This window comes from Budorcas taxicolor, chromosome 5 (genome assembly GCF_023091745.1).
Source record: "Budorcas taxicolor isolate Tak-1 chromosome 5, Takin1.1, whole genome shotgun sequence".
NCBI lineage: Eukaryota > Metazoa > Chordata > Mammalia > Artiodactyla > Bovidae > Budorcas > Budorcas taxicolor.
This window is the reverse complement of record NC_068914.1, coordinates 66,170,473-66,242,561: the sequence shown is the minus strand read 5'-3', so window position 1 is coordinate 66,242,561 and position 72,089 is coordinate 66,170,473. Positions and strand designations below refer to the sequence as shown.

At 39.7% G+C, this 72,089-nt stretch overlaps 1 non-coding gene across 1 annotated transcript; it reads left to right on the top strand.

The window, feature by feature from the left end:
* Positions 1-40,683: 40,683 nt before the first annotated feature.
* TRNAW-CCA (transfer RNA tryptophan (anticodon CCA)) lies at positions 40,684-40,755 on the top strand. Its single transcript has one exon. It is a non-coding gene; the product is annotated as a tRNA-Trp (tRNA).
* The last annotated feature ends 31,334 nt before the right edge of the window (positions 40,756-72,089 follow it).

The following is a 72,089-nucleotide window of genomic DNA, read 5'->3' as shown; positions in this document are numbered from 1 at the left end:
TTACTTAGTTTCCTCATCTGTTTTATTTCTGTATAGTTTTCCACTCTCATCTTTGAAATTTAGCACAGATTTTGCTGCTCTATAAAATATCAATTCATTTCATGTCCATCATTATAACAGTTGTACAAGTGCGGGCTCAGTCACTCAGTGGTGTCCAACTCTCTGCAGCCCCATAAACTGCAGTCAGCCAGGTTACTGTGTCCTTGGAATTTCCCGGGCGAGGATTTTGACGTGTATAGCCACGTCAATATCCTACTCCAGGGGATCTTCCCTACCCAGGGACTGAACCCGCAACTCTGGCTTCTCCTGCACTAGCAGGTGTATTCATTACCACTCAGTTCAGTTCAGCACCACCAAAATTTCAACACAATATGCCTTAACTTGAGAGACAGCTTTCTCCTAGAAGCAAGAGGAATTACTTTTAGCGTAACATGTATTTTAACAATAATTTTGAGAGAGAACAGGGGTGAAAATAGTGTTTTAAAAAAATCATCTTGGAGGGGAGCATAGCTGTGAATTATAGAAATATTCCAATCTTCCATTCTGTGGTCAGAGGGGAAAACTGGATCTCAAAGTACCAATTATGGGTTATAGCTAGTATGTTCAAGATGACTAGCAGTACTCTGCATTAGATACAGAACACTGTGGTCAGACTAGGAGGAAGGTAGGCACTTTAAAAAGTTTCAACAGTTAGATTAAACCAAGCTCCCTTCATACCCAAAGGAAGAATGTCTTCAAACTCTAGTGAAAGCATAAATTTCCAGTCAATGTGACAGAATGGTATAATCAATAACATATTGCAATGAGTCTAGGAGCTATTTTATTAATTCTTTCTTTAGTTAATTTGGTTATCTATCATCTTTCTGGAGCTATGCCAAAAGTGATGTTCCCTGATTTCCAGGGGAGAAGTTGGCAAGAAGTACCAAGGTCTGTCCACATTTATGAAACCAAGAACTTAAGACTATACTGTTCGCAATTCAAGAACCAAGAGAGGAAAAAAGGTAAACAAGCATCCATTACTTTAAAATTACTTTTTCATGTAAAGAAAAGAAAACACACACACACAAGAGCATTCATGCCTGATAAATGAAGAGGTATAAGGGTATACATATTTCTAGTTCATTTTACATGTGATTTATTTTAACAAACTTTCTATACCAATTTTTAACTTGGATTTTCCAACTCATATGTTGAATAATATTAACTTGCAAAATAAATGTGCTTTCAATTTTGTTTTAATATGAAAGTCATGGGTATTTGATCAATACTAAATGAATATTAAAAACATATTTCTCTAGAATCAAAAATATGAAGTACCATAAGGAAGGAAGCATAGCTTTTTTTGCCATTAATCATTTAAAGATATTTGATAGTTGTACTGCCTGCTGGATCTTTTGGAACAGTGAAATCTTTCTACTATTTTTTTCATATTTAAAAATAATGAGCATTTTGGAATTCAACCTGTTCAGCTGTCATGGTATAGAATCTTACAACAGGGAAGATGTTGTTTCAGTTCATTAAATGAAACATATGTCTTTTCAAAATCCTTATTTATGGTGATTTGATATGAGAGATGGTTGAAAAGCCTTGGGAGAACGATTTTCATTGGAAAGGTGACTATACATCCAGGTCCTCCAAAGTATACTTTAAGTCATTTGGGGCAAAAAAAAAATTAGAATCTTAGATCATGTGATGAATTAATTTCATAACAGCTTAGATAACCTAGAGTACCCAGCTATTCCAATAAACAAACATTAATTTTGGTGATGGTGTGAAGATTTTTTGGTAAGTGTGATTAACTCTACAATCAATTGATTTTAAGTAAAGGATGTTATCTTTGATAATTTAGATGGGTCTGATCCAATCAGTTGAAAATCTCAGGAAAAAAAAAAAAAACACCCCAAACTAAAATTTCATTGAAAAAGAAGAAATTCCACCTGTGACTGCAGGATCAGCTTCTGCTCTAGAGTTTCCAGCCTGAAATAATGGGTTTTGGATTTGCCATGCTAGCCAATCTCATCAGCTAGATCCTTGCAATAAATCATCTAGACTATATATGAATATACATATATTCATATAAGCATACTTTCATACACTTACACAGTATATATGTATGTTTTCAGTTAGAGTATTTTGTGTCTGACTATAAATAATGTATATTTCTTTTTTGGTGAGTCTAATTGCACAATATAATTGTGTGTGTGTATGTGTCTTCCACTGGTTAACCCTGATTGATTCAGAGCACATACTATGCACTGTTCAGTTGTTCCCCCAAAGACATGTTTTCTGGTCACCTTAAATATCATACGTCATTTCCCATCATCATCTAGCACAGTACCATGTCTATTTTCTTCATAAAATTTATAACAATCTACAAAATTTTAATTGTTTAATTTTTTATTGCCTTTCTGCACTAATGTAAAATTTTCTGAGGTTAGGCACCCTCTCTCTTCCAATGTTGTATCCTTTAGACTAAACACAGTGTTTGACTCATAGCAAGTGCTCATTTTGTTGGATGAATGAAAATAAATGAATTAGCTCATTTAATCCTATAAAGCCTCTGTAATGTGTAGTCTATTATGCTCATCTTACAAATCTCAGAGAAACTAAGTGATTTACCTCAAGTCATACAACTACTAAGTGAGGGAACTAAGATATAAATCCAAATTGTTCTATTTCCAAATCCATGCTGTTTCATTTACACAAGTTTTTATCGTGAATGGGTGCTGGATTTTGTCAAATGCTTTTTCTATGTCTATTAATATGACCATGAGATTTTTCTTTTTTTAGCCCTTTGATGTGATAGACTATATGAAGTGATTCTCTTCTTTTAAGTCCAGTGCTTTTTGAGCTCATATGCTTTAACTTGTAAATTCCTACACTAACAATCACTTTTTGCTCTATTTTTTGCCCCATGATTTCATACAGATACTGTTTTCAGGGTTAATGTTATAGCCATAGGGAAAAAGAAGATAACTGGGAAGACCTTAAGGTCAATTACATGAGTTTAAAAATATAAATTTGAGGAACAAACAAACAAAAACTTGTCAAAGTTTTGTTCTCAAAACTTTTTGGTCTCAAAAAGCCAAGGGTCTCTAGCTTTCATATTTTGCAATGTATCTCTAAAAAATAAGATCTCATTAAAGAATATAACCACTATATCATTATCACTCTCAAAAATAAATATAGTAGTTCTGATTAGTGTTAGTTGCTAATCCTATCCAACTTGTTGCGACCCCACAGGCTGTATCCTGCCTGGCTCCTCTGTCCATGGAATTTTCCAGGCAAGGATACTGGAGTGGGTTGCCATTCCCTTCTCCAGGGGATCTTTCTGACCCAGGGATCGAACCCAGGTCTCCTGCATTGCAGGCAGATTCTCTACTGTCTGAGGCAGCAGGGAAGCCCTTAATATCATCGAACATCCAGTCTGCATTCACATGTCTTTGATATTATCATATTATTAAATACATTATTTACTGAATCTTTCTCCAACATTTTATTATAAACATTTTCATACAGCAAAGTCAGAATTATTTTATAGTGAACACTTATTTACAGATGCTCTGTCTGAAATTAATATAGTAACTCCTGTTTTCTTTCGATTAGTGCTGGCCTGGCATGTTTTCTTCCATACATTTACTTTTAATCTATAGTTGTATATCTATTGGAAGTGGGGTTTCTTGTACACAGTATATAGTTGGGTATTTTTATTTTTTTAATTTATTCATTTTTTTACTGAAGGATAACTGCTTTACAGATTTTTTTGGTTTTCTGTCAAACCTCAACGTGAATCAGTCATAGGTTTAGAACCAACAATTTCTGTCGTTTAATTGGGACTTTTACACCATTGACATTCAACATGATTGTTGACATAGATTCAGTTCAGTTCAGTTCAGTCACTCAGTCATGTCCAATTCTTTGCATCCCCATGAATCACAGCACGCCAGGCCTCCCTGTCCATCACCATCTCCCGGAGTTCACTGAAACTCACGTCCATCGAGTCGGTGATGCCATCCAGCCATCTCATCCTCTGCCATCCCCTTTTCCTCCTGCCCCAAATCCCTCATCACCATATTTGTTGCCCTCATTTTTTGTTCTTATTTCTACTCTCTCTACTTTTGTGGTTTTATGTATTTTCTTTTCTTTATTTTGGGGGGGGGGTGGGGCAGGGAAGAGTGGATGGGAAAGGAGGCTAGGAAATTGTTGCCAGCTATAAAAGTCTTAGCAGTTGTTTTTAGATGTTTGTTTGTAGACTGACATTATTCTTACTCTGTCTTTAAATAAGTTTGGGTGTGAGTTCTTGCTTTCTCAGCACAAAACCATAAAAAGATGTGGAGGAAAGTAAAAGCAAGCCCCATCTGCCCCTCAAGAATGCTAACTTATTTTGTGACTTTAATTGAGTATTTTATGATTCCATTTTGTTCTTTCCTAGCATATTAATTATACTTGTTATTATTTGAGGTTTCACTTGCAACTCAGCTGGTAAACAATCCACCTGCAATGCAGGAGACCCCGGTTCGATTACTGGGCCTGGAAGATTCACTGGAGAAGGGATAGGCCACCTACTCCAGTATTGGTGCCTGGAGAATCCCCATGAACAGAGAAGCCTGCCAGGCTACAGTTCATGGGGTTGCAAAGAGTTCAACAAGACTGAGCGACTAAGCTTAGCACATTATTATTTTACTGTTTTTAGAGGCTAGTCTAAAGTGTGCACTAGACATTTGCCAACCAGTCAATCCTAAAGGAAGTCAACACTCAATATTCAGTGGAAGGACTGATGCTGAAGCTGAAGCTCCAATACTTTGGCCAACTGAAGCAAAGAGATAACTCATTGGAAAAGACCCTGATTCTGGAGAAGACTGATGGTGAAAGAGACGGGGACAGCAGAGGATGACATGGTTAGATAGCATTACCAACTCAATGTACATGAATTTGAGCAAATTCCAGGAGACAGTGAAGGATAAGGGAAGCCAGGTGTGCTCAGTCCATGGGTCACAAAGAGCTGAACATGACTTAGTGACTGAACACACAGACATTTACATCTAATCTAATTTCACCTTAAAATAACACTATACCACTTAGCGCGGGTGGCTGCAACTGGAGCACTTAGTGCGGCCAAGAGGAGCTACCCCAGTCCGAGGTCAGGGGCAGCTGCCGGGAGGAGCTACCCCACGCCTCAGGCCAGGGGCAGTGGCCGGGAGGAGCAACCCCACGTCCAAGAAGCGGTGGCTGCACGGGTGCAGGAGGGCCTAGAGGAGCCATCACATGTTCAAAGTCAGGAGGGGTGGTGGTGATGAGATACCCCTCCAAGGTAAGGAGAAGCGGCTGTGCTTTGCTGGAGCAGCAGTGAAGAGATACCCCACATTCAAGGAAAGAGAAACCCAAGTAAGACTGTAGGTTTTGCAAGAGGGCATCAGAGGGCAGACACGCTGGAACAATACTCACAGAAACAAGTCAATCTAATCACACTAGGACCACAGCCTTGTCTAACTCAATGAAACTAAGCCATGCCTGCAGGGCAACCCAAGATGGGCGGGTCATGGTGGAGAGGTCTGACAGAATGTGGTCCACTGGAGAAGGGAATGGCAAATCACTTCAGTATTCTTGCCTTGAGAACCCCATGAACAGTATGAAAAGGCCAAATGATAGGATACTGAAAGAGGAACTCCCCAGGTCGGTAGGTGCCCAATATGCTACTGGAGGTCAGTGGAGAAATAACTCCAGAAAGAATGAAGGGATGGAGCCAAAGCAAAACAACACCCAGTTGTGCATGTGACTGGTGATAGAAGCAAGGTCCGATGCTGTAAAGAGCAATATTGCATAGGAACCTGGAATGTCAGGTCCATGAATCAGGGCAAATTGGAAGTGGTCAAACAAGAGATGGCAAGAGTGAACGTCGACATTCTAGGAATCAGCGAACTAAAATGGACTGGAATGGGTGAATTTAACTCAGATGACCATTATATCTACTGCTGCAGGCAGTAATCCCTCAGAAGATATGGAGTAGCCATCATGGTCAACAAAACAGTCTGAAATGCAGTACTTGGATGCAACCTCAAAAACGACAGAATGATCTCTGTTCATTTCCAAGGAAAACCATTCGATATCACAGTAACCCAAGTCTATGCCCCAACCAGTAACACAGAAGAAGCTGAAGTTGAACGGTTCTATGAAGACCTCCAAGACCTTTTAGAACAAACACCCAAAAAAGATGTCCTTATCATTCTAGGGGACTGGAATGCAAAAGTAGGAAGTCAAAAAACACCTGGAGTAACAGGCAAATTTGGCCTTGGAATACAGAATGAAGCAGGGCAAAGACTAATAGAGTTTTGCCAAGAAAATGCACTGGTCATAGCAAACACCCTCTTCCAACAACACAAGAGAAGACTCTACACATGGACATCGATGGTTAACACCGAAATCAGACTGATTATATTCTTTGCAGCCAAAGACAGAGAAGCTCTATACAGTCAGCAAAAACAAGACCAGGAGCTGACTGTGGCTCAGATCATGAACTCCTTATTGCCAAATTCAGACTTAAATTGAAGAAAGTAGGGAAAACCACTAGACCATTCATTCAGGTATGACCTAAATCAAATCCCTTATGATTATACAGCAGAAGTAAGAAATAGATTTAAGGGACTAGATCTGATAGATAGAGTGCCTGATGAACTATGAACAGAGGTTCGTGACATTGTACAGGAGACAGGGATCAAGACCATCCCCATGGAAAAGAAATGCAAAAAAGCAAAATGGCTGTCTGGGGAGGCCTTACAAATAGCTGTGAAAAGAAGAGAAGCAAAAAGCAAAGGAGCAAAGGAAAGATATAAGCATCTGAATGCAGAGTTCCAAAGAATAGCAAGAAGAGATAAGGAAGCCTTCTTCAGCAATCAATGCAAAGAAATAGAGGAAAACAATAGAATGGGAAAGACTAGAGATCTCTTCAAGAAAATTAGAGACACCAAGGGAATATTTCATGCAAAGATGGGCTCGATAAAGGACAGAAATGGTATGGACCTAACAGAAGCAGAAGATATTAAGAAGAGGTGGCAAGAATACACAGAAGAACTGTACAAAAAAGATCTTCATGACCCAGATAATCACAATGGTGTGATCACTCACCTAGAGCCAAACAGCCTGGAATGTGAAGTCAAGTGGGCCTTAGAAAGCACCACTACGAACAAAGTTAGTGGAGGTGATGGAATTCCAGTTGAGCTATTTCAAATCCTGAAAGATGATACTGTGAAAGTGTTGCACTCAATATGCCAGCAAATTTGGAAAACTCAGCAGTGGCCACAGGACTGGAAAATGTCAGTTTTCATTCGAATCCCAAAGAAAGGCAATGCCAAAGAATGCTCAAACTACCGCACAATTGCACTTATCTCACATGCTAGTAAAGTAATGCTCAAAATTCTCCAAGCCAGGCTTCAGCAATACGTGAACCATGAACTTACAGATGTTTAAGCTGGTTTTAGAAAAGGCAGAGGAACCAGAGATCAAGTTGCCAACATCCACTGGATCATTGAAAAATCAAGAGAGTTCCAGAAAAACATCTATTTCTGTTTTATTGACTATGCCAAAGCCTTTGACTGTATGGATCACAATAAACTCTGGAAAATTCTGAAAGTGATGGGAATACCAGACCACCTAACCTGCCTCTTGAGAACTTTGTATGCAGGTCAGGAAACAACAGTTAGAACTGGACATGACAACAGACTGGTTCCAAATAGGAAAAGGAGTACGTTGAGGCTGTATATTGTCAGCCTGCTTATTTAATTTATATGCATGGTACATCATGAGAAACGCTGGGGTGGAAGCCAAAGCTGGAATTGAGATTGCCGGGAGAAATATCAATAACCTCAGATATGCAGATGACACCACCCTTATGGCAGAAAGTGAAGAGGAACTAAAAAGCCTCTTGATATAAGTGAAAGAGAAGAGTGAAAAAGTTGGCTTAAAGCTCAACATTCAGAAAACGAAGATCATGGCATCTGGTCCCATCATTTCATGGGAAATAGATGGGGAAACAGTGGAAACAGTGTCAGACTTTATTTTGGGGGGCTCCAAAATCACTGCAGATGGTGACTGCAGCCATAAAATTAAAGGATGCTTACTCCTTGGAAGAAAAGTTATGACCAACCTAGATAGCATATTGAAAAGTAGAGACATTACTTTGCCAACAAAGGTCCGTCTAGTCAAGGCTATGGTTTTTCCAGTGGTCATGTATGGATGTGAGAGTTGGACTGTGAAGAAGGCTGAGTGCTGAAGAATTGATGCTTTTGAACTGTGGTGTTGGAAAAGACTCTTGAGAGTCCCTTGGACTGCAAGGAGATCCAACCAATCCATTCTGAAGGAGATCAGCCCTGGGATTTCTTTGGAAAGAATGATGCTAAAGCTGAAACTCCAGTACTTTGGCCACCTCATGCAAAGGGTTGACTCATTGGTAAAGACTCTGATGCTGGGAGGGATTGGGGGCAGGAGGAGAAGGGGACGACAGAGGATGAGATGGCTGGATGGCATCACCGACTTGATGGACTTGAGTTTGAGTGTACTCGGGGAGTTGGTGATGGACAGGGAGGCCTGGCGCGCTGCGATTCATGGTGTCGCAAAGAGGTGGACACGACTGAGCGACTGAACTGACTGACTGATACCTCTTTATGGGTAGTGTGAATACCTTATAATTACAAAATTATTTTATTTCCTCCTCCTGTACCTTTTATCATTGCTGTTATTCATTTCACTTGTATATAAGCATATATGTGTATGTGCATGCTCAGTCACTTAGTCGCATCTGATTCTTTGCCTTCCTGTGGTCTGTAGCCCCCAGGCTCCTCTTGTCCATGCGATCTTCCAGGCAAGAATACTGGAGCTGGTTGCCATTTCTTGCTGCAGGAGATCTTCCCATCAGGGGTCAAACCCTTGTCTGTTACATCTCTCACATTCGAGGTGGATTCTTTACCACTGTGCCACCTGTGAAACTATAAGCATGCATAAGCATGTGTTTATATATAAAATGTATACACAAGCATTCATAATCAAAGGTATTGCTGGTATTTTACTTTTAACAAACAAGTACCTTCATGCACTCTCAGTCACGTAACACGTCTTAATCTTTGTGACCCTATGGACAGTAGCCCACTTGGTTTCTTTCTCCATAGGATTCTGCAGGCAATACTGGAGTGGCTTGCTGTGCCCGCCTCCAGGGGATATTCCTGATCTAGGAATGGCACCCCACTCCAGTACTCTTGCCTGGAAAATCCCATGGGAGGAGGAGCCTGGTGGGCTGCAGTCCATGGGATCACGAAGAGTTGGATACGACTGAGAGACTTCACTTTCACTTTTCACTCTCATGGATTGGAGAAGGAAATGGCAGCCCACTCCAGTGTTCTTGCCTGGAGAATCCCAGGGAAGGGGGAGTCTGGTGGGCTGACGTCTATGGGGTCGCACAGAGTCGGACACGACTGAAGCGACTTAGCAGCAGCAGCAGCTCCTGTGTCTCCTGCATTGCAGGTGGATTCTTTACTCACTTAGCCACCTGGGAAACCTCGACAAACTAGTTCAGTTCAGTTCAGTCATTCAGTCGAGTCTGACTCTGCAACCCCATAGACTGCAGTACCCCTGGTTTTCCTGTGCATCACCAACTCTGGGAGTTTAATCAAACCCATGTCAATCAAGTCTGTGATGCTATCTAACCATCTCATCCTCTGTCGACCCCTTCTCTTCCTGCCTTCAGTCTTTCCCAGCATCAAGGTCTTTTCCAGTGAGTCATTTCTTCTCAATCGGTGGCCAAAGTATTGGAGTTTCAGCTTCTGCATCAGTCCTTCCAATGAATATTCAGGACTGATTTCCTTAGGATGAATGGGTTGGATCTCCTTGCAGTCCAGGGGACTCTCAAGAGTCTTCTCCAACACCGCAGTTCAAACAAATTAATTCTTTGGTACTCAGCTTTCTTCATAGTCCAACTTTCACATCCATACATGACCACTGGAAAAACCATAGGTTTGACTAGACGGGCCTTTGTTGGCAAAGTAATGTCTCTGCCTTTTAAAATGCTATCTAGGTTAGTCATAACTTTTCTTCCAAGGAGCAAGTGTCTTTTAATTTCATGGCTTCAGTCACCATCTGCAGTGATTTTGGAGCCCAAAAAAATAAAGTCTGTCACTCTTTCCATTATTTTCCCATCTATTTGCCATGAAGTGATGGGACCGGATGCCATGATCTTAGTTTTCTGAATGTTGAGCTTTAACCCAGCTTTTTCACTCTCCTTTCACTTGTATCAAGAGGCTCTTTAGTTCCTCTTCACTTTCTGCCATAAGGGTGGTGTCATCTGAGAAGTTATTGATATTTCTGAGATTATTAAATATCTGAGGTTATTGATATTTCTCCTGGCAATCTTGATTCCAGCTTGTGCTTCATCCAGTCCAGCATTTTTCATGATGTGCTCTGCATAGAAATTAAATAAGCAGAATGACAATATACAGCCTTGACGTACTCCTTTTCCTATTTAGAACCAGTCTGTTGTTCCACGTCCTGTTCTAACTGTTGCTTCTTGATCTGAGTAAAGATTTCTCAGGAGGCAGGTCAGGTAGTCTGGTATTCCCATCTCTTTCAGAATTTTCCACAGTTTATTGTGATCCACACAGTCAAAGGCTTTGGCATAGTCAATAAAGCAGAAATAGATGTTTTTCTGGAACTCTCTTGCTTTTTCCATGATCCAGCAGATGTTGGCAATTTGATCTCTGGTTCCTCTGCCTTTTCTAAAACCAGCTTGAACATCAGGGATTTCATGGTTCACATATTGCTGAAGCCTGGCTTAGAGAATTTTGAGCATTACTTTACTAGAGCATGATTTGAGTGCAATTGTGAGTTAGTTTGAGCATTCTTTGGCATTGTCTTTCTTTGGGGTTGGAATGAAAACTGACCTTTTCCAGTCCTGTGGCCACTGCTGAGTTTTCCAAATTTGCTGGCATATTGAGTGCAGCACTTTGACAGCATCATCTAGGATTTGAAATAGCTCAGCTGGAATTCCATCACCTCCACTAGCTTTGTTTGTAGTGATGCTTTCTAAGGCCCACTTGACTTCACATTCCAGGCTGTCTGCCTCTAGGTGAGTGATCACACCATCATGATGATCTGGGTCGTGAAGATCTTTTTTGTATGGTTCTTCTGTGTATCCTCTACCTCTTCTTAATGTCTTCTGCTTCTGTGAGGTCCATACCATTTCTGTCCTTTATCGAGCCCATCTTCACATGAAATGTTCCCTTGGTATCTCTAATTCTCTTGAAGAGATTTCTAACCTTTCCCATTCTATTGTTTCCCTCTATTTCTTTGCATTGACCACTGAGAAAGGATTTCTTATCTCTTCTTGCTATTCTTTGGAACTCTGCATTCAGATGCTTATATCCTTCTTTTCTCCTTTGTCTTTCACTTGTCTTCTTTTCGCAGCTATTTGTAAGGGCTCCCCAGACAGCCATTTTGTCTTTTTGCATTTCTTTTTCTTAGGGGTGGTCTTGATCCCTGTCTCCTGTACAGTTTCAAGAATCTCCGTCCATAGTTCTTCAGGCACTCTATCAGATCTAATCCCTTGAATCCATTCATCACTTCCACTGTATAATTGAAAGGGGTTTGATTTAGGTCATACCTGAATGGTCTAGTGGTTTTCCCTACTTTCTTTAATTTAAGTCTGAACTTGGCAATAAGGAGTTCATGATCTGAGCCACAGTCAGCTCCCAGTCTTATTTTTGCTGACTATATAGAGCTTCTCCATCTTTGGCTGCAAAGACTATAATCAACCTGATTTCAGTGTTGACCATCTGGTGATGTCCATGTGTAGAGTCTTCTCTTGTGTTGTTGGAAGAAGGTGTTTGCTATGACCAGTGCCTTCTCTTGATAAAACTCTATTTGCCTTTGCCCTGCTTCATTCTGTACTCCAAGGCCAAATTTGCCTGTTACTCCAGGTATTTCTTGACTTCCTACTTTTGCATTCCATTCCCCTATAATGAAAAAGACATATTTTGGGGGTGTTAGTTCTAGAAGTTCTTATAGGTTTTCATAGAACCATTCAACTTCAACTTCTTCAGCATTACTGGTTGGGGCATAGGCTTGGATTACTGTGATATCAAATGGTTTGCCTTGGACAAGAACAGAGATCATTCTGTCATTTTTGAGATTGCATCCAACAAACTAGTACCTGGTATCAATTAAGAAAAAGAAAAATTTCACCTCATTTTTCACTTATTCTTTCTCTAATACTCTTTGTTACTTTTTTAGACTTGAGTTCTGATTGATATTATTTTCCACCTTGCCAGAAAAACCTCTTTCATCATGTCTTCCAGTTCAGATCAACTGACAAAAACAATTCTCTCAGTTTTTGTTTGCTTGAAAAAGTCTTTATCTCTCCTTCACTTAGAAGGATAAATTTGCAAGGTACAGAATTCTACATTGATATCTTTTTCTCCTGAACACTTTAAATATTTCACTTGATTCTGTTCTTGCTTGAATCATTTCTCAAGATAAGTCAGATGTAATCTTATCTTTGTTTCTCTATAGATAAGATGTCCCCTGCCTGACCCCAGCTTCTTTCAGAATTTTTTCTTTATTTTTTATGTAATTTGAAAATGAATGCCTACATACAGTTCTTTTTTCTCCTGTATTTATAATGCTTGGTGTTCTCTGAACTCTCTGGATCTGCTTTTTGGTAACAGCCATTAATTTGAAGAAAATTTCAGTGATTTTTTTTTTTTCAAATATTTCTTCTGTTCCTTTCTGTCTTTCTTTGCCTTTTGGTGTTAGCCTTATACATATTACACCTTTTGTAGTTGTCCCAGTTCTTAAATATCGTGTTCTTCCTTTTTTTTTTTTTCATTTTGTGTGTTTTCTTTTTTTCCAGTTTTTGAGGTTTCTATTGATGTGTCCCCAGAGATTCTCTTCTCAGGTGGGTTCAACACACAAATAAGCCCATCAAAGGAATTCTCCACTTCTCTTGCAGTGTTTATCTCTAGCATTTCTTTTTGCTTCCTTCTTAGGATTTCCATCTCTGATTACATTCCTCATCCATTCGTGCATGTTGTTTATACATTAAATCCCTTAGAAGAATTGTTTTACATTCCTAGTCTGATACTTCCAGGTTCCCTGCTATGTCTGACATTATGCTTGCTTTGTGTCTTCAGACTGGTTAGTGGACGTGATGCACTGCTGTGAATGCATCATGCATGCATCACACAATGCATGATGGACTGCTCTAAATAAGTCTTTAGTGATATACTAGTGATATGTGGAATGGGAGAAAAATTCTGTAGTCCTATGATGAAATTTCAGTCTTATAGTCAGTCTTCGCTACTGATCTATGAACTTTACAAGAGTTTCTTAAGTGTTTTTCCTCTCTTTGCTAGGTGAGCAAGGTGGTGAGAGTGAGCACCTGTCTTTCCATTTGCCGCTTATTCACTGGACAGGTTCTTACTACTAATTTCCTATGTAGCAGGTACTATGCTGGTGGCTGGGAATACTGCAGTAAGTAGGCCAGATAAAGCCCCTACCTTCATGGACTCTACTTCTAAGTTGCACTTGCAAATGTTGTAGTAGCCTGTATGCATGTTCAGAGAATCCTAACAAGATCCCCAGTTACTGAACAGGGTCTCCCATCTCTCCTGACTGTTACATGGCTGTGGTAAAGAACCTGCCTGCCAGTGCAGAACACACAAGAGACACAGGTCCAATCCCTGGGTCAGGAAGATGCCCTGGAAGAGAGCATAGCAACCCACTCCAGTATTCTTGACTGGAGAGTCCCATGGACAGAGGAGCCTGGTGGGCTGCAGTCTATAGGGTTGCAAAGAGTTGGACACAAGTGAAGCAACTTAGCATTAAAAATTATCCCCCACCTATCAGAATTCTTTCTCACTGCATCTGGCCTTAGAAATAGTACATAACTGCCCATTAATTCCAAATTCCATAGCATGACATAGTAAGTAAATACATGAAAGTCACTTAGTCGTGTCCAACTCTTTGCCACCCCGTGGACTATACAGTCCATGGAATTCTCCAGGCCACAATACTGGAGTGGGTAGCCTTTCCCTTCTCCAGGGGATCTTCCCAAGCCAGGGATTTAACCCAGGTCTCTCGCATTGAGGGAGGATTCTTTTCCAGCTGAGCCACCAGGGAAGCCCAAGAATACTGGAGTGGGTAGCCTATCCCTTCTCCAGCAGATCTTCCTGACCCAAGAATCGAACTGAGGTCTCCTGTATTGAAGGCAGATTCTTTACCAGCTGAGCTACTAGGGAAGCCATAGCCTGACATACATAGTCTTTTTCTATGTGGTTTAGCCGTGACATTCCAGCTTTATCTCCGACCATTCCCCACCCACCTGTGCAGGTATCTTGTTTCATAGCAGTTGGCACAGATACCATGTTGTTTTCTTTTGTTTTACAAATTGGCCATTTGTGGCCATCCTAGCAAATCTGTTTACACAATTTTCCCCATGACATTTGCTCATTTTGTGTCTCTGTGTCACATTTTGATAATTCTTGCAGTGTTTCAAACTTTTTCATCATTATATTTCTTATGGTGACCTGTGATTAGTGATCTTTGATATTGCCATTGCAAAAAGATAACAATTTGCTGAAGACCCAGATGGTGTTAGCATTCGTAGCAGTAAGGTATTTTTAATTAAGGTATGTACATTGTTTTTCTAGACACAGTGCTATCACACACTTGCTAGACTACAGAATAGTGTTAACATAATTTTTACATACCCTGGGAAACCCAAACGATTTGTGTGACTCACTTTGTTATGATACACACTTTACGGTGGTGATCAGGAACCAAATCCACAATATCTCTGTTATGCCTGTATTCCAACCACACAGAGACTCTCCAGGCTCTCCCAAAGTATCTTATTTTCTGTATGTTCTGCTTCCTGTACACGGAATGTTTTACTTCCTTTTTTTCCATCAGGCAAACTCTTATTGACCTGTCATTGCCCATTTAAATGTCCCTTCATGTAAGATGTCTCTACCTTTTTTCTCTCCAGTAAACTGGTCAACTCTCCTCTCGAGTCATAATAATTTATATTTACATGTGTTACAAAGAATATCACATTGTCTTGTAATAATTTGCCTAACTACACATCACCTTTTTTTTCTCTGATATACTATGTCTTCCTGTTTTGGAACCTTCAGTGCATAGCAAAGGTCCTGCAACATAGAAAGGAATAAACTGATGGTTATTTGAATTGATTTCATTGGAACTAAGACTGTGGTTGAGAAAACTCGGTTTTGGTCATTTGTGATGCACACTAATTCCTATCCAGAAATGTGATTTAATTAAGAGTACCAGGTTCTCATTTTTTGATGACTAAATATCTAGGCATATAGATTTAATCAAAGTAAGTGACCTTATGAGAATCAAGTGTAGGTCTTTCTCAACATTTTATTAATTCTGATTTAGAGCAAAGGCTGGACATTTGAAAATAAAATATGATGAGTCACAAGTGCTTAACATTTTAGCTTTTCAAATACTATAATGTGATTTACCTCAAATCCAGGATTTGGGCAGAGGTTACTCTAGAGATATATGAAAATCCCCATACTCTTCTGAAATAACTGAATGTAGACCACTCCTGAGGCTGTTTATTTTTACATGATATACAATGAAAACACTATAATTAAGAATGGGTAAACCCAGCTGTGCTTTGGGTTTATCAAATTTCTCGATGTTGTTTTTGAATATTTGGAGTCTGTGAAGACTAAAGCCTACTTTTTCCAAGAATTTTTCCTCAATTTTTAAATCAGTGTTTATTTTTAAAGAAGTACGATCCATATGGTTTTGATTCCTTTACACTTAACTCATCCAAATGTAGTTTTGCAAGAACTATTTGAAGTGAAAAGCCTTTTGAAATTTTTATGAGCCTTTTTGTCCTTTTTCTCCCCTCAGAAAAGGAAGCAATACTTTGCCAAGTGTAAACAAAGCTAATCACCATACACTTTTATATTCTAAAATAATGGAACCAGATTGGGTGCTGAATTTCACAAAATAGTTCGTTTATCCCTAGTGAAGTTGTCTAAGCTCCCACAGAGACTGCTTTCTCTAAAGCCTAGCCTGGGTGACGCCAGTGTTGTACTATTCAGCCTTTCAGATCTCACATAAAACGGCAGCCAACTGCGTTGTTTCTCAGCCAGGGTTTACTTATGATATCTTTATTTTGTCACAGAAGCCATCAAAGTATAATATGAAATGTCATGACAACCCAGAGAAGTTAGTGATAAAGTATGTGAACAGAGAACTAATGCTGTATCCCTGAATACGTGCTTTCCAGGGTTGTCAGACAGGAGGAGGAAATCAAGGAAACCAAATAGCACAGTGCTTCATTTGTTAGTTTGCAAAGTTGCTTCAGTTGTGTCTGACTCTGTGATCCATGGACTGTAGCCTGCCAGGCTCCTCCATCCCTGGGATTCTCCAGGCAAGAATAATGGATTGAGTTGCCATGCCCTCCTCCAGGGGATCTTCCCTACCCAAGGATGGAACCTGCGTCTCTAACATCTCCTGCACTGGCAGGCGAGTTCTTTACCACTAGTGCCACCTGGGAAGCCGCATGCTTTCAAAGTCCCACCAGAAGAGTGGTAGACAAGCATGGTCCACGGACTAAAAAGAGCCAGCCGTTTTCTTAAATAGAGTTTTATTAGAACACACCCACACCCATTCCTCCATATAAAACTAAGGCTTGCTTTTGTGCTACTGTGGCAACTTTGAGTAATTGTGACAGAGACCAGAGGGAGGGCAATTTACTACCTGGATTTTTACAGAAAAAAACATTGCTGACTCCTGATCTAGATGGTATGTAGCTAATAACCATTTGTTTCTCAGCTCTGGCCATAAAACAAAAGCTTGCTGAGTGTCACCTTCTCTCTCTAGATCAAGGATTAGGAGAATATTTTTTTAAAAAAGAAGATATTATTAGCAAACAAACATATATTATGAATATGTGTTATTTTTCCTATGACAGTCAAAATGAACACTTGATGAAACATTTGGGGTATTTGAAAAAGGTATACAATTCTCCCAACACTAAAGTATTCATGGTAGAGATCTCTTGGCTGACTTGCTTATTGTTTTCTCTTATATTATTAATATAACAGAAAAATAATATTTATATTTCTTAAAACTTACTTTGTGCTAGTACTTATGCTGTACATTTTTTCTGCATTTTTATATTTAATCCTCAAAAGGTACTTACCTAAGTTGTTTAAACTGTAGAGATCTGTTTCTTAATTTGTAAAATGTGGATAATAATCCTATTATTACCTTTCTCATAGGGCTATTTTGAAGATTAAAGAATTTAATACATATATGGTATTTAGGAGAAGGCCTAAGCTATCTGTCAGCCCCAATAAGGAGCCCCCAAAAGCCAGCTGAGCCAGCAGAACTCAATTTATTAAACCTACTGTAGTAAAGCTATGACAAACCTAGACAGAGTATTAAAAAGCAGAGACATCACTTTGCTGACAAAGGCCTGTATAGTCAAAGCTATGATTTTTCCAGTAGTCATGTATGGATGTGAGAACTGGACCATAAAGAAGCCTGAGTGCTGAGGAATTGATTCTTTAAAATTGTGGTGCAGAAGACTTTTGAGAGTCCCTTGGACTGCAGGGAGATCAAACTAGTCAATCCTAAAAGAAAGCAACCGTGAATATTCTTTGGAAGGACTGATTTTAAAGCTGAAGCTCCAATATTTTGGTCACCTGATGGGAAGAACCGACTGTTTGGAAAAGACTCTGATGCTGGAGAAGATTGAAGGCAAAAGGAGAAGGGGGTGGCAGAGGATGAGATGGTTGGATAGCATCACCAACTCAATGGACATAAATCTGAGCAAACTATGGGAGGCAATAAAGGACAGGGAAGCCTGGCTTGCAGTCCATGGGGTCACAAAGAGTCAGACACTACTTAGCAACTGAACAACTGCAGTAAAAGGGAGTACCATAGTCTTAGGAGAGTCTCAGAGGAAGTCAAGAGGAAGAAAAAAATATACATATAGCATATAAATATATATATATTACCATATATGTGTATTTTATGTATATATATATATGTTTATGTGTGTATCATATTAGAATTTGGACTGGTGATTTTGGGAGGAGTCTTTAGGAGCAGGTGACTGATAGGGATTAGGCCATATTTGTTGTGAAAGTTATGGACTGGTGGGCACAGTGAGGCTAGGGGCTTGGTATGAGTATTGATCCAGAAGCAGTTAGTCTTGCTAAATGAGTTGCTTTAGTTGTTGTGTCTTCCAGGAACAATTGTAGTTGTTCAACAACATGTAGTTGTTAATTGTTTACCCAGCCCAAGAATTATTTAGCACAAGAGAAAAGTGTGTTGAGTTTATTTTCATATCAGACATCGTAAGGGCTAAATCAGGTCAGTTCAGTTCAGTTGCTCAGTCGTGTCCAACTCTTTGCGACTCCATGAACCGCAGCACGCCAGGCCTCCCTGTCCATCACCAACTCCCGAAGTCCACCCAAACCCATGTCTATTGAGTTGGTGATGCCATCCAACCATCTCATCCTCTGTCATCCCCTTCTCCTCCTGCCCTCAATCTTTCCCAGCATCAGGGTCTTTTCCAATGAAAAGATGTTCTTTGCATCAGGTGGCCAAAGTATATATGTACTAGCAATTTCCACTATTATTTTAAAATTATCATTATTTTACAGATGATACTTAGGTTAGATAACTTTTCCAAGGTCACATAGTCCAGTCATCATTATTGCCCACATTTCGTTCATATCCAAACACGTTCATATTTGCTCATATCCAAACACATTCTAACTGTAGAATTAGCAAGATATGTATACTTTAAGCATCTCCTTGCCTAAATCAACCTCATTCTCTTATAGAATAATTTTTCTTAATTTTAGTGTGTGTGCTTCTGTATTTTGTATGTTTTGTATTAGTTCAACTGAAATCAGTTAATTTTGATTGAGTTGATGGTGGTACATGAATGGTGTTGGTAGCAGTGGAGGAAAGGGAAGGGGTGATAGGTTAATTTCATCAACTCCCCCTCAAAACTCACAAAAAACATGTCAGTTAGACAGAGGTGCATATCAGACCTATTGCAGTAAGAAGGAACACTACCTGGACGGTTTTAGTCAGGTCTCTGAAAGGCAAAGTCAGAGAGGGATAGCTATCAGGTTTGAGATCCGGTCACAGTTGGCTTAAAGTGGCTCTTTCAAGATGGAAAACTGATTGAGATTGGACACGGTGGCATAAAACTAGTGGATGCAGTTTTATACAAGAGCTTTGAAGCAGCTCTGGTAAGTAAAATATTGTTTGATAAGTGATTAGCTGGCCAGGTGAGCAATCTATTGTCCTGATAGGAGAGCTGTTTACCTACTTGAGCAAACTATTTGCCCAAATTGGTTTGCACAAATTTCCCAAAGCCAAGAGTGAAGTTATTTATTGTTGTATTCTTATCTTCCTAGGTGAGAACTTTTCTGGAACAAACACTTAAGTCATGTTGACATAGGTGGGCTCAGTTCTCATTCCTAATAATTAAGGTACAAGGATGTAGCTGGGTTCAATTCTCACATCAGACACTGATGGATTATACTTGTGCTTATTCTCATTCCCAAGACTATTTCTTTTCTCTCTTTTTTTTTAAAAAAAACCTTCTTTTGTATGTTAATTTTCTAATCAAGTGAGTTGTCTGCAGATTGAAAATATTTTTTTAAATTATTAAACAATGTTACTTGAGCCAACAAATTGACTTATCATTGATTAACTTTATGTGCAGTATTTGTATAGGATAGTTAATTTGTGACAAATATACTAACACCTCTATCTCATAAAGTGCAAGTGTTTATGCACCTATTCACCAAGATTTTACTGTCTTGTAACATTGTGTCAGCTGGGCTGCATCACTTTCCAAAGCTAAATGTCCCCTAGTCTTCTTCAGTTTGGATATATCTGTGCCTTTTATTTGCTAATTATTTTTTTCAGTTTTCTACCTCTTCATGCTAAATTAGTGGGAGATAATCCTGTTTCTCGTATGCTGCTGATGATCTACTTCTTAGGGTTTCACTTTTATTTACTAAATAAAGAAAATGAGAAGAAAACACTTAATTATATCATTGTATCTGAGCAAGGAGATAAAGCTCTGAGATGACGTCAAAGAAAAAAGAACAGAAGCATTCTAGGCAGAAGCTCAATAAATATTGATGGGAGGGAGGAAGGAAAGGAAGGCAGGAGGGGATAAAGATGGCGGAGGAATAGGACGGGAAGAGCACTTTCTCCCTCACAAATTCCTCAAAAGAACATTTCAACTCCGAGCAAACTCCACAAAACAACTTCGGTAGGCTGGCAGAGGTTATCAGGCATCCAGAAAAGCAGACCATTGTCTTCAAAAACAGGTAGGAAAAAATATAAAAGACGAAAAAGGAGACAAAGGAGGTGGGGAGGGAGCTCCGTCCCGGGAAGGGAAGCCCGTCCCGGGAAGGGAACTTTAAGAAGAGAGGTTTCCAAACACCAGGAAACACTCTCCCTGCCGAGTCGGTGGCGAATCTTGGAAACACAGAGGGCAACATAACAGGAAGGAAAAATAAAGAAATAATTAAGACCAAGAGATTACAAGCCCAACAGTAACTCCCCCAGCGGAAAAGCGGCACAGACGCCTGCATCCGCCACTGGGAAGTGGGGGCAGGGCAGGGACGCGCGGGAGGCGCGGGCTGCAGTGCTGGGTAAGAATCGGGCAGGAACGCCCCACGCGCAACCAGAACGATCTAACTTGCGCTAGCAAACCAGACTGTGGGATAGCTACCGCCCGAAAAGCTCGATCATAAGATACCGCCAGGACCGAGCACAGAACAAAGGACGGAACGGAAAAGGCCGGCTGCAGACCATCCCCCGCCGGGGACAGGCAGCCAGAGCTGTAAGGACTGGAAAGGGGCAATTGCAGACCCGGAGAGACTTTACTTACCTAACTGCAAGCAGGCCTCTTTGCTAAGACTTCTGGGGGTGCTGGACACTCACAATCTGCCTCACGGGGGACGCCAGCGGTCCACCCAGAAAGCTGAGAAGCAGCGGCAGAAAAGGTGACACGCCGCGGCGATCGCGCTCGCCAAACTCCTGAGCTACTCGGACCTGGGAAGGGCACAAAACGCAGTCCCAGCCGAATCTGTGCCTCTGAGGGCGGCCTGAGCGGCTTGGACCGGGGAAGTGCACGCAGCCTAGGGCCGGCCCCAGACGGTTCCCGGCTGAGCATCGTAGAGCCGGAGCAGTTTGTACGCCGCAAAAAGGGACAAGTCAGGCGGGACTGAGACACTGTGCACACGACAGTGCTATTTGTTTGCAGCATCCCCCCTCCCCACAGCGCGACTGAACTAGTGAGCCTAAAAAACCAGCAAACAGAAGAAGTTAAACAGAGGGAACCACCTTGGAAGTGATCCCACACGGCCCAAAACATCAGAGAACGGCCAGATATATTTTTAATAATTTTAAAATCATTCCTTTTTTTTTTTTTCCTTTTTTTCTTCTTTTTTTTTCTAACTATTTTTTTAATTGTTAAGTCTTCTATTTATCCTCTAATTTTTATTTCTATAACCTACTATTACTATTAAAAAAAAAAAAAAGACTTTTTTTTTTTTTTTTTTTTAAGGCAAACAACATATATAGCCTTTGGATGGTTGTTGGTGGTTTTTTGTTTTTTTTTTGGTTTGTTTTGTTTTTTTGTTTGTTTGTTTTTTAAATAATTCCTGTGTGTTTTTTTTCTTTCTTCCTTTTTCCTTCTGCTTCTTTTCTTTAATATTGTATTTTCTAAAATCCAACCTCTACTCTAGATTTTTAATCTTTGCTCTTAGGTTTCTGTTGTCAATTTTGTACATTTAAAAACCCAAACTTCACTACCCATGTCTACCTGAGAGTGAGATTACTGGCTCGACCACTCTCTCCTCCTTTGGACTCTCCTTTTTCTCCACCAGGTGGCCTCTGTCTCTTTTCTCCCCCATCTCTTCTCTATCCAACTCTGTGAATCTCAGTGTGTTCCAGACGGTGGAGAACACCTAAGGAACTGGTTACTGGCAGGATTTGTCTCTCTCCTTCTCATTCCTCTCTCTTATCCTCCTGGTCACCTCTGTCTACTTCCTCCCTCTCCTCTTCCCCGTATAACTCCGTAAATACCTCTGAGCGGTCCAGACTATAGAGCACACATAAGGAAGTGACTACTGGCTAGCTTGCTCTCTCCTCTTTTGATCTCACCACATCTAATTCCAGTTACCTCTAACTACCCCCTCCATCTTCTCTTCTCCTTGTAACTCAGTGAACCTCTCTGAGTGTCCCTCAATGTGGAGAAACTTTTCTTCTTTAACCTAGATGTTTTATCATCGGTGCTGTATAGATGGAGAAGTCTAGAAGCTACTGTAAAAATAAAACTGAAAACCAGAAGCAGGAGGCTTAAATCCAAAGCCTGAAAACATTAGAGAACTCTTGAATTCAGGGAACATTAAGCAATAGGAGCTCATCAAATGCCTTCATACCTACACTGAAACCAAGCTCCACCCAAGGGCCAACAAGTTCCAAAACAAGACATACCACTCAAATTCTCCAGCAACACAGGAACACTCCCCTGAGCTTCAATATACAGGCAGCTCAAAATTATTCCAAAACCCTTGATGTCTCATAACCCATTACTGGTCACTCCACTGCACTCCAGAGAGAAGAAACCCAGCTCCACCCACCAGAACTCCAACACAAGCCTCCCTAACCAGGAAACCTTGACAAGCCACTGATAGAACCCCACCCACAGTGAGGAAGCTCCATAATAAAGAAAACTCCACAAACTACCAGAATATAAAAAGGCCACCCCAAACCCAGCAATATAACCAAGATGAAGAGACAGAGGAATACTCAGCAGGTAAAGGAACAGGAGAGTTGCCCACCAAACCAAACAAAAGAGGAAGAAGTAGGGAATCTACCTGAGAAGGAATTCCGAATATTGATAGTGAAAATGATCCAAAATCTTGAAATCAAAATAGAATCACAGATAAATAGTCTAGAGACAAGGATTGAGAAGATGCAAGAAAGGTTTAACAAGGACCTAGAAGAAATAAAAAAGAGTCAAAATATAATGAATAACGCAATAAATGAGATCAGAAACACTCTGGAGGCAACAAATAGTAGAATAACGGAGGCAGAAGATAGGATTAGTGAAATAGAAGATAGAATGGTAGAAATAAATGAATCAGAGAGGAAACAAGAAAAACGAATTAAAAGAAACGAGGACAATCTCAGAGACCTCCAGGACAATATGAAACGCTCCAACATTCGAATTATAGGAGTCCCAGAAGAAGATAGAAAGAAAGATCATGAGAAAATCCTTGAGGAGATAATAGTTGAAAACTTCCCTAAAATGGGGAAGGAAATAATCACCCAAGTCCAAGAAACACAGAGAGTTCCAAACAGGATAAACCCAAGGCAAAACACCCCAAGACACATATTAATCAAATTAACAAAGATCAAACACAAAGAACAAATATTAAAAGCAGCAAGGGAAAAACAACAAATAACACACAAGGGTATTCCCATAAGGATAACAGCTGATCTTTCAATAGAAACTCTTCAGGCCAGGAGGGAATGGCAAGACATACTTAAAGTGATGAAAGACAATAACCTACATCCCAGATTACTGTACCCAGCAAGGATCTCATTCAAATACGAAGGAGAAATCAAAAGCTTTACAGAGAAGCAAAAGCTGAGAGAATTCAGCACCACAAAACCAGCTCTCCAACAAATTCTAAAGGATATTCTCTAGACAGGAAACAGGAAAAGGGTGTATAAACCCGAACCCAAAACAATAAAGTAAATGATAACGGGATCATACTTATCAATAATTACCTTAAACGTAAATGGGTTGAACGCCCCAACCAAAAGGCAAAGACTGGCCGAATGGATACAAAAACAAGACCCCTCTATATGCTGCTTACAAGAGACCCACTTCAAAACAAGGGACACATACAGACTGAAAGTGAAGGGCTGGAAAAAGATATACCACGCAAATAGAGACCAAAAGAAAGCAGGAGTGGCAATACTCATATCAGATAAAATAGACTTTAAAACAAAGGCTGTGAAAAGAGACAAAGAAGGCCACTACATAATGATCAAAGGATCAATCCAAGAAGAAGATATAACAATCATAAATATATATGCACCCAACATAGGAGCACCGCAATATGTAAGACAAATGCTAACAAGTATGAAAGGGGAAATCAACAATAACACAATAATAGTGGGAGACTTTAATACCCCACTCACACCTATGGACAGATCAACTAAACAGAAAATTAACAAAGAAACGCAAACTTTAAATGATACATTAGATCAATTAGACCTAATTGATATCTATAGGACATTTCACCCCAAAACAATGAATTTCACCTTTTTCTCAAGTGCTCATGGAACCTTCTCCAGGATAGATCACATCCTGGGCCATAAATCTAAACTTGATAAATTCAAAAAAATCGAAATCATTCCAAGCATCTTTTCTGACCATAATGCATTAAGATTAGATCTCAATTACAGGAGAAAAACTACTAAAAATTCCAACATATGGAGGTTGAACAACACACTTCTGAATAACCAACAAATCATAGAAGAAATCAAAAAAGAAATCAAAATATGCATAGAAACTAATGAAAATGAAAACACAACAACCCAAAACCTGTGGGACACTATAAAAGCAGTGCTAAGAGGAAAGTTCATAGCAATACAGGCATACCTCAAGAAACAAGAAAAAAGTCAAATAAATAACCTAACTCTACAACTAAAGCAACTAGAAAAGGAAGAATTGGAGAACCCCAGAGTTAGTAGAAGGAAAGAAATCTTAAAAATTAGGGCAGAAATAAATGCAAAAGAAACAAAAGAGACCATAGCAAAAATCAACAAAGCCAAAAGCTGGTTCTTTGAAAGGATAAATAAAATTGACAAACCATTAGCCAGACTCATCAAGAAGCAAAGAGAGAAAAATCAAATCAATAAAATTAGAAATGAAAATGGAGAGATCACAACAGACAACACAGAAATACAAAGGATCATAAGAGACTACTATCAGCAGTTGTATGCCAATAAAATGGACAACGTGGAAGAAATGGACAAATTCTTAGAAAAGTACAATTTTCCAAAACTGAACCAGGAAGAAATAGAAAATCTTAACAGACCCATCACAAGCACGGAAATTGAAACTGTAATCAGAAATCTTCCAGGAAACAAAAGCCCAGGTCCAGACGGCTTCACAGCTGAATTCTACCAAAAATTTCGAGAAGAGCTAACACCTATCCTACTCAAACTCTTCCAGAAAATTGCAGAGGAAGGTAAACTTCCAAACTCATTCTATGAGGCCACCATCACTCTAATACCAAAACCTGACAAAGATGTCACAAAAAAAGAAAACTACAGGCCAATATCACTGATGAACATAGATGCAAAAATCCTCAACAAAATTCTAGCAATCAGAATCCAACAACACATTAAAAAGATTATACACCATGACCAAGTGGGCTTTATCCCAGGGATGCAAGGATTCTTCAATATCCGCAAATCAATCAATGTAATTCACCACATTAACAAATTGAAAAATAAAAACCATATGATTATCTCAATAGATGCAGAGAAGGCCTTTGACAAAATTCAACATCCATTTATGATAAAAACTCTCCAGAAAGCAGGAATAGAAGGAACATACCTCAACATAATAAAAGCTATATATGACAAACCCACAGCAAACATTATCCTCAATGGTGAAAAATTGAAAGCATTTCCCCTAAAGTCAGGAACAAGACAAGGGTGTCCACTTTCACCGCTACTATTCAACATAGTTCTGGAAGTTTTGGCCACAGCAATCAGAGCAGAAAAAGAAATAAAAGGAATCCAAATTGGAAAAGAAGAAGTAAAACTCTCACTGTTTGCAGATGACATGATCCTCTACATGGAAAACCCGAAAGACTCCACCAGAAAATTACTAGAGCTCATCAATGAATATAGTAAAGTTGCAGGATATAAAATCAACACACAGAAATCCCTTGCATTCCTATACACCAATAATGAGAAAGTAGAAAAAGCAATTAAGGAAACAATTCCATTCACCATTGCAACGAAAAGAATAAAATACTTAGGAATATATCTACCCAAAGAAACTAAAGACCTATATATAGAAAACTATAAAACACTGATGAAAGAAATCAAAGAGGACACTAATAGATGGAGAAATATACCATGCTCATGGATCGGAAGAATCAATATAGTGAAAATGAGTATACTACCCAAAGCAATTTACAAATTCAATGCAATCCCTATCAAGCTACCAGCCATATTTTTCACAGAACTAGAACAAAGAATTTCAAGATTCGTATGGAAATACAAAAAACCTCGAATTGCCAAAGCAATCTTGAGAAAGAAGAATGGAACTGGAGGAATCAACTTGCCTGACTTCAGGCTCTACTACAAAGCCACAGTCATCAAAACAGTATGGTACTGGCACAAAGACAGACATATAGATCAATGGAACAAAATAGAAAGCCCAGAGATAAATCCACACACATATGGACACCTTATCTTTGACAAAGGAGGCAAGAATATACAATGGAGTAAAGACAATCTCTTTAACAAGTGGTGCTGGGAAAACTGGTCAACCACTTGTAAAAGAATGAAACTAGATCACTTTCTAACACCACACACAAAAATAAATTCAAAATGGATTAAAGATCTAAATGTAAGACCAGAAACTATAAAACTCCTAGAGGAGAACATAGGCAAAACACTCTCAGACATAAATCACAGCAGGATCCTCTATGATCCACCTCCCAGAATTCTGGAAATAAAAGCAAAAATAAACAAATGGGATCTAATTAAAATTAAAAGCTTCTGCACAACAAAGGAAAATATCAGCAAGGTGAAAAGACAGCCTTCTGAATGGGAGAAAATAATAGCAAATGAAGCAACGGACAAACAACTAATCTCAAAAATATACAAGCAACTTATGCAGCTCAATTCCAGAAAAATAAACGACCCAATCAAAAAATGGGCCAAAGAACTAAATAGACATTTCTCCAAAGAAGACATACGGATGGCTAACAAACACATGAAAAGATGCTCAACATCACTCATTATTAGAGAAATGCAAATCAAGACCACAATGAGGTACCACTTCACACCAGTCAGAATGGCTGCGATCCAAAAATCTGCAAGCAATAAATGCTGGAGAGGGTGTGGAGAAAAGGGAACCCTCCTACACTGTTGGTGGGAATGCAAACTAGTACAGCCACTATGGAGAACAGTGTGGAGATTCCTTAAAAAATTGCAAATAGAACTCCCTTATGACCCAGCAATCCCACTGCTGGGCATATACACCGAGGAAACCAGAATTGAAAGAGACACATGTACCCCAATGTTCATCGCAGCACTGATTATAATAGCCAGGACATGGAAACAACCTAGATGTCCCTCAGCAGATGAATGGATAAGAAAGCTGTGGTACATATACACAATGGAGTATTACTCAGCCGTTAAAAAGAATTCATTTGAATCAGTTCTGATGAGATGGACGAAACTGGAGCCGATTATACAGAGTGAAGTAAGCCAGAAAGAAAAACACCAATACAGTATACTAACACATATATATGGAATTTAGAAAGATGGCAATGACGACCCTGTATGCAAGACAGGAAAAAAGACGCAGCTGTCTATAACAGACTTTTGGACTCAGAGGGAGAGGGAGAGGGTGGGATGATATGGGAGAATGGCATTCTATCATGTATACTATCATGTAAGAATTGAATCGCTAGTCTATGTCTGACGCAGGATACAGCATGCTTGGGGCTGGTGCATGGGGATGACCCACAGAGATGTTATGGGGAGGGAGGTGGGAGGGGGGTTCATGTTTGGGAACACATGTAAGAATTAAAGATTTTAAAATTAGAAAAATAAAATAAAATTTAAAAAAAAAAAAGGAAGGCAGGAGATAAGTAAATTTTAAAAACTATTAAAAAAGAAACTCATTCTTTAAGCAGATGTGTTGAAACATGATCAAAAAATACTTTAAATAAAAGTGGGATAACCCACTTTTGGGATATTTAGGATATCCCAAATTTTAAAGATAGATATCCAGGTTCACAAACTGTGTGTCACAGGTCAGATTTGCTAAGATACCATAGTCATTTTAAAATAAGAAACAACTGGGAAATGGTCAATAGTCAACATTGAATAGAAGTCTAATATAACCAGTATGCAAAGGGACGGAGTATATATCAGCTCTATGAGGAGTCTAAGCAAAATGCAGAAATATTTCTCTCCAAATTATTATTTTTGTTAATTTCATCTCCTTTGATTAATCAATGAAGTTCTACAGGTGAAAGTTACAATTAAATGTGCATTTCTTGTCCATTACAGAGTGTACGGAAAGAACTATAAAATGAAATGCAAATGAATTATTCTTTCTTGGGGTGGGGGGAAACATTAATAAGGAAGCTGCATGCTAACATGAATCATAGACGTCTGACAAGCCACTACCAATTATGTTTTGCTAAGTTTGCTAAGTCGCTTCAGTCGTGTCCAACTCTGTGCAACCCCATAGATGGCAGCCCACCAGGCTCCCCCGTCCCTGGGATTCTCCAGGCAAGAACGCTGGAGTGGGTTGCCATTTCCTTCTCCAATGCATGAAAGTGAAAAGTTAAAGTGAAGTTGCTCAGTCGTGTCCGACCCTTTGCGACCCCATGGACTGCAGCCTACCAGGCTCCTCTGTCCATGGGGTTTTCCAGGCAAGAGTACTGGAGTGGAATGCCATCGCCTTCTCCGACCAATTATGTTAAGCCACTACTAATTCATGTTGATGATAGATTAGCCTGTTTTTCCAACTTTACATGTATTCATGCACTTTGTATCAAGTAGAGAGAAAACAAAGCCAGTGACCAGCAGCCAAGGCAGGTACTACCCACATGGCAGCCAGTGACGGTTAATTGCACCCTTATGACAAGTTCTTCCTTGAAAGCAAGTCTGACCGGAGCTCTTCCATAGCTATCACAGCCTCACCTTGTGCCACTTCTCCCCATATTTGGGGGAGCAGCTCCTTGATGGTCTTTGTGGGCCTCTCTTCCTGAGAGAAAAATTAAAACAAAGCTAATGGAAGGATGCAAGTCCCATCGCCACCGTTGTTCTCAGCCAGTGGATACTCATCCAGTCTCTCCTTCACCATCCATTCCGGATTCTAGCCATTCCAGGTATCTTACCTGATGGCTTGAGCTAAACCTTCATTCCTACTGGATCGGAGCCCTAGGCTACCATTCTTAGCAGGATTTGTTGCTCCTATCCAACCATAACTGGAGTGGAACAAGGGCGTGTAAGAAAGCGCCCAAGTTCTGCACATGCTCCTCTTCCTACCACTGAGGGTCAGTTTCTACTGTATGACGGCAACTGTTTTTCTTGACACAAGGAATCCTAAGTGCCCTGGTAACACAGCAGTGTGTAGTTCATTACTGCACTTGCTGTTTCCCTAATAAATGTGCATCCTTAAGGCAGGCTTTCTCAGCTTCAGCACTTTTACCATTTGGGGCTGGATAAAACTTTGTAGTAGAAGGATTGTCCTTCACCTTGTAGGATGTTTAGCAGCATCACTGGCTTCTACACAGTAGATGCCAGGATTCCCCTTCCCAGTTGTGATGGTAAGTGGGACCACCCTTGTTTCCATCCCTTGGATTTCATATCCCATACAGTCTTCCTCTTTGGGACACAAAGCAGTATACAGACCTCTGATTTAAGGTCTATACCACATTAAGAAGAGTGGCACGCCTTTCTTTCAGATTGCTTATGCTGAGCCGGTACTTCAACTGGTCTTTAGAAGCATTTTCCAGCTCTCTGTTCCTAGTTACTTTTAGATCTTGTGATAGAGGATGCCGTCCATTGCTACACCTTCTTTGCAGTAAAGTGGGCTCATTGGTTGGGTGTTTATTGTTTGGGATTTAGTGTTTGTGGGTCAGGGATTCCTGGCAGTCGAACTGACAGCTGGACAGTTGAGCTGACTGAAGCACAAAAGGTAGTCAATACGTGTAACAGGTATCTATCCCTATCAAGATCAGCCATAGAAAAAGGTGTGATGTAGTCAACTTGCAACTAGCAGATAGGTTAGAAGATTGAAGAGCCGGATCTTGCGCTCAGAGTTGGTCTCTGCTGGCCACAGAAAGGCGGTAGTCGGTAGAATGGGCTTCGTAGGTTGAAGTCCATGCCTTTGGTACCATGTATAGTCTCCATCTCTCCCACCATGTTCGTTGCATTCTTTTGTCCATCATGCCAGTTCCAGGGAAGCCAACGATGAAGACCATCTAATGCCAACTGGCTGAATCACTATGGTTACGTGGTATTCAGTGCCTTTTCCATGTTGGATGTTTTCTAGTAGCCATTACCGTATGATACAAAGGTCTTCACATTTAGTTTCCACTCCAGTATGTCCAGCCACTTGCTTCTGTGCCAGACGTCTTTGATTTCAATCTTCTAACCCCTTTCCTTCCAGGACCTTGACCAGATGGCTAGGTAACTGGCCGTTGCACAAATCTCTCTCTCTCTATCTCTCTCTTCCTAAATATAGTGTTGTCACCAAAACCCTAATAGGTCTCTCAGACACTGGGCTCTGTTCTTTGCTGTAGGAGATGCAAAATTCAACAATATGTCTTTCAATTTTGAGGTAATATCCCAGCACACCCATGACCAATAAACCCCTAAATCAATACTTAAGTAGCAGATTCAAGATTCTTCTTAGGTTTTATCTCCTATTCTATGACATGCACATTGTTTTGCCAAGATTTCCAGTATGGTAGCCACATCTCTCTTCCTGTCCAAATGTCCCTGTGGTTCAGAGCTCTTCACTCTATATTATGTCAGGGTAGGGAGTGTGGTTCATATAGCCCTGATGCAAAACTGTAAATGAATACTGTTGTATGTGAAAGCAAACTGTTCGTGATCCTCGTTTCCAACGCGAATATAAAAGAACACATTTGACAAATCAGTGACTTTATGCCATAAACCTGAGGCCTTATTAATTTGCTCTAGCAATGATCCCACGTTACACACACCAGCTGTGATCAGTACGAGTAATTGGTTGAGCGTGGGTATCTCTGGCATCCATCTTCTTTCTGCTGGGACCAGCAGCAGAAAAGGAAATATGATAGTGATCATTGTTCTAGCTTTCTGTGTTTTGTTATGACCTGTTTCTTTAACAAAAATGCCAATTTCTGTTCGATAAAGCTTAGACAATTATAATGCCTTTTATAAGACTTCCATAAAATGATAACAAATAAAAAACAGTTTGGGTATTGAAGACATATCATCATACTCTGTCTGAGAAATAAAAGATTACATGATATTTATGTATTCATCTGTGCTTTCCCCTGAGAGAAAAAATCATATAAGCTTGGGGAAAATCTGTCTTGAAAGCCATGTACTTTATGACTTCAGTGTCTTTTTAGTGAATTTATGACTTTCAGTGTCTTCAGATTCACTGGCAAGTGGTAATCTCCAGCAAATGCTTCCTTTAGGTCATTAGTTAACTAGGATAGTTCTTGGAAGTTGCTCAGCCGTGAATCCTTGGCAATTGTTAGGAATTTAAACTGGTCACCATGGTTAAAGAAAGACTCTGACACACTGAGTAGAGTTCCCATAATAGCAAGTTACTGTCCCAAATGCCAGGGACACAAAGATTGATAAAACAAGGTCAGTCTCCAGGATTTCCCCTTTGACCCAAAAGAGCATGTCAGCAAATACGTGTCATTCAAAGTTATACCTTTTTATCGGTGGTGCTAATCTTCACTACCTTATCCTTATTCCACAATGTGATTTGGTTTTTAGTTTCCTATCTGGATTAGTGGAGTCAGTTTCAGAAGTTTCCAATTGGCTTTTACCACAATAATAGCTTTACCCTATCAGTCAAGAACCCAGTATGGTGTTTACTCTAATACCCACTGTCTCAGTTCCAATTCTATACTCAGAATCTGAGGAAATGATGTTGATGTTGATCCACAGGCCCAGCGGTCCACTGTGAGCTGAACTTTAGTCAGGACTTATCATCTGGCTTCCACAAGATCCTACTCTAACAGAAGGGCCATGAGAATGATTAGAACCTCTGGCTATCCGCATCAGCTCAGACCCTGTGTCCAGTACTTCTTGATTATCTTCCCCACTTGTGTAGGTGGTCATGAGTCCTTTTAGGAGAGGACTGAGGGGACCATTACATTATTTAGTTGTTTTAATGTCACAGAGTCCTTCATACTAGAGACCTAGTTATGTTTTCAGTCAGTAGATTCTCGATCTGAAAATCAGTTTAGCATCTAAACAGGGAATTGTGACTTTTTATCTGGAAGACTATTGTCAACTTCCTAGTTCTCCATTCTTGACTATTTCTGGTTGTAGATATTAATCAGCCATCTTTTGGCTGCTTGTGTATTCTGCTTTTAGGGATACCATGCTCAGTTAACCATACCCATTACCCACTAGAGGTCCCATCCCTTCTGACCTTGCTGGTATTAAGGACGATTGTGGTCCCCAGGCTTCTGGTGATTAAGAACTGTTGTTTAACCTCCATTTCTTTGCAGTCCCATTGTTCCCAATGACATTACATGCTCAGAGCTGGTCTGCAGAGAAGAACCTATACTGACCTGATAAGTCTCGCTGGAGCCAAAATCACCAGTACATTTCTGACAATCATGGCGCATGGTATTCTCTGGGACCTTCCATAAAATATAATCTTCTGGCTAGCCTTCTGACCTCACAGCAGGCCCACTTTCCTCAGTCTCTTTATCCCTTCCTCTACTCTCTGTGAAGGCATCAAGGAATCCACTTGGCTCAGTGTTGGCCATCATTTTCCATGTTTCTTACCTCAGGGTTCATTGGCAAGGTTTCCCACTCTTTGTCCTAAAGAGAGAGTCTCTACATCAATGAATTCTTGCCCTGCTTGGTCAAACACCCTCAAAATGCAAAGTTAAGTCCAAGCCCAGATGGATTCACTATGATTTCTACCAAACACTTAGGGGAAAAAAAAGAGATAAATCTTAATTCTACATAAAATCTTCAGGACAACTGAAGATTAAGGAATACTTAATAACACATTACTGTGATGAAGTAATTCTAAAATCCATAGAGAAATGAAAAAAATTAAATAGTTTAAAAGAACCTTATAAAATAGTAATAGGATAGAAAAATGTATACTGTATGACTTTAAGACTTATCATAGATCTGTAGTTATTGAAACAGTGTGAGATTTATAAAAAGGTAGACACATAGATCAATATAATAATAGAAAAGAATCTAGAAATGGCTCTACACACATATCCTCAATTTATTTTTAGCCAAAGTTCAAAAGCAATTCAGTGAATAAAAGATAATCTTTTCAACAAATGGTGCTAGGGCAACAGATATCCATAAGCATAGTAAGTATTGTCTATACCTTGCAACTTACACAAAAATTAACACAAAATAAACCATAGACCTAAGTATAAAATCTAGAACCATAAAAGTTCTATTAGGTAAAGGATACAATGTGTGATTAAACAAACCACATTTTGGACTTCATACCAAAATTTGAAAAAAAAAAAAAAAAAAAGTAAACACGCTTTGCTCTGTGAAAGTCACAGAAGTAACTTTTTTTTTTTCCGTGCAGATGATACCCAAGGAATTGAGGTCCAGTCTCTTAAGAAAATGAAAAGACAAACTATGCACTGGAAGAAAGTACTTGTGAATCACATACTTAATAAAGTACTTGTATCCATAATATATAAAGAACTTTCAAAATTCAATGATTAGAGAACAATTTGGTTTTTTTTTTAAAGCAAAAGGTTTGAACAGACTCTTCTCTGAAAATAGATGGTAGACAAATAAGCAGAAGAAGAAAATTATAATTATGATAAAGATAAAATAATGAACTTAGAAAACAAAGCCTGTAAGGCAATTCTGACTGAGTAAGGATTAGTTGACTTGGCAATTTGAATTGGCTCTTCTAAGATGGAACAGAACTAAACTGTGGGCCTCTGTCAAATTAATATAGATGAGCCCTTTCTGCTACCATCTTTGGTTATCTTTATTCATGGTTTTGTCTTGGTGGTAGCAAAATGAAAAGTCAGGAATTATTTGGTTTAGCTAAGCATTAAGACTGAGTTAATATTTGCTCTGAGAAGTTATAAATTTTCTCTGCTGCTGTTGTAGGGTTTGTTTATAATGCTTCTAAGTTGTAAAACTTCAAAGGCCATTCCCATGGTAGAGATGGAGGCAATGGGATGGAGAGGAGAGTTTCTTGAATAACAGATTAGAGGGAAGGTCGAGGAATATGTTGAGCTGTTAAACTCAAATGGAAACAGTCTGATTATACATTGAGACCATTTACCTTGGAAGTGTCAAGCAGCCCAGGGCTTAAAAGGAACTGACCAAGGATTAGATCCAGAGAGAAATCTGTGAATTGGTTTCCACAATATTCTGAAAGCCCCATCAGTAAAAGCAAAGGGCCCAACTGGCATCCAGCTGAGTTGAAAACTTAATACCTTGATTAGGCATAAAATCCAACCAGAAAAGGGCCAAGGTCCATTTATTCATTCAAAGCCTCCTCTGTCCTTGGCATCGGCAGACAGGGGAGTACAGTCCTCTATGGAACAGACATGGTCTGTGAACTCTGAATTTATATTCTGTAGTCAGCATTTGGACTGACTGATAGAAGGCTAAGGCTTGTATCCTTAGACACTTTCTTACTCTAAATCAGGTCAGCTTGCAGGATCTTAAGTTCGCATAAACCACTATTAACATTAGGCCATGTCATAAAAATTGAAACCGATCCTGCAAGTGATCCAGATACACTGAGGGATCATCCTGATCTTCAGGGACAAAAACTTTGTAAGCAGATAATAAGGCCTAATTCTTTCCCAAAGTTCTTCTCTAGGCCCCAAACAAGACCCCTTGGTATCAAGTAAATAACCATGTTTTTTTGTTGTTGTCTAGTTGCTAAGTTGTGGCCGTCTCTTCGGACCCCATGGACTGTAGATCGCTAGGCTCCTCTGTCCATGGGATTTCCCAGGCAAGAATACTGGAGTGGGTTGCCATTTCCTTCTCCAGAGGATCTTCCTGACCCAGGGATCAAACTGTGTCTCCCATTTTGGAAGGGAATTCTTTACCACTGAGTCATCTGGGAAGCCAAGTAACTGTGTTACCAAGCAAGAATTGACTGTTTAGAGTGAGCAGACTAACTCACCCACACACCCTATATGTATCTTTTAACTGGCCTCTACTCCAAAACATTTTAAACAAAGAATGTGTGCCATGATTTTCAAACTTGTAAAGTTTCTCATGTACATGTTCACATAGAAAAATTAAGAGATAAAAAGATATTCAAGTGGTTCCAGGACTTTGGGGAGTTGTCTTCTCATTTCCTTTCACTCCATGCAATAATGTAGAAACACCTTTATTCCATTTGGCTGACCTTAATGTTATTTAATTATTATTTTATTTGTTACCAAATGGGCCCTAAGAATCTAGCACGTATTTATTTGAGCAACTTTATAGTAAGTGATATATTTTTAATAACTTGCCTATAACAGAATTTGATATATTTTGGTAGAATATTAAAAGCGAGAGTTCACTTGTTGCCAAATTATTTTGTGTTAAGAAGTGTAATATTCTGGAGATGTATGTTATACTGATAATGGTTAATAACAATTTACTAAGCATTTATTGTATGCAGAGCAATGTGTCAGTGCTGCCATAACTTAATTTGATCTTTAAAACAACTCCATAACAAAGGTATTATTGATACTTTGAGCAGATTAGGAAGTTGAAGTTCAGAAGAGTTAAATAAACTCTACAAAGCCCCACTGTCAATATGACCCCAAAAGTCCTACATCTTAAACTCTGCTCTGTATCACCTCACCATATTTAAAATTCCTTTGTTCTCAAGAAGCCAACATTCCAAACAAATGTTATTACTTTTTCTTGCTATTTCCACTCATTGTTTGGCATAATTTGGGGGTCATCTCTAGCTTCAGTTGCATACAAAATTGGCCAAAGAATAACATAAATAAATGGAAGAAATTCTGATGAAATTTCCACTGGCCTTATTGATCATCTCAGGGCTTTAATAGAAGTTTATTCCACATTTCAAAGGGAAGGCAAGTTCACTGTGAATAGATTTTATTAAGCAGTGTTCTAGACAGCAGTCAAACTGGAGGACCAACATAATTGCACATGTTCCCAACTAAAGCACATTAGTCACACTCTATTTGAGAAAAGAGCCAGGTTTGGGGTAGGCGAGAAAAACAAGAGGAGTAGTTAAACCACTAACTTGTTCTATGTGATATACCTAAAGCAATGGTGCAAAATGCAACCTATTAAAAAAAAAATGAAGTGAATGAATGTGTTTTCAAAGGAACATGTCTTCGGTTTTTGCATTTTTCATTACCAGCCTTATATATGATAGCCACTGACTTAGTTCAAAATTGATTGTTCATTTGCATTCTGGAACATCAGCAATTTTAGTTGTGTTGTTATCTTCTTCTTAGAAAGGATGAATGAGTGGTATCTACTGCATATTTTGGGAACATAGACCCAGCTTATTTTTTAGTGTATAAATTTCAGAGTATTTAGCTCACTGTTTGGCATAAATAACTAAACAAATATATAAGTACAAAAACGAATGCATTTCATGATTTAGAGTCATTGCATGTTTGAATAAGAGCATTATTTTGTTAGGAAGCAAGTTGGGGGTCCCTAAAATAGCATCATCCACCCAGAAGTATTTTTTGGGTATTCATTTAAAAATTTTAAAAGCATACTTACTTGGAATCACTTTCTCAAAAGTGTTTAATAACTTCTGATTAAATGTGTCTCAGAATGTTATGATGTGGTCATTGAATTTTGTACTTTGAGATGAGCTATAGAGTTAAGGCTGTAGAAAAGATAAATTTCACCCAGAAAAAAAAAATATTTATCACTAAAGAGAAGCAGGAAGCCAGTTAGTAATATGGATAAGAAAACTTTTCCTAATTAGGTAAGAGACTAGCTTTCATGAAGATCAACATCCTCATGTCCTAGCAAATTAATCTCTCTTAGCAGGAAGTGGAAAAAGGATACTGTCTTTATCTTCCACAAAGGGCAATGTTATTTTTATGATATGAGAGATGGAGGGGAGCAAAGATAGCATAACTCTACCCTTTGATTAGCTAACTGTGGGCTTTTGGAGTAAGACACCAAATAAGAAATTTCTTTTATTTCCTATAACTCAATGTTCTGTAGAAGTTAGAGGTGTATGTGTGTGTGTGTATGTGTGTGTGTGCATGCTAAACCTTCTTTTCATATTGGCTGTTAGGTTGTGCACCTCAAAAAGCACAGATTTTACATAAAAACAGTATCACAGCTATGAGAAGAAAAGGAATATAATGACTGGTTTTACTTCAAGGAAATATAAAGATGGAAGGCACATTTTTGTCACAACAGGGGATAAAACGAGGAGGATATTAAGAGACAATGAGTAGAGGAAGAGTGAAAAAGTAGCAAGTAGTGTGAAGGAGTTTATTGCAAAACAGGTATTCATGGTTTTCTTTAATCTCGTACTTTTGGGAGCTCTTTTGTGTTGTGATGCAAGTTTTAGCTGTTCGAATAAATTGTTGAAATGACTGTGTTAGTCAGAAGTCTTCAGGGCAGCCATGGAGATATGATGCACAGACTTCCTTCCCCCCCCAAAAAAACAAAAAGAACTGACAGACAGAAGTACAGTCAATACACAGCTTTCTGGTCCAGGTGCCTTCAGGCTATCTCAGTCCCAATAGCAGCCAGGGCTTCATGTTTCCAACACAATGCTCCGCCCTGGAAAATGGCAGTGGAAGAGAACCTCAGCTTGGAGGCAGAACAGGACTCCCGCAAAAACAGCCTTTCCAAAGAAGCTTCCCCTGAGATCAGTAGAGATGTTCTGAGCTGCGCTGCTGTGTAAGGCTCACCCTACCCGATCCTCTGGCTTTCCTTTCTCTCTGTGACCAGAGCCAGAAATTCATCACAGTTGGAAGGCTTTCGTTGGATGTTCTTGCCCCCTTTGCCTTTTTATGCTTTGCAGATTTTTTTTCCCAATACATTTTTTGGGCGTTTGGTTTTGTTATGCAATTTTAATGGCTTCTGCTTTCCAAAAGAACTAAACTGGCGTGGCTCACACTCGAAGCAGTTTATGGCTTCAGTGAATAAGGTGGAGTTTGGCAACTGGATCATTTGCCACCTACCAGAAAATGAGGATCCCTCCCCAAGAGGTATATGGATCATGAATAGTTTCTGGCTCAGAGCAGCAGTTCAGTTGATAAACATTTCGTCAGTGGTGACTTTGGAGAATGTCTCATTGAATGTGAATTGCCTAGCTAGGACAATATTCAGGGATTTGAAAAAACGTGGTGCAAAGAACCGGTATAAAGACAGTGGAATGGCTGATTATTAGTAAGTTATATTGTAGATCTATAGAGAGTTAATAAGAAACTGAACATAGTTAAGAAATAGCTCAAATGTCAGTGTGAAAGCATGAAGGCTTCTTGGGCAGCTTATAAACAGTTTCTTATCTTTTGCAAAAGGAGAGTACACATAGTTGAAGAGAAAATTCAGAATCTGATATTTAGGGTCATTGAACTGCAAAGATAATTCAATGTGTTCTGTTGAGGAACATTCTTATGATAAGGCCAGAGGTTTGCTTAGGAAAAGTTGGAGCATGGGTACATATGATGAGTGCCTCTAGGTGAATTCCCCCAAAAGGCTACAGTCCAACTACCTGCAGAGTTGGTCCAAACACCTCTGTGAAGAGCTAGACAGTTTCCCTTGCAGGAGGATAGTTCAGAGGTTGCTCCTACAAAGGTACGTCCCTCAGGATTTGCCTACCTTCTCTCCTGGCTTCTAGGCTGAAAAGTATGGTTAAATTCCAGTATTACCAAGCAGTGAGATGGAAATGTACTGGAACTACTAAACAAGAAAAGAAATAATTACCCTGTGAATCCTCAAGAATTAGCCTGTCAGGAAAGGATCCTTGGGATTGGATTTTCAGAGAATGTGGTCAACAGCTCAGGAAGCTCATGACTGAAAAAGAAACAATTTATTGACGTGGAGCCATTCCCTTGAAAAATGGGATTTAATGTTCTGGTAAAAATCTCAGAAAGTCTTGATAATATTAGAATTCCTGAATTGCCAAGCAAGATGGCAGAGGCGTGAAAAGGAGTGAAAGACTCTGGGAATGATCTGCTGAAGGCTGAAGCTGAAGCACCAACTTGGAGACAATGCTCTGCAAAGAATGTGTGCAGGCTGAATGGACCACCAGTGCTGCAGAGGAAGTCCAGAGATGGAAAGGCTGAGGGCCATATGTCTAGTGCGTCAGAAGTGGGCTTTGAGAAACAGAAATATATATATATATATATTAGTCTCTGCCCTCAGTTCCTGGCACAATTCTTTTAATTTCCTAAGTAATAAAAATGCACCCAGAAACATCTTTTTTTTTTTAATATTTTGCCTTTTACCATAGTTCCTAATACAGAGTTCCTATGGGGTCACAAAGAGTCGGAAACGACCGAGCAACTGAACTGAACTGAACTGAAATCCCTTGAAATTTGCCAGGCAATATTTGCATCTGTTGTTCTAAAGTGAAAGTGCTAGTTGCTAAGTTGTGTCCAAGTCTTTGCAACCCTGTGAACTGTAGCCTGAAGGGCTCCTCTGTCCATGGCATTCTCCAGGAAAGAATACTTGGGAGTGGGTTGCCATTCTTCTCCAGGGCATCTTCCCAACCCAGGGATTGCCCACATTGCGGGCAGATTCTTTACCCTCTGAGCCACCAGGGAAGCCCATGTTTTAACAGAAGACTCTTAGGAGGCTCCTGAATGGGAGCTGGTCCCCAGAAAGGCCAAATCATGATTAGAAGCTTGACATCTTCAGACTCATTCCTCATTCTCTACAGGAGAGAGAGGGATTAGAAATGAAGTTAATGATCAATCATGCCTATGTGATCAAGCTGCCATAAAAATCCCCAAAGTACTGTGCAGGGTCTAGAGAGCTTCAGGGAGGTTCAGGGAGCTCACTGCCTCTCTTTCCACACCTTGTCTTATGTATCTTTTCTATCTGGGTGATCGTCTGCATGTTTTGCCAAGTCCTTACATAATAAACGCAAACAGTAACTGTTCTCCTGAATTCTGTGAGCAGCTCTAGCAAAGTAACTGAATGTGAGGAGGGAGTGGTGGGAGCCTGATTAGTGCCTATCAGTTAGAAGCGCAGGTGACAACCTGGACTTGCAGTCCTCTAAAGGGGTGGGGGCAGTCTTGTGAGATGGAGCCCTTAAGCCGTGGACTCTATTCTAAAGGTAGATGCTGTCAGAACTGAGTCAAATTGTAGAACACCTAACTCAGAATCACTTGGTGGCTGGAAACTCCCCACCCATCTGTTGTCAAAAATGTGTGAGTGTGGTAATAATGTGAGAATAAAGAATAAACTCAGGAGTTGTGTGGGTTTTTTTTTTTTTTTTCTACATAGGTTAGGGAGATATAATATGTGACCCCAGGTGTTTGCATCAAACTCAGTTCACACTTGGGTTCCTCCCCTCTGCCATGAAAATAGCAAGTCCCAGAGAGCAGCTGCTTTTTCAGTCTTGAATAAGATGTGCAGTAACAAGACCCAGTTGAGCCCTAGTACTCCCTGGTGGCTCAGAGGTTAAAGCGTCTGCCTCCAATGCAGGAGACCCAGGTTCAATCCCTGGGTGGGGAAGATCCCCTGGAGAAGGAAATGGTAACCCACTCCAGTATTCTTGCCTGGAGAATCCCATGGATGGAGAAGCCTAGTGGGCTACAGTCCACAGGATCGCAAAGAGTTGGACATGACTGAGCAACTTCACTTCACTTTGCTTCACTCATGTAACATAAACAGAAAGTAAATGTTTGCGTCATGTCACTGATATTTTTAAATTGTTATTTCACCCAAAATTGACTGATATATTAACCAAGGTTTGAATTGAGGGTGTTGCAAAGATTTTTTTTTAATCTTATTCATTTTTTTCTTTTTAGTGACAAAAGGGAGAAAATAATAGAAGGTTCACCTTTGTTATTCAAAATGTTATAGAATTTTCATTATAAAAATCTTGAGTAATGAGCATTTTACATTTCTGTTTAACTAGACAGACTGCATTACTCTGCCACGATATTTCCAACTTAAAAAGTATTTCATGAAGAGTAGTCTAGGAAGTTTATCTATCTGAAACATGCAATCTCAAAAAAATTAAAATATATAATATGGGCCTTTGAACAATCAATAAAGCATTTCAAAGGTTATTATTTTTACAGACTTGGGAATTTCTTTCATTGTAAACCTCTTCAAAATTCATTTTCATGAAAGATAGCCCACATTTAGGTCAAAAATGGTAAACAATTTTCATTCATTTAATAATATTTTAAAATACTAAAAAATAAACTCTCAACCAATTATATTTTTAGGAAGATAAGGACAGTAATTCAAGTGATAGCTAATAAAGGTGTACTTTATGACAAACCAGAACATAGTAGATAGCATAGAATTTTACAGTTTCTTAACAAGATATAACTTAATAATCATCACAGAAACTATTTATGTATGAAACTTAAGTGAATAGCAATGTTACTTATTCCTTCAATCACTAAATAAGAAAAACAACAAAAGAATGCCATTGAGTAATCTGAATATTTCTTTCCTGTAGGGACAAGGAAACTTTTAACAGAGTTGTTTTTCCAGTTGCTTTCATCAGATTAAAGTTGTTTCCCACTCTGCCCTATACTCTTTCAAAACCTTGTGACCTAAGTTGAAGCCAAATTTAACATGTCTAAATACTACTTAAGAACTTTTGCTTAATGTTCCCAATGCACTTTGAGTTTAAAACTTGAAACTCAACTGCTTGAAGTTCAGCTCATAGCGATTTCCCATGGTCACTCCTGCGGAATTCTTTTTGGTCCTTATTTTGTTCCTCCTTGTTTCTCTATAGAGTCTTCTTCCTGTCATACACACACTATGTCACCAGCCTAGTCCTAGTTTGCCAGGGAATTTCCTGGTTTCAGACTAAAAATCTGGTGTCTTCAGAAACTGCTGAGGCATGGGCACACCAAAACAGGGGGTCAGCCTTATCCATCCAAATCCAATTCTGCCTGTAATAGTAGATAGAATCTGCAGTAGTGTAAGAATGAAAGGAGGGAGACAATAAGCAAGGATCAGTTCAGTTCAGTCGCTCAGTCGTGTCTGACTCTTTGCAACCCCATGGATTGCAGCATGCCAGGCCTCCCTGTCCATCACCAACTCCCAGAGTTTACTCAGACTCATGTTCCTTGAGTCCGTGATGCCATCCAACCATCTCGTCCTCTGTCGTCCCCTTCTCCTCCTGCCTTCAGTCTTTCCCAATATCAGGGTATTTTCAAGAGTCAGTTCTTTGCATCAGTATGAAAATAATAGTAAAAATTTAAAAAGAATTAGGAATAGGAAGAATGAGGAATAGAAGAAGAATAATAGAAAAATTAAAAAGGAGTTAGGGATAGGAAAAAAGAATGAAGGAAAACTTCTACCCTGTTAAAAAATGAGTACCCTTCCTTAGGCAGCCAGTTGTTCTCAACTCATTGTCCCCACTGTCTTCTCCTCTCACTTACACATTTGGTCTAGCAGCTTCTTCTGCCCACCCTACCCATCTTCCAACCCTTTCTGGAAGAAGTGGTTGAGAATATTAGCCCTGAAGCCAGAATACTTGGGTCTAAATCCTGCCTCTGTCAACTGAGTCTATGTGCAGGTGACTTGATCTCTTTGTTCTCATAAACTCGGCATGAAAGTAAAACCTATCTATGAGTTGTTGCTAAAGGAGGTAATACATGTAAAGTTGAATAATCCACTACATTATTACTCTTCTCCAACTCAGAGATCAAGGCAGAAGGTAATCAGAAGCTTTTGCACTCACTCCATGCCAGGCCCTGATGCTAGGTACCTCACCACCCTGTGGCACTGTTTCAATGAGGACCTGATTCTGAGTTCTAAGCAACTTACACATGAACTCTTGGGAAAGAACCTGCTCATAAGCATGAGATTGCCTATGGATCAGGAGCAGTTTATACTGCACTTGTCATTCTCATGCTTTGTTGCTGAAGCTGATTATATCTGAGAGTAAAAATCTGGCATAAGCCATTTGCTCATGCATTTTTAATTTATGGACTCAAGAGTTTGGAATAACATTCAAAGTCACAGATGCTTATCTGAACCAAACCCAAAATATTTTGAGGTTTTCATATCAGTCATAACCATCAGAGCACTATAAAAAAGAAAAAAAACAACAACCTTCTACAAAAAAAAAAGACTATAATTTACTTTTAATATTTATGTTGAGAAAAACTGCCTTTAAATCTACAATCTATACTATATCACATGTATAGATAGGTTTATAAATTACTGTGCATTGATGAAACTTGGGCAGAATAATGAATAGTCCCCTTAAAGGGGTTCACTCAGTTATTTTGGGATATTTATAATCTACAAAATTTTTTAAATTTCTTAAGAAGACATAATCTTTAGGTAACAAAGACAAAACCCCAGGATACTTGGGATGGAACTGAGGATGTTGGAAATAAACAGAGGTTTTCCAGGTGCTCTAAAAGATAATTTTGAGTAATTCTTGTGGTAGACCAGAGCAATGGGTAGCACAGAACCCAAAGCTAGCTGTATAAGAATGATAGATACACATTGTGACAAATATGTGTTAAAATTAGTGGCAATCCAGTCCACAAAGCTAAATAAATTTTACTGGATAAAGCAAGTACAGCTAGAGAGTCCAAAGAATGGAGCTTGATTAAGTATTCTGAAGATTGGTCTGGAAGGCCTGTGGGCTTACGGTCAGGTTGTTGTTATTTAGTCACCAAGTCAAGTCCTACGACCCCCACTGACTGTAGTCTGCCAGGTTACATCTCCAATAATATTTGGAGGTTAGGAATCATTAACTGAAACTTCCACATATTAAAATAAAATACCATCATGATTTTTCACTTGGTCTTCAGCAAATACATGTTTTAGATTTAAATGTAGATATCATAGCTAAAGTTGACCTGATCTTAGGTGGAAAAACATAAACAACCAACAAACATTAAGACCTGACTAATGTATTAGGAAAGACAATGCTATCTGTTCTTCACTTAAGACGGGAATTTCAGGAGAAAGAATCGAAAGACCAAACAAGAAATGACTGAATTTGTATCTGTGGCTACATTAAGCCAAAGCGGTAATGAAAGTGGGAGACAGCAGTTGATTTAATAAATTCTTTGTTGTTTAATTCATTTTAAAAAGATTCCATCAAAATAAATGCATGTGTAGGCAGAACTATCAATTAACTGGTGAATCTTTAAATTCCTGCTGCTGCTGCTGCTAAGTCGCTTCAGTCGTGTCCGACTCTGTGCGACCCCATAGACAGCAGCCCACTAGGCGCCTCTGTCCCTGGGATTCTCCAGGCAAGAACACTGGAGTGGGTTGCCATTTCCTTCTCCAATGCATGAAAGTGAAAAGTGAAAGGGAAGTCGTTCAGTCGTGCTGACTCTTAGCGATCCCATGGACTGCAGCCTACCAGGCTCCTGTGTCCACGGGATTTTCCAGGCAAGAGTGCTGGAGTGGGGTGCCATTGCCTTCTCCTAGTGAGTTGTTTTCAACATGGACAATTCAATATGCTCGAATTTGTATTTTGCCCTAAATCCTTAAAACCAAATCCTTCTGTATCAGCATGCCGACCTCTTCCTCACCACCTCCATGTCCCACCTCATTCTACTCCCTCTCATCCTGGTCTACAAAGACTTTGCACATGCTGTTTTGTCTGCTTTGAAATCCCTTCCCTCTTAGTCTAATCATTCCTAGGTACTCTAATTTTCAATTTATGTAACTTCTAACTGCAAAGCTTTCCCTGGACTGTCCCAGAGTTTCATCTATAACCCTTCTAGACTTTATATATAGGTCCATCATCAGTAGACAATGACGTGACTGGTATCTGTTGTACAAGCAACCCTGAGTCCTTCTACCACTGCAGTAAAAGGTCTAGTTGCTTCCTTCCTTTAATAGAGGAGGAACCTCAAAGAATGGCAATTACCAGTGTTTCCTGACATGGTGTCTGACATACAGTAGGCCAGGGATGAACAGAAAGTTAGTTTCAGCTCTAGTATTGATTCTGTTTTCCTGGTGTGGGTTCCAGGAGCTCTTGTAGAAGAGGATCCTGATGTTGAACTTGTTCTAAGAGGAAAAGAATTCCATGATCAACTGGTGACGTGTGCCACGGGAGCAAGAAACTGGAAATGGCAGGACATGCGCCTCACCGTTGCCTTTTTACCTAGGCATCCTGTAACTATTCAGAGAATGAACACAGAAGCTAAACAAATAGCAATGACACCTGGAATTTATCCAGTGACATAACTTAATAGATGAAATATCGTTTTCCAGCTCTCAGAGCCTCTGGTCTAAATGATACAAAACACACCGAGTACCTCTTATGTCACTACTTACTCCATTTTAGTTTTGGATACAGGTATTACTTTCCCTTAGAAGGGAATCTGAGGCTCTGAGTCTGTACAGACAGGATAGGTATGCATAAGACAATTGCTGTCTCCATCATATCAAATACTCTGGGAGTTGGCTTTCTTCACTGATTTGATTTTACACAACCTGAAGATTACATGATCAGTCAGAAGTAGGATTTAGATGCTTTGATATTTGCCCAATAGAGGGACCATATAATTTGTAGTTCATGCTGGAACACTTTTGAGAATGAATGGAATGACATTAATAAGTACACTGCAACAAGACATATAAACCAGAACCATTCTGCGAAATCTGGGATGTATAGTTACCCTACCCTTTAGAACCATGATTCTCATTCTTCAATAGGATATACTGACTTATTTGCTCTATATAGACCGAAAATTATACTTTACAATGGATTACCTGTGGTTTCATGGGGCACTGTTGAGAAGCTTCTCAGGCTGCTTCTGGGCTTCACAGAAAAGGATGCTCAGATCCACCGGTAACCAAGATGTGTCCTGCTAACCATGTAGCCACCCCTGTGATTCTCTGGACTTTAGATTCATTACCTACTGCTTCCAGTTCTTAGAGGAGGAAATGGCAACCCATTCCAGTATTCTTGCCTGGAAAATCCAATGGGAAGAGGACACTGGCAGGCTACATACAGTTCATGGGGTTGCACAGAGTTGGACATGACCAAGTGACTGAGGACACACACACACACACACACACACACACACACACACACACACACTTCCCGTTCTAGCTGTGCTTCTTAGTATCTAGATTCTTTGTCTATCCATAATGTCATAATTGTGGACTTCTCTGTTGAGTTACTTACATGATTTTGTAGCAGCAATTCTACTAATTGCAGAGAAGGAACTTGGTTAACTGTAGAATGGCTAGGGCTTTGGTCTTGGCGACCAGGCAGTGCACAGCCACGGTTTCTTGTCTTTTACATCCTTTGACCTTCACCTCCTGGTGTCCCAACCATGACCAGTTTCTCCCTGACAGCCATAACTGACTAAATCCTAAGAACTTATGTAACAGTTAATCTCAAAATCTAACTTCCAAGTCAGTGCTCCCTCTAGAGCCTGTGGTTCTGTTTCCAAAAATGAACAATAAAACATAAGTGCTACAGGTAATTCTGAAAAGAGGAGAACTTGAAAATAAAAACTACCCAGAAGAATACCTCAAATATCAATTTTGTTCTGGCATAGAAGAGAGAGCCTGAATGATCACCAAATCCCTCAACTTAGTGTTTGTAAACCTGTTAAAATGTTTATTAAATGGAGATTAAGACAATGAAAAATCCTTGTGAATGTTTTGAAGAATAGCACAAAAATGAAAATGACTTGCTTTATTAATGCTAAATGATAAACACCTAATGCCTTTATAGGACTGCACTGAAGATCAGATGAAGTAACCAGTAATATCGTTAGAAAAGATGAAGTATGGTTTCTGTATGATTTAAATCTCAGGTATGCAAGAAATGGCTTTTGTGTTATTTTTCTTAAATTAACCCACTTTTAACTCCAAGACCCAATTCCAAAATAATGTCAAGGATTTTTGTAGCCTTTTCAAAGTAGTATCAGAGACTGGGGAAGCTTAAATTTCCCTGAACACAGGGAAGAGATTGTCACATCCCAGCTAACATGGTCCATTTTGATTTGGACCCAAGAGATCCCCTTGAGGTCTGGTGTCTCTCACACACTGTCTAATGTTCTCCGGTGGGATTCTCTAAAGAGATGGGACCCAGGGTGTAGTCACAATTCCCTGTATCCACCTTACTCTTGGGGGCTTCCAGTATCTAGTGTTGAACTCTGGAGTCATCCTGCCTCTCCAACATTCCTCCAGGGACCAGGGCTCTGGTTCAACTGCCCTGAGGCCCATCCGTCAATAAGAGTCTCTTCTTAATTATCAGAATAGGCCTGGGAATCAAAGCCAGAGAGGCTTTCCATCTTCTGCTTCTTGCCTTAGCACCCTCCTCTCTGAAGAGACGAACCTGAGCCACAGAATCTGTTACTCCTTAGAATGGAAGGCAGAGGTGCAAAACAGAAGGGAAACAGGGAGGGAAATAACATTTTTAAAGCACATTTTATGCAGACGTTCATATAAGGCTTCATATTGATAATACGTTGAGGAAAGAAAGCAGCTTTACTTTCTGTGAGGGATACTTTCGGCCTGTAAGAAGAGGAGGGAAGGCATTTACTCTGTGCATTTGACCCCAACGTCAGAGTTGCAGTGGCAGACAGGAGAGGATTTTTTGCTTTCCTTCTTTTCTCTTCTCCTCTTACAGAGCACCCTGACACTGGGACAGCTGTCAGGGCTGGGGCTTGAGCAACTCAGCAGCTGATAGGCACAGGGGGACGAGGCACAGACTGCTCGCCAGCCTCTTCCACTGCAACCACCCATTCGAAACTACGTGATGGACACTCCCTCTTGGGTAGTGTAACTACACAGTTGGGGCTGAATTTCTTTAACAGGCTCTGAGCCTGTTAAAACCAAGACTATAAACCTCACAAAAGTACTGCAAGGGAACAGTACTTTCTAGACACGGAATGCTAAAAACTACATATACACAGCTCTCTGGGGATTTCGTTGTTCAGGAATATAATTTCTAGGTTGATCTTCACCCATAGGAAACTATTTTAAAGTGAGTGCAAAAATGGTATATTACCTCTCTAGTTTTTGCTTTATTTGTTAAGAGAAGAAGATATGCCTCTCTGTAAACCTCCTTTCTCCCATCCAGGTTTTATGGCAAAAGATTTATTTAGGCTCCTAAACGCAGTTGGAACCAACAATTAGCAAATGCAATATTTTAAAACTATGCATTTCCTTAAACAGGTAACTTTTAAAGAAATATTGCTCTCTGATTACACCTGATCACATAATAAAAGTGTAATTCCATTTTACTGCGATGTTTGATTTATTTAGGTCTTTTGTGTCACACCAAGAATAAATGTTAAGGCTTCATTCAATAATCATTTATCAGAAAAGCTATATTGAAGACAAAAATGCATTGAGCCTGTGGTTTCTTGGAAAGAGAACAAATGCACAAATAATGCGTTTGCAATCTGTGTTTCCTTGTCAACGATGTTCTGGGCTTAGTAAACTGTACAGGTTTTCTATTCAAGAAGTTAAAGCATGCATCCTTGTGTATTTCCTACAGCTTGGAGCCTATGGAGCATCACGCTATCTTTGAATTATCTGCTCAATAAAGCCAGTTTAGAACCTTGAAATGGCTTATGGGTTCCTATATGTTATGTAACATTTCCAGTGGTTACTGTAGCAACACTTCGTCCTGTACATTTCAGTTCCATGTGAAGTAATCTGTATTGCTACAGGATACACGTCCCATGCTGATGATCATAAACCATCCTTAAGGGTTTCAAACACTAACTCCCCACTCCCTTTTGTCCGACCTGAAAGGCACTTACGAAGCCTTTTTTTTCCTTTCATTTAAGATTAAACAGAGGAGACACGAAAGAGGTTCGTCAGCTGTGCAACAGCGACCCCTAGAGGCGAAATGCCTTGCCAATGGCCAAAACCTCTCAAAGATCAGAGCTTCTGCCTCAAATCGTCTTGCTTTATTGTGTTTATCCCAAGAGCTATCACAGTATTAATCCAGAACTGCCTTTATTTTGAGAACAAGAGGTATTTTTGCTGCCTAGAAACCCAAGTCCAAAGTTTCGAGAGCTTTACTACCTACTGTCCATGGCATATAAATTTTTATCTTCTGTTTGTGCGATCTAAAGGTATCATGAATGAATTACTTTCTATTTATCAGAAAATCAGCGTAATGACACGTTTGTGCATAGTCAGAACACAACGCCTTTGATTCGCTTTTTCCTTGGGCAGAAAAAAAGCTTGGAAAATAATGTAAAATATCAGAAAGAAAGAAAGGAAAAAAAAAAAAAAAAAAAGAATCCTAGTACTCTTGCTTTCCTGGGTTTGCAAATGTATGTAGCTCATGCTCCGGGATGATTCATCTCCTGAAAGCCTGAGCGCTCCATTTGTTTTGTAGATTTCACTACCCCCTTTGTTCTGCTTCAAACCTTTCAGAGAGCTGCAATGCATTATTACCTTGTTAAATCTCAACCAAAATCATTTCTGCAGCCTGAAGCTGTTTTGACGTGGGTTGAGCATCTCACACACAAAAGAATTGCTTTTGTTCCCAGAAGCTCTCATTGGCTGAGTGGCCTTTTCACCGAGCCAATCAGAAGCTAGTTGTTAGGCTTGACTGGCTATTTTTAGCCTCACTCTCAAAAATACTTGGTCTCGGAGAGGGTAGGCTGCAGAATGAAAGTAGTATAGTTAAAGCTAACAGCTAAGTACATTTTGCCTGTCGCAACGTGTTTGGCATTTTTCCTTTAATTACTCATACGCTGTTACATTAGCATGTGTTTTGGTAAACAATAAATTTAGGACATTTTCTAGTTCCAAATTATCCTTTTAGTAAAGAGGCAGGAAGTCAAAGAAACAGTCACTATTCCTTTTTTTTTATCCAAAAGCATCTAGCTATCTCACAAATACACAAAAATGCCAGTTATCATACACAGAACACTAACGCTTTTTTTTCCTTTGAAGAATTTCTATAAATTATCATTTCGAATTAATAGAAAATTTAAAGGGCTTTCTCATCATGAGTTTAAAAAGGCATAAAGTCATCCTTTTCCTTTGACCTTTAGAGATGTATATAATTGTCCAAACGAGTATGCACATGGTGTGTAGCAATTAAAATCATAAATATTCAGTGTGTTTTATGCGCGGCAATTAAGCATTCTTTTGATCGTGTTCTTTCATTTGAGCCATTATTCAGTAAGCACAAGAGTATTTTTTTCCCAGATGCACTTGAAGTGATGAAGCATTAGAACACAGATCTTCCCCACCCAGAAATTGAACTGGGGTCTCCTGCATTGCAGGCAGATTCTTTACCAACTGACCTATCAGGGAAGCCCACATAAGTTGTTAATTATGTAATATTATCAGGAAATGAAAATTGTCAAATGAGAAAATTCAGGTCTGAAACCGGTTTTCCATCAGCCATCTGTCTAACTAGGCAAGAAGGAAGCAGAGCTAGACTGAACCAAAATTTCATAGCATAAAGTAATTTTATTAACAGGAAAGGAGACTTCCTGAGGGGAGAGGGAGAGCAAATCTATGTCCAATTCTTAAAAATATGCTGAGGTTGTAGATTTCCCAATATTTATTACTCAGGCTTGGGCTGTGAACTCATTTGCTGTTGCTTGCTTGTTTTAAGAAAATCCCCTTTTACTTCTGGTTGCTAGAAATCAGAATGCCATTAAGATGTGTAATAACAGGGAATCTGTAATATGAGTATATTTATCTGGAAAACTGGAAGACTTCAAGAAGGAGCAAAGATTTAAGATCCAACCCTGGGATTGCGTAAGTGGTTTGTGATGGTCTTCTATGAGCAAGGATGGCCAAGTACACAGCAGGTATAGGCCAAGTGATGCAAAAAAAAAAAAAATTCTACCATAATGAATGGAACACAAGGAAGTGTCAAAAGTAAACTTTCCTTACTTTAAGTGGTACAGAATATGGTATTGAGGGGATATGTCTCCTGGGTTTATGAAGATGAAACTCAACTAAGGCCCTTTGGGAAGGGTTATCTTCTTTTTTCAACATCAATTTGGTGCACACTGGGACAGATTTTAAGAAAGCAGCTATACAACGGCTCCCAGGAGTTTAGCTAGGTTTTTGTAGACAACCAGCTACTAATAGTTTAATATGCAGTCTTAGTAAATTAAAGCAATCTGATAAATTGAGACCCAGTGAGATTCTTATTTGTGTCATGGCATAGCATGTTGAAGCCTAGCAGAAATTAAACCACTGTATTGAGAGCTGGACCATAAAGAAAGCCGAGTGCCGAAGAACTGATGCTTTTGAACTGTGTTGGAAAGGACTCTTGGGAGTTCCTTGGACAGCAAGGATATCAAACCAGTCAATCCAAAAGGAAATCAGTCCTGAATATTCATTGGAAGGACTGATTGCTAAAGCTGAAGCTCCAATACCTTCGCCACCTGATGTGAGGAACTGACTCCTCAGAAAAGACCCTGATGCTGGGAATGATTGAAGGCAAGAGGAGAAAGGACGAGAGACAGAGGACGACAGAGGACGAGATGGTTGGGTGGCATCACTGACTGGACAGACATGAGTTTGAGCAAATCCTGGGAGTTGTTAATGGACAGGGAAACCTGGTGTGCTGGGTCGCAGAGAGTCAGACACAACTGAGCGACTGAACTGAACTGATTTTTCCATTTAAGGCCTACATTTTATTTTCTCACTTTCTTGTGCCAGGTGTTTTGGCTCCAGACTTGGTCATCTGAGCAATTCCTTAGTTTTATACTTGTCTGCTTAAAAAATAAATACATAAATAAATGTAATAATAATGTTATAATTCTGTTTATCTCTAATTTTCTCTGTGCATTTGTATTTAAACTCCTTTAAAGCAAATTAAATAAAACAAGAATTTGTTACTCCTTTTGTATCATAACCTTCCTACCTAGCATTTGGTTAGTTGGATGGTATGCATTTTGTTTTCTGCGGGAACTGAGGCACTTGTGGGACTTCCCTCATAGCCCAGTTTGTAAAGAAGTGAAGTGAAGTCACTCAGTCGTGTCCGACTCTTTGCAACCCCGTGGACTGTAGCCCACTCAGGCTCCTCTGTCCATGGGATTCTCCAGGCAAGAATGCTAGAGTGGGTTGCCATTTCCTTCTCCAGGGGAACTTCCCAACCCAGGGATCGAACCTGGGTCTCCTGCATTGCAGGCAGACGCTTTATCCTCTGAGCCACCAAGAATCTGCCTGCAATTCAGAAGACCCAGGTTCGATTCCTGCTTCAGGAAGATCCCCTGGAGAAGGAAATGGCAACCCAGTCTAGTATTTTTGCCTGGAGAATCCCAGGGACAGAAGAGTCTGGCAGGCTACAGTCCATGGGGTCTCAAGAGACGGACATAACTTAGCAGCTAAACCACCATTGTTCCTTGTGGGAGGAGAAACATGCAAGTTTGCATTTAACCGCTTCTCCATAGGAGTTGTGAGCAGAAAAGGGAAAGGGTCTTGATAGATACCTAAAGAACAGAGGAACTATGGGCTGACTGAAGGTGAAGTCCCTCAGTTGTGTCCGACTCTTTGCGACCCCATGGATTGTAGCCTACTAGGTTCCTCTGTCCATGGGATTTTTCAGGGAAGAATACTGGAGTGGGTTACCAAAATGTAAAATATTGCTTGTTTTACTTTTCTGTACCTACATGTGATCCTGTTACCTGGGACCGTAGTTGTAAGAAGTGAATGGTTACTCTGTGTGTGTGTGTGTGTGTGTGTGTGTGTGTGTGTGTGTGTGTGTGCGCGCGCACACGCTCAGTTGTGTTTGACTCTTTGTGACCCCATAGACTATAGACCACCAGGCTCCACTGTCCATGAAATTTTCCAGGCAAGAATACTGGAGTAGGTTGCTATTTCCTACTCTAGGGCATCTTCCAGACCCAGGGATTAAAACTGTATCTCTAGCAATGCAACAATGCGTTCTGCATTGGCAGGAGGATTCTTTACCCCTGAGCTGCTGGGCTGCTAATTGATAGATAATTGTTGCAATGTTAATTGTGAAAAGCTGAAATAACTGGATTTTACAACTCATGGCTACAAATGTACAGATCCCATAATCCAGGCACACACAACTGTAACAGGTCAAACTCTAGGTTCACCTACAATGAAGTAGATATTTTCTTAGAGTACAGAGTTTCCTGTGTTTTGGTGAAACTGTGAAGTAAGCCAAGTTCCTCACGGGTACTTTTGGCATCTTCTTTCTTCTCACCTCATGAATGCAGTGCTTTCAAGTCTTGTTTTAATTCCTCCTTCTGTGTAGCCTTACCACAGGCCAAGCCACCCCATGGCCCCAAACACTCCTTCCCCATCTTCCAAGTTTGCAGGTAGAAGTGAATAGAAAAGCCTTCTTTTTCTAACGTTTAGATTCAATTGAAAATGTGGTAGCTGTTTCTAAAGTTGTTCTTTTTCAGTTGCATATGTGGGTCTGTGTATGTTACTGTGCCATTGAACACAAGTTTGTGGAACACAAATGTGTGTGTGTGCGTGTGCATGCGTGCATGCATGCCACAGAAAACATTCCTTGTGTTCCTGGGTTGTCATCCTTTCAATCTGATTAATTTGTGGTCTCACAGAAAATCTGTGTGAATTATGTTGGCTGTGTCGAGTCCATTGTGCAGGAAGCCAGTCTATATAAATATACTTTCAGGCTTAACAGTTTCACCCTAATAGGCTTAATAGTTGCCTGTCACTTGTCTCTTGATCTTGAAAAAAATCTGGTGAATGGTTCACTGTTGGGCAGACAATTTGTGCAATATTAATATGAAAACCATAAAACATGAGAAGAAAATTAGAATCATACGTGTGATTTAGTAGATTAGTTGTGAGTGAGGTAACTTTCCACAAAATTTTGAGTATGTTATAGGAAACAGGAATCTTCAATGACATGAGGGTATCCTAGGTTGGCATCAGGGGAAGTTCGGGGAAACGGTTTAAGTTAAAGTGCAAGGCTGTGCAAGGATGACTGACATTTGAAAATTTTAGAAACTGACAGTGCAACAAAGACTACAAATTGAAACAACAACAATTTTAAAACAAACTGTCTAAATCAACCTTTTAACTTGAATGAGGTAAATTCTATGGGGAAAATGAAGATTTTATTGTGACAAGTGATTTAGGAGCAAATAGATGTCATTAAAATTTTTGCAACTCTGAACTGAAGAAAAAGAAAAAAAAACACTAATCATGGAAACAAGCAAAATATCAAGTTTAAAGTAAAAATAGGACATGTGATTGGAATTTGCTCTGCCTTAATCTTCTGGATTTTTTAAAAAGATACATTGTATATTGCTAACATTTACTCAAAATTATATTCCCAAATGAAAAAATAATTGTATTTACATTACATTGCATATTAGATTTCAAAGGTGGATGTTGAGAAGTGGAAAAACAGACCTCAGAGCAACAGAAAAAAAAATCCCAGTATTGCTTATGTTTTTAATAAAGCAGAGCTTATCTTTATGGCTTTTACACTAAGGAAAAATACTGGAAGAATGTAAATACAGAAGGTGAGGAAAAACTTAGGTGGGGCAAAATCATACCAACAATTTTTTTGTATATAATTTTCTTTTTCTTTTTTTTTGCTCTTTTTATTTTTAATATAAATTTATTTATTTTAATTGGAGGTTAACTACTTTACAATATAATATTGGTTTTGCCATACATCAACATGAATCTGCCACAGGTATACACGTGTTCCCCATCCAATTTTGAAGTAACAATAATTTGAAAGAATCTGTAAATAGTAGTTAAACATTCTTTTTCAACAGCATCTAAGATCCTTAATCATGTGAAGATTCATCATAGAATTAGATGTGATCAATTCAGAAGGTATGTGACTGGGTGTTGGTCACCCATAAGTATGAATTTGATGAGCCTCAAAGACAATAGAGCTCCTAGGTGAGGTCTTCCTGCCCCTTTAGAAATTGTTTAGAAAGCAGCAGCATGAATTGGCACCATGAATAGTCTTCATGGTAGCTGTGTGCCTAAGAGTCTTATTTACAGCTGACCCTTCCAAGGGGAGTTCTTTCCTTTCTTGCATTTTGAAAGACTTTGTAATTTCTAAGTGAGGTTTGTTGGTAACTACTGACAGAGCTAGCTAACAAAAGAATGCTTTTAAAAGCCTGTGCCAAACACAGACTGTTGGGAAAATGCTGTGAAAATCACTTAAACTTTTTTTCTTTTGTTTTTTTGTTTTGACTGGAACACCTCTGTCCTTCTGTGGAGTCCCTAAAAGTAGAGCGACAACTGTAGCTTGTCTTGACACATAATGACTTAGGTTTGTTTAGAAAAGGGCTTCTGTTAATCTGTTTTCCATTTGGGTATGAGTACTAACGTCCATGTCAAGGTCCTGCTTTGTTCCTGTGTTTACTTACTGGAATGTCAATGGTCGGCTTCCTTTGATTAAAATAATAAAATGCATGATTGAATATTTTATAAGACCCATCACACTAGGACTGGTGCCTGTGGCGCCAGAATGCAGGCTTCAGATGAGCGCATGAGCTATTCAGCAAATTATTCCTGGAAGGAGACGTATGCATAGGCTTCTCGAAAACGTCACAGCTGTAGTGCCCAGATGTTGGCTGACATATGCCCCTGGGGTCAGCTTGGGAAAAGGAGTCATGATGCTTTGTGACAGACTCTATATTACACTTTACATCAGTAGCAAAACACAATTTAAATGGATGATGGATGAGGTGGCTTGAAAGCTGCTGAAAATCACTTTTGTCACCATTGAAAGGAGTTACTCTTTACACAATGGAGAACCCCCATTAACCTTTGGGACTAAATCTCCTTCATTAAAATCATCCCAGGCTTTGTGTAAATTTTGCTTTAAATGTACCCATTGGTATTAAAAGGCAATGAGACAGCATGGGAAACTGGACATTGAAGTATTTAATGTTGTCTGGCAGAAAATATACAAGGTGTGGTCACTCCACATGCTAAAGGCTGAGAAATGCAAGAAATTAATCTCTAACCTCTCACCTTATGCTAGAATTTGCTGAGCACACTTAGAACTAAGGAAACTGAAAGAAAAATTATAAGTTTCTAATCCAACCCATTTTAGAATTCCCCTCTTGCCAGTTTATCTTTCTTCATTTAATGTAATTGCTCAGGACTCTCAGGAGTCAGGTAGTATATTCACAATTTGGATTTCGTATATTATATTCTCACCAAACAGTATAGTCATAACCCAAGGCTAACACAGTCCATACAACTTGAAGAACAAGCGAGGAAGGCTGCTCAGAGAGTTATCCCTAATACTTAGAATGAATTTGTTTGGCAGTGGTGGGGTGGTGGTTTCTAGGAGGAAGTAAAAGGTAGGTCCATCAGACCACTGGTATGGCTCCTGATAAGGTTAAGTTAGCTCACTTGGGCAGTAAGAAAGATGGCGAATTACCAAGACCATGTAAGGAAATGATCACAGAGCTTTCCTTGCTTAGGAAGGATATCCAATTTCATGCAAGAGATGGACATATGAAGATGTTTCTAAACAGAGCCCATGGCGCATGTGTTGCTCCAGATTGGTTTAAGCACTTGAACTAAAAGGGGGACTTGGAGAACACTCAGAACTAAATATTCCTTCCAGACTATTTCTGACTTGCCTTAGCTTATTTTTGGAACATTCTTTACATTCATTCATTCATTCATTCATTCAACAATGAGGTATCATGTAAAGATGAAAAGGCATAACTGCTATCCTTGAGAATTACCTATGCTTGGGATATAGATTATTGTGGAAATATTTATAAAATAAAGTATCCAATACTTTAATAAACATGTGTTTGCTATACACTATGGGCATTAAACAGGAATACTTACGTGAGAGAAGATATCGTGAAGGCTTTAAACTAAGACCAGGAAGACAAGTGGGTATTTCACAGGGGATAGTTTGGTTGAATGAGGACAGAAAGGACATCCTGGCAAAGGGAACTCCTTGGGCAAAGGCATTGATGAAATATATTCAGAGAAAATAATGTATTAGGAATAGCTGGTGACCTGGGCTTAGAAGTGGCTCCACATCCTAAAAAGTCCACTGTATCATGCTATATTTAGGTCAACCAGGTAACTTACAGTCTAAACTAGGATGCTTTTGTGAGACATAGAGAGGTACTATTAGTGTTTCCCCTGATGAGAATGTAAACCAGGAATGTCTTTGTTGAACTGAGACCCATGGTTACCCTAGCTTTAGGCAAAGGGTACCACTGAAGGATTCTGAAGAGGAAAATGTTGATATGAGTTGTAATTTTTTGATTGACAACACTCCGATACCAGTGTGAAGGCTGGATTAAATTTCTTGACATTGAGAACTAGCATTTAGAAGGAACTTTTTGCTAGTGACGTGAACCCAAGGGCCCACCTTGTCCTGGATGGCTAAAGAAAAACTCAATTGGGTTAGTGAATCCATGAGGCCAGACTTTTCACCCCTTCAGATGCTCAAGAAGTGATATGACTTTGCTCTTTTACGTCCCTCAGAATATAATTTGCTGGTGAGCTAGCTAGTCAGCAAAACAAGGCTTCTTGTCATGACATTTTACTCAAAGAAAAATATTGGGGAAAGGGCTGAGGAGCTGGCAAATCACTGCTCTTTTTTCTCACTGGTCTCAGACCACTAATATTTGCGCAGTTCAGCTGATTCAGCGATGTGAGGCCTGCTGATGCTCTCTGCCTTACTAGGCTGGTGGGGCCATGAAAGGAGATTGAAAGGGAGGAAGGGGGACTGCAGGGCACATTAAAATGTCCAGAAAATCACTCTTGTAAAAGTGACTAGGCCTCAAGCGAGTGCAGCTGTTTCTGCTTTGGCATATAATGTTTTCACAGTCAAACTTTCTGCTTTATTTCCTTTATCTTCTGGACTCTAATTTGCGATTTGAAATTTTACCAGTGGAGGAATCCTGGGTCATGGAGGCTCATCCATTTTGTATTAGCTTTTGAGCTCCATTCCATGTTCCTTAGATAATGACCTGTTTTCCTAATGACTCATTTTCACATCATCTTTCACATTTCTTATTTTGAGCTATACATTTTACATTTCCCTGAGGCAAAATAACCCTAGTCAAAGTTCTTATAAAACAGTTTTGTGTACATACCAGACCAGTATAAATAACATTAAGCTTTTAGACCCTTAGTCCTTTCTAAATGAGTACTGATTTTCTTATTTGTGTATTTTAAATTAGCCTTGGTACAACAAGAATTTTTGAGCACACTGTTACTCTAAAACATGTGAAGAATTCTCATTTCCATTCATTTATGTATTAAAAGTTATTTGTTGAATATTTATCATGCCCTTGGCACTGTGCAAAATCCTGGGCTCATAGCTATTTGAAAGACAAAATCCTTACTCTTAAAGGGTGTACAATTTATCATAGGTAAATGGGGGAGGTTAACGGAAGGAATCATAAACACAGGCTATTTGTCTGTAGCAGTCATTCTCCGAGGGTGGTCTCAGTTCCAGCAGCATCTGTATCACCAGGGAACTTGCTAAAAAATGCAGATTATTGAGCCTGTCCCAAATCTGTAAAGCCAGAAGCTCTGGGTTGGGGCCCAATGGTCCTCGCTTTAACAAGCCTATGCTTGACTCTGAGGCCCGCTCATCTGAGAATCACCAAACTACAATATAAAAAGATACAAGTGTTGGGTGGTATGGGAGAACATGTGCAAAGGGGCTAACTCAATTGTGGAGTCACGGGAAGCTTCCCAAAGAAGTCATTTCTAAATGAAGAATTGATGGATTAGTAGAAAGTGGGCAAGCAAGGGGAAGGTGGGAGAGGGCCGAAATCAAGTCCAAGGAGATATATCCTGAAATAGGCTAGAAGTGAAAAATAGCAGAGCTTATTCAGAATTCAGGAGGAATTCAGAGAGGCGGGCACTTCAAATAGTAATGGGTTAGGACTGTTTATGTCTCTTATCCAAAGGCAGGCAATGCCTACAATCACATCCATAAAAAATAGTATAATGAAAACCACAGCTGCTATCAGAGGTAACGGGTTGGTTTTACACATCAGGAAAGTAAGTCAAAATAAAACCAATGAGGAAAGAGGCACAGCTGGGAGCATCAAGTTAGGGAGACTTTGGGATCTCTCTAGTCAGACAGGAGGAAGGTCAGAAGGAAGGATGATCCAGAAAATATTTGTGAGCTCCAATTAGGACTCCTCCAATGGATGGCATCTTAGTCCCCAGCGGCTCAGTGGTAAAGAATCTGGCTGCACAGCAAGAGCCACAGGAGACATGTGTTCAGTTCCTGGGCCGGGAAGATTCCCTGGAGGGGAAAATGGCAACGCACTCCAGTATTCTTGCCTGGAGACTCCCATGGACAGAGGAGCCTGGTGGAGTATAGTCCATAGCGTCTCAGAGTCCGACAGAACTGAAGCAAGTACATGCACACACGCCGTGGCAAAACGCCACAAGCTGGCTTAACTAACAGAAAATAATGTTCTGCAATTCCATGGGCTAGACGTCCAAGATCATGGCAGTGGCAGGGCTGATTTCTTTGAGGTCTCCCTCCTTGGCTTGCAGAAGGTCGCCTTCTTTCTATGTCCTCACAAGATCCTGCCTTGGCACAGACATCCAAGTGTCGTTTTATGCATCTTAATCACCTCTTCTTATAAGGACACCAGTCATGTTGGAAGCCCTAATGGCCTCATTTTAACTGCATTATGTCTTTAAAGACCAATATCTAAATATAGCCACATTCTGACTTACTAGAGATCGGGGCTGCAACATAAGCATCTTGGAAGAACACAGTTCAGCCTATAAGAGCCATCAATAACAAGCAAGACTCAACGTTCAGAAGAAATAGAGTCCTTTGGAAGTTAATTAAGACATGGATCCAAGAAGGCAGTGTTTGCCAAGAAAATTCAGGAGCCTTGTGCCTAGAGTAAAGGGTCCATGTAAGAAAACATCCTGGTTTGTCACAACACACTCAAAGTTCCCGCGACTGAAAGGGATTTATTCTGTACCTGGGGCAACATAAACTCACAGGTGTGGAAAATGAAACTGTGATAATATGACCTAATAAGTGTGCAGAGAGATACAAACTGGTTGCCACAGAGGGAAATTGTATAGTAAAATGTCACCAGATTTGGAAATCGGAATAGCTGAATTTGAATATGAGATTTGCTGCTTTTCTCTTGTGTGATCTTGTTTGAGAAGATCAGGTAACCACTCAATCTTAATTTTCTCAATAGTGAAGGAGGTCTGCTAATACCTACTTCATGGGAGTCAATGAGATAATATGTATTAAAACAAACAAAAAAAAAACCCCAACAGTTTTACAAATGTAAGCTACTGTTATCAACTCCAAATATAACCATAGTTACTTTTTTATTGAGAGTTCTCCATAAATCATATATTTAAATTAATGTCTTCATATACATGATTTCATTTGGGAAGATCCCCTGCAGCAGGAAATGGCAACCCACTCCAGTATTCTTGCCTGGGAAATCCCATGGGCAGAGGAGCCTGGTGGGCTACAGTCCATGGGATCGCAAGAGTCAGACATGACTTAGCAACTAAACTATCAACATTTAACTGTTATCTGTAAATAAAATCATTCAAACAAACCTAAATTTGTAACTTCAAGAGAATTCACAAAAACAAGTATATTTACCCAAAATAATCCTTTCTAAGAAATAGTTTATCAGTATTAGTTAGCAGGGTGTTTTCTAAGTTCAACATAAGTGATCAGAATTATCCACAGGAACCAGGACTGAAGACACAGTATTTAAATGGAAAGGAGGCAGTATTCCCTTTACAGAAAATTGTCTTATTTCAAATAATGCAGTGACCTAGAGATTAAGTTCCAATGATGATTAGAACAAAGATGGCGGGCCAGAGGTGAAGAAGGGGTTGTAATCATTTGATACGGTTATTCAACTTTCTCTGGCTAACCCACCTACACAGTGGAGGTGACTGGATCAGGATGTCAGAGCTGGGAGCATTGGCCGGGAAGGTTGTTCTACAAGGTCCGTAATTTTCTGCACTCCCAAACCATAGTATGTGACTTCTCAGGTGGACATTTCGACAAAGGGAGAGAGAACAAACCAGCAATAAATGCTGTCTTTTTGTCAATGAAAACCAAATGCCAGTCTAATCTATCAGACCCCTCCCCTCAATTAATTCAACCAAAAACCTGAAGGACACATTGACATGGATTATTCAAAATATGAGAGATTCAAAAATAATTTAAGTATGGGCCTAAAATGTGATGTGAAAAGAGCAACTGTAAAACTTGGTTCTTAGACTTGCTACTGCATGTGTAGGCTAGAGGCAAAGACATTACAGAACAGAAGACATCTGAGTTGGGTTATACAGCTGAATAGGAAGCATTTGTATGAATGAAATAAGAAACGTTTAAAGAAGAAGATTCAGATCAAATTATGTAAGTTTGAAACCACTGGGAAAGAGTGAGGTCTTCAGGCAGGTTAATCACATGTTTGTCCTGCAGCATCCCTATATATCTTGCTTTGTGTCCCTCACCAGGAGACTGGCACAAAGTAGGCATTGCCTCATCCTAGCCTTCTGTCTCCTGTTTGGCATCAGTCTACAGGAAACAGTAGACATCAAGAGCACACTGGGAGAAGGGAGGCAATTAAGCCAGGACTGCAGTCCCCTGAGCTTCCCCCTGCTACTTTTACTACAGGTTGGCTTTATCCCTCTACTAAAGGCCACACTTCTTACCAGACAACCTCAAATCTCTAGATGCTGGTAATGGTCCCTTCTCCATGCTTTACAGAGCCACCGATTTGGGGGTTCCCTTCCCATTGCCCACATTTGAGTAGAGAGTCCCTTTGTAAAACTTCCCTCAATTATCCCACTTAAGCACAACTATATTCTGATGATATCCTGATTGGTACACTTATATAACAACATAACTGAGGAAAAATTAGAAGTTTATTGTGTCCAGAGTTGCCAGGCTTAATTGATTTTATTTTCCCTTTGTTTTCTTGTCTCTCAATTCTCATTGAGATGAGTGGCTATTTAATATTACCAAGGATATGCAGAATGATTCTGAAGTTGCCATTTGAAGAACTGGCAACCTTGAAGTGAGGAAATTATTTTACATCAGAATTTTCTTTTATCATAGAATATATTTAATATTCATAAGTCTATGAAAATCTTCATAGCTTATCTAATATTGTCCAGTGGGTGCCTGAAACTAGTTCATGATCAAAGTCATCAAGGCAGCTCTCTATATTTTTATTTCTCTGTATATATATTTACTTCTATTTATTTTCCAAGCTGACCAGGGTCTCCTACATCAGAATCTCTAGGGGCAGCATCTGGATTTCTATTTTATTTTTATCTTTCTTACTATGAGCTTTCTGGGCCTATGATTTCCATGTCAGGGGTGGTAAAATTAAGGACCCTTGGCATCTTATAACTTTCTCAAGCTCAGATAACGAGACAGAGGCACAACCAGAATGCGACCCACTATTCTTCATCCTTAGTTATTAAGAGCAAGGGAATTAAGAAATGGGGAAAATCAACAGGAACTTCAGAGAGAATTAATGCCCTAATTTGGACAAAAGTGCAACACAGCATAAATTAAAGGAAAAAAGCTTGTTCCCCAATCTCCAAAATTTTATGTTTACTAATTATTCAGGTGAACCTCATGTGGCTTTTAGGATTCCCACCATTTTGGTACGGACCTTTCAGAAGTGGTGTTTCTGATAATGACTGTGATAACCAGAAGTTCCCCCATTCTATTTACATGCTAGGATTGTATTTCCACAGGAAGGACTCAGTGTGCTGATAAGTGATGGAAATAGTCATTTCATAAATCAGAAGATAACCCTGAGCTTTCCTTTGAAGTCTCACTGTTGTTTCCTGACTCATTTCCTAAGGATAGAAAACCTGCCAAAGTCTTCCAAAAAGATAAACAATATTTAGCCAGCAGAAATACAGAGGCTGACGACAACTGATCAGATATTTTCTACCAGAAAATCATACAAAAATCCTTCAGTTTATAAAAGAGTTTCTCCTCCCACAACTCTTTTCAGCAATAATCCAGTCTCTTCACTGAGGAATTAAGAACAGACTGGAAAAAGAGAAGCAAACCATTCATTTCACTTTGGATGAACTTCTTTGCCCTCTGATGTCTTACAAAAGATATTTGTTGAATTCTTCAACTATCAAAAACCAGAGAAGGAAGAAGATTTTCCCACAGCAAAAGTAGGAACGAGCCAATTTATCTTATCTTCTGCTGCTTTTCTCTTCATCAGTTTAGGCTGTCTGAGCACGGCTGACAATGTTGGAGACACATTCCAGGGACTTTCCAGAGCACACAGGGCGGTATGGTCACCCTTTGGCAAGTGTCTTAAGACCTGAGGTGTCCTTCATCGGTATTGACCAACCTCGCTGTGCCCACTTAGGGCTAATGTTGTTATTCACACTCACAGCCTTTTATGAGTTTGGGGTTGGTTTCTTCTTAGACATGATTTTCAGGTTCACTGGCAACTTCACAACTTATTTGTACAAATGTCTGTCTGAATTTGTCGAAGAACCGTGACAACAGATCTTATGAGAACGTTAGTTGCAGTTGCAAAATACTGTGGTTAAAAGAACATAGGAAAATAGAGCATTTTAGGTCAGTGTTTAGCAATGAGCTATTCTGAATATTTGGTTATAGGGCAGCATTTTTTTTTAACTTAGTTTTACCTACTTATGAAAGAACATAGAAGTTGGAAATCATGTACGTTAGTAAACTAAGACCTTAATTTCCTCCTATTTAATTTTCTCAATTTTTACAGTTTTAAAATCCTATACCTCTTTGGAATTATCTCAGATATTCATTCTTAAAGACTTTGCGTGGCTTTCTAAGCAATTTTTAATTTTAGTCTTTCAATAAAAGAGATATTTGAATGCTGAAATCTTATACAGTATATCAGCAGAGGCTGACATAATGTGTAAATCACATATACTCCCCAAAAAAGAAAACTTGTGTACATCAGGATGGCAGATATACCTGTCACTTTTATTTAAGAGTTTGATCAAAAGTTCCCTTGCTGGCCACTTAAAGTCACTAATGTATTCTCAAAACTTGAGAAATTTGAGGCTTCAGTCTTTGGGATTGATAGGGAGGAGATATATAAAGTATTTTCCCTAAACCATAAAAACACTGGGAAATTTAATGGGCTATTTTAGATGGCAAATTCCAATTTTATGCCATTATGGATCTGGGATAAATGTAATGGGAATGCTTTAACATTTTGCATTCATGGTTTTTTACAACTTGTCTATTCAAACGACAAGAAGATTTTAAAGTTGTTCTAGGATTCCCAGTTTTAAATGCTTTTTCTCTGGCATTGAAACTGAATCCTAAATTTTATTCTTTGAATCCATTTCTTTCAAACATAAAATTAATCATTAATAAACTCCTTTCTTCAGTGTTTTAAACTGGGTTTCCTAGGAGCAGAAATGGAGACAGGAATTCAGATGGGGGTATTTAATCAACAAACAGCCTTCAAGAGAAGGGAGTGAGAGAAGCAGGACAGGCCGGAGGAGGAGCGAAACAAGGATAGACACGCAGCTGGAGATACTCCAGCCAGATCCTACTGGATCTCTGAAGCATAAATCTTACCTCTCATTGAGACAAGCGCTCTATCATTTTTATCTCTGGTTGGTCTCAGACGCGGGTTTGATCCCTGAGTCAGGAAGTTCCCCTGGAGAAGGAAATGGCAACCCACCCCAGTATTCTTGCCTGGGAAACCCCACGGGCAGAGGAGCCTGGCAGGCTGCAGTACACAGGGTCACAAAGAGGCAGACACGACTTGACGACAAAATAACAACAATCTGTCATTGGCTATGGGTTGTAAAAGGGTAGCGTGGGGTGGGCATAGCCTCTCAGGCTAGGCAGTACGGGATTAAAGAGAGAAATTCTCCAGAGAAGGGGACAACTGTGAGCAGCTATCATCTCAGGAACTGAGGCTGAGATAGAGGTGCTGCTGCTGGCAAGGGGATCAGGATGTGGCAACACGCCACTCAGACACACAGAACTCTTACTTGTTCTGGGCTGAACAAAAAGTAACTGTTTTATCAGTTTAATAGAGTATTAATGGCAAAGCTATTTTTCTCTTTAGTTAATTATTACTCAAATTAAAAGAAGAGCTCATTTTTGCTTGACAGGATGGAGCTGAATTTGACTCCTAGCTTTTTCTACAATGCCCCCAAATCAGTAACTTGACTTTCCTAGGTTTCATTCATTCTAATATATGAATAAAATGATGTCCATTTCAAAAGTATAAGAATTAGTGGTTTGTTGTTTCAGATGTACGGAGAAGGCAATGGCACCCCACTCCAGTACTCTTGCCTGGAAAATCCCATGGGCAGAGGAGCCTGGTAGGCTGCAGTCCATGGGGTCGTGTACAACAGGGTGATTTGATGTTTGTATATACTGCAAAATGGTCACCACAGTAAGTCTAATTACCATCCTATTAGCTTACAAAGAGGACTTCCCTGATAGCTCAGTTGGTAAAGAATCTGCCTGCAATGAAGAAGACCCCAGTTCAATTCCTGAGTCAGGAAAATCCCCTGGAGAAGGGCTAGGTTACCCACTCCAGTACTCTTGGACTTCCCTTGTGGCTCAGATGGTGAAGAATCTGCCTGTAATGTAGGAGACCTGGGTTCGATCCCTGCGTTGGGAAGATCCCCTGGAGAAGGGAAAGGCTACGCACTGTAGTATTCTGGCCTAGAGCATCCCATGGACTGAAGAGTTGGTGGGGTCTCAGAGTTGGACACGACTTTCAATTACCATATAAAGTTAATATACAATATTATTGACTGTATTTCTCAAACTGTACATTATATCTGTACACCTTATTTATTTTATAACTAGAATTTCGAGACCTAGAAAAAAAAGAATTAATTTGATCTCCTTAAATATGAAGAAATAATAACACGAGAAAAGACCATGACACTTGGAAAGCCTGAAGGCAAAAGGAGAAGAGGGTGGCAGAAGATGAGATGGTTAGATAGCATCACTGACTCAATGAACATAAATTTGAGCAAACTCCAGGAGATTGTGATGGACATGGGAAGACTGGCCTGCTGCAGTCCATGAGGTCGCAGAGTCAGACTTATCTTTGCAACTGAACAACAACAACAATTAACGTTGCAGGAATTACCAGTTCTGTAAATGGTACTGAGATAGTCTCCATTTAGACCTGACTGGAGTATTTGCATTTTGCAAGACGCACTCTTGGCTCTTTACACTTGAAATCACTTTTAACACTCTCAACATATCTGCTGGGTAGAGATTGTGATCCCACGTTCTAAAAGGCAAATTGAGGCTCAGAAATTTTGAGTGACTCACCTGAAATTGCTCAGCTAGCAGGAAGAGCCAAAATTTGAACACAAAGCTGAAACTTCCCACTTGAATCAGACATCTTGCTCTTTTTCAGCATTCTAGTCAGTAAACTACCCTCCTAATTTAGATAAATTGTTTACAATTAGAAGACTTTCTGGGCACATTCATCTCGGTAACAAGACAGTTTGTCACGTGCCTGAACTTACGGTCTTAGAGAAAGTGTCAAGGAGTATAATGGTAAATGTCCTTTCAGATGTTCAGAGCATACTTCTGGTTAATAATTGGGTATCATTGGCCCGAATCCTAGTACTCTCTAGAAATTCAATTCCTCTGATGTTGTGTGTGTGTGTTTTTTTTTTTTTGTAAGACTGCACAGGACCCTAAAAAATCATACTTTCAGATACATGGAGAAGGAACTTGCTTCTCTGCTCATGTCCTCCTTCACTGAATTTTTTGTTTGTTTGTTTTTCGTCCTTTTATTTCCCAAGTGGTTGATGATCTCTTCACCTTCTCTCTGGGTTCTCAATGTCAGGGGCTAAAAATGAGACCTCATTTCACTTAGTGCGTGTGCCCAGCATGAATGGAAAAAGACGCAGGTACAATAGCCTAAAAAGGAGGGATTCTGCTTGAAATGCAAACAGTGCCTCACGCTGCCATTTACTTTATGACTCATTAAGAACACCAGCTCTGTTATTTTCCACATTTCATTACCAGTGTTTCTCCTACTGCTTGTCTTCTTTGTATGCATTTTTCAATTGCTATATTTTACTTCTTCATGCCTTCCTCAGGCCTCTTTAATTACTCTTGCCAGGATTATGCTGAGGAAGAGGGTTAGGGTGATGAAACGGAGTGCAGAGAGGGTTTGGCCATCTCTTTAAATGCCCTGTCAGAGGTACTGGGCCCCACTTGTGGATACCTAGTTACCTGATGTTTTCTGTTAGTGTGGGATACATAATACCTCTTGCTCCTCAGCTTTGGTTTCTAGCAATCAACTCCAGAGCAACAGAAAACATCACAAAATTTTGTCATAAACATATTATCATATTTAACTTCCCCCAAATCTATTTTTCATTGGAAAACTGTAGCTCAGAAAGTTTAAGCGGTTTGTTTAAAGGCACACAGATGGTGCTGGTAGATTTGGTATTCAGGTTTAGGCCTGACTGACTCCAGGCAACAAACACGTTCAACAACTCTGACTCCAGAGAGGCATACGATTTCCTGGAGCTGCATCTTGGGAAACCTTCTCGTGGATTTTAGTATAATTGGTTAGGTGAGACACTAGAATATAAAATATGCAATGGCATCCAGGCCTGCCCCTATATTTCAGGAGATAGAACTAAGATCACATAGGGTCCTTTGACCATATCCTGTCCCCCTTTCCTTCCAAACCTGGCTCTTGAGGTTGCACCATAAGGGATCACTGGCCATTTCTTAGGCTAGTGATCGTGCCCTCGCACTCATGCTCAGCTGCGTCCAGCTCTTTGCAACCTCATGGACTCTACCCCCGCCAGGCTCCTCTGTCCACTGAGTTTTCTAGGCAAGAATACTGGAGTGGGTTGCCATCTCCTCCTCCAGGGGATCTTCCTGACCCAAGGATCAAACGTCTGCTGCATTGGCAGGCAGATTCTTTACCACTAAGCCACCTGGGAAGCCCTTCTTAGGTCTGGGGTCCTCTCAATAGGATGGATCTGGGAAAGGGGTTTATGCAAACCCCATAAGCAATGTCGGGGAATTCGAGCAGGGAAATTCAGGGTCCTCAGTAACTGGAGAAAAGTCTAGAAAGATAGGGGATGTGGGTAACAGGTGCCCGGTGCACCTCTGCTGCATAAACTCCCATCTGGTAGAGAGAAGTGCAGCTAGCAGAGCAGCAGGGCAAGCCAGGCGGCAGCTCCAGGGCCTGGGCTCCCAGGCAGTACTAGTCTGGAGCTACAGGCCGCCTGCCAGTGATCACAGAGCAGCACAGTTTGTGTACTTAGTGAGCCATCAAAAACACAATGTGGCAACGAATTAGCTTTCATGAAGCACACCTGACTGTATGAACTATCCTTCCTCTGTTTGCTGCTGCAGATGTGTGGCCAGGACAGGATGGCCTCATCAGTGGGTTGGCATTCTAAGAAAGTGCACAGTTAATCAAAAAGGAAAAAAAAGAAATGTTCAGAGAGTTCTTTTCAGCTGCTAGCTATTACATGTCTTTAAATGTTTACTCAGCCACTTTGTGCTAGAAACTGGAGTTACGTTGGAAACAATAATAAAGAGGGTGATATTAATAGCAACGTAAAGAAGATAATGTGCTCTGTGTTGTGTACTAGGTACCAGGTACACTTGCAGATACCAAGGTTACCAAATATAACTGATTCCTGCCCTTACAGAAACCTTCAGCCTACAAGTATGTAGGAGACATTTAGGATGAATTCCACATGTAAATAATTACAGTTATGGTAAGTGCAATTGAGAAATTTTGGGGTGCTGGGAAGATTTATGTTATGAGCCGAACTATGTCCCTTCAAAATTCACATGTTGAGGTCCTTACTCTCTGTACCTCAGAATGTGGCTGTATTTGGGGATAAAGTCTTTCAAGAAGCAAATAGGTTAAACGGAAGTCATTAGTGTGGAATCTAATCCAGTATGACTGGTGTTCTTATAAGAAGAGAACATTTGGATACAGACACGTACAGAGAAAAGACGATGTGATGATACAGGGAGAAGATGGCCATCTATTAGTCAAGGAGAGAGGTCTGGAAAAACCAACCCTTCAGATATCTTGTTCTTGAAGCTGCATTAATAGTTTCCAGAGAGCCTGTGATCCTTTGTTATGGCTGCTGTAGCAAATTAATATAGCATGTAACACAGAATCCTTATCTAGTGAGGGACGGCTAAAATCAGACATTGTTGAGGATGCCTTCTAAATACAGAGCCAAAGAAGAGATAAGTCTTTACCCAGATGTAAATAGAAGAAAATAGAAGAAATCTGAATCATGGATGAACTGGGGGAAAACATCAAGGAAGTTGAACCACAATGAATAATAGGTGGAGTGACCTTTAAACAGTTATTGGAGTTGGTGCAAACTGAAGGCAGTTGAGACAGAGTGGAAAGTTGACATTCTTAGCCCAGTCCTTGGCCAGCTCTAGAGCCTTAGCTTCCTTGTTTATGCATGGGCATGAAGACTCTTGAGAGTCCCTCGGATTACAAGGAGAGCAAAGCAATCAGTCCTAAAGGAAATCAACCCTGAATATTCATTGGAAGGGCTGATGCTAAAGCTCTAATACTTTGGCTACCTGATGTGAAGAGCCGACTCATTGGAAAAGACCCTGATGCTGGGAAAGATTGAAGGCAAAAGGAGAAGGGGATGAGATGGTTAGATAGCATCACTGACTCAATGGACATGAGTTTGAGCAAACTCTGGAAGACAGTGAAGGGCAGGGTAGCCTGGCGTGCTGCAGTCCATGGGACTGCAAAGAGTGGGATGTGACTTAGCAACTGAACAACAACAATGCCTTATAAAGTTATAGTGAGAATTCAGGTAAAAGTTTTGTTCTTTGTTTCCTGATATGAAGGAAGAAGGAAAGAGGGGAGAGAGAGAGGTCAGTTAGGGAGAAAAGAAAAGAAAGAAGGGAGGGAGGAAGAAAGAGAAAGATTGTGAATATATGATTTACTTGATAGATAACTGTTAGATAGTTGAGAACTTTTGAATAACTGACTGAGCACATTACTTTGTTTACATAAATATTTGTCATGCCTTAATATTACTTTTACAAAAAAATTTTACATCAGTTATCAGAATCAAGGAATCTGAGGCCTTGTTTTTTCAGTGTCTATTTATTGACCCCTAGCGGCAGGATTCTGCATTGTTCTAGAAAACTTGAAAAATAAATTGCTCATACAATAGAGATTTCAAGTCATTCTAAACATGCATTTATTCACTTGTTTATCCTATTTATTGAATCCATTTTATGTATCCAGCACTGTTTTGTGGGCAACTCAACTAAACTGACCTCTATATCCTAATTTACACTAATTCAATCATTTCAATAGCCATGATTTCTTGAGCACTTAGTATATATTAATACTAATCACCAGCCTGGGCAGTTTTTGTACATTATTTCATTTGACACTGACAAGCAATGTTCAGAGTTGTTATTCTTTCTCTCAGGTCAGTAAACTGAGGCTCAAAATTATAGGATATTTTTCCCAAACTTAGTCAGTTAGTTGAAGAACTGCAGTTCAACCCTAACTTGCTTGGTTGAAAAGTTCTTGTTTATTTTATTTTATCTCACAGCATCTTAAACAAATCATTCATGAATTTATTTATTTAACATATCTTAACCTGCACTTTTCACTTTCATGCACTGGAGAAGGAAACGGCAATCCACTCCAGTGTTCTTGCCTGGAGAATCCCAGGGATCGGGGAGCCTGGTGGGCTGCCATCTACGGGGTCGCACAGAGTCGGACATGACTGAAGTGACTTAGCAGCAGCAGCAGCAAGATGTATATGCACATATGTTTGTATATAAATGTGTGTGCATTATATACATGCCAGGGACATTATTAGATAAAGATGCATCTATTCATCCATGGACTATTTACTGAGCAGCTACAGGTTTGCCATGCATTATGTAGTGTGCTGGCAATACAGTGTTTGCCAAAAAGATGTGATCCCTGTTCTCAGTGTGTTTAGGGCCAAATAGGACAGAGGGACATGAATCACACAATTACACTAGTAATAATGTATGCACAATTATAATCTAGGCTTCCCTCTGTTAAGAATGACAGTTCTAGTATATGTATATGTACATAAGACTCTAAATGCTCTTAAAAGTTACTAAAATGATTTTCCCCAAGGATACACCGTTCAGCTGAGATCTGAAGGATAAACGTCTTGAACATGTGTGTTTAGAGGAGAAAGTGGCAGGGGCAAGTAGATAGGTGACAAGAGAGCTCCAGACATCAGGGACAGCATTTGTAAATGGCCTGTGATAGAAAAGGAGAACGCGCAGTTCGAGAACCATAGTGTGTAGTCAGGTGTGACTGGGGAAGTGCAGGAGGAGGTAGATAAGAGAGGTGACCACTCTGTTTATGATGCAGTGTATTTTCACCAGCATCATGATGCAGGATCTCCTCATCTGTATATGGCTCTTGTAAAGGGAATCCTCCTCCAGAAGTTAGTATGGACCCAGGGCAGCCTCTGTGTATGGTCCTTACTGGGGATGAGGCTGGGCAGTTGGCCGTATGCTGAATCAGTTTCCCTACAACCCCTGGGAATACAAACAGTGTCTTTCATGGGTAGCTCTGTACCATGGCTCTTTACATTCTTGCCAATGTGGCCCCTTCACATGCAATCCCATAAACAGAACCCCAACATTATCACTCTTTTTATCTCTGCCCTCTTTGTCTTTCCTTTTCTTCTACTATCTGGGAAAATGTTTTCTAAACAAGTGCTCTCCCAATGATAGAAAGAAATGCTTGGTATCTTTCTTACGTTAAAGATACCTCTTTCTTCCTCTAGTTTCTGCCCGATCATACTTTTCTCTAGAAACACTGGGTTCAACTCCACATGGAGGAGAGAAGAGCAGGAAAATGAATTACTAAGAGAAATAAACAAATAGTATGAGATATTTA